General features: G+C 42.3%; 3 protein-coding genes across 3 annotated transcripts in view; 2 read left to right on the forward strand and 1 right to left on the reverse strand.

Annotated features, from left to right (window-relative positions):
* Positions 1-1458: 1458 nt before the first annotated feature.
* On the forward strand, positions 1459-44589 carry LOC137916035 (dynein axonemal heavy chain 2-like). Its single transcript, XM_068759156.1, has 87 exons — positions 1459-1497; positions 1616-1798; positions 1938-2157; positions 2339-2449; positions 3180-3418; positions 3632-3826; positions 4161-4318; positions 4804-4891; positions 5272-5477; positions 6214-6343; positions 7399-7578; positions 7682-7896; positions 8347-8493; positions 8768-8924; positions 9176-9285; positions 10026-10155; positions 10591-10779; positions 11468-11612; positions 11744-11939; positions 12380-12580; positions 13065-13221; positions 13433-13607; positions 13818-13981; positions 14291-14443; positions 14917-15020; positions 15471-15627; positions 15991-16073; positions 16252-16432; positions 16917-17055; positions 17458-17676; positions 17962-18053; positions 18144-18266; positions 18553-18663; positions 19669-19857; positions 20570-20673; positions 20920-21109; positions 21204-21384; positions 21498-21625; positions 22279-22431; positions 22730-22855; positions 23088-23306; positions 23491-23608; positions 24040-24176; positions 24794-24931; positions 25078-25236; positions 25386-25535; positions 26278-26369; positions 26514-26709; positions 28013-28237; positions 28389-28493; positions 28749-28937; positions 29151-29236; positions 29431-29561; positions 29718-29867; positions 29978-30145; positions 30348-30508; positions 30858-30997; positions 31303-31435; positions 31926-32065; positions 33390-33600; positions 34133-34249; positions 34376-34517; positions 34828-34997; positions 35197-35313; positions 35404-35568; positions 35659-35781; positions 35889-36037; positions 36159-36225; positions 36920-37070; positions 37152-37300; positions 37507-37640; positions 38122-38266; positions 38379-38578; positions 38665-38791; positions 39281-39467; positions 40165-40310; positions 40462-40645; positions 40830-41020; positions 41173-41364; positions 41486-41670; positions 41759-41990; positions 42656-42807; positions 42918-43032; positions 43171-43347; positions 43467-43541; positions 44158-44308; positions 44435-44589. Exons 1-87 carry the CDS (start codon positions 1459-1461, stop codon positions 44587-44589), a joined length of 13314 nt encoding a protein of 4437 aa, XP_068615257.1.
* Positions 44590-47350: 2761 nt separating this feature from the next.
* Positions 47351-53717, reverse strand: LOC137916034 (vesicle-associated membrane protein 5-like). The gene is made up of 3 exons (XM_068759155.1): positions 53559-53717; positions 48525-48668; positions 47351-47494 (listed from the first exon to the last, which is right to left on the reverse strand). The coding sequence occupies exons 1-3, from the start codon at positions 53559-53561 to the stop codon at positions 47351-47353; spliced, it is 291 nt and encodes a 96-aa protein (XP_068615256.1). The 5' UTR covers positions 53562-53717.
* Positions 53718-57963: 4246 nt separating this feature from the next.
* Positions 57964-71843, forward strand: part of LOC137916037 (AT-rich interactive domain-containing protein 3A-like) — a 15957-nt gene continuing 2077 nt past the window's right edge. Inside the window, exons 1-5 of the mRNA XM_068759157.1 lie at positions 57964-58479; positions 59264-59336; positions 66153-66336; positions 69093-69325; positions 70757-71029. Of these exons, the coding sequence (XP_068615258.1) occupies positions 57964-58479; positions 59264-59336; positions 66153-66336; positions 69093-69325; positions 70757-71029 (1279 nt within the window). The remainder of the gene's footprint in view (positions 58480-59263; positions 59337-66152; positions 66337-69092; positions 69326-70756; positions 71030-71843) is intronic.

Here is a 71843-nt window from a genome sequence, read left to right on the forward strand (position 1 = left end):
TTAGCCAGCTGCGCTATGACAGACAGGACTTCTCTGCGTGATGCAGCATCCCTGAGAAGCAAACGCATCATGCAATCACACAGGATATCAGTGACGATGGGCTACGACACAGGAATACTGTCAGGGAAAACGTAAACAATGAGAATTTTCCACGTTGTAAAGTTTGCATGACTTGTGGCTGAGGGTTTACACCTACTGATATCTGTGCAGGGTGAGACAGAAGAGCTTGCATAGACCTTTGATGGCAGGCTCTGGTAACTCTGAAACACATTTTGAAAGAGAAGCATGAGGCTACTTTAATTATAATACAAATCAATACATGTAAAAGTCACCCACCTTTTTGCTTTAGACATTGTTTCAGCTCTCCAAATATCTCCTTGCGCTCTTTGACACTGGCCGTAGTCACATTTACAGAAAATCTCTTCAGCGTATCTGAAACCTGGTAGAATCATCACAATTAACAAAGAAAAGTAAATAACTCAAAAAATCCATTCAGAATTTTTAGCACATTATATATTACTGTTCCTTAGTGCCTTATTTTTTATATACTTACTACTTGTGCGTTTAAAAATATACTACTTTTAGAGGGTGTGGCTGAACTCATCACAAAAGATTATTGTCCAAGTTGGAAATCAGAACAAAGTTTGTAATAACAAGACATTTAAAACCCAGAATAGATAGTCTGCAAGATGGTGTTTTTAAAAGCTACAGGTTTCCCCTCAATGACGATGTGAGCCATTCCACCGTTAGCACATCGTTAGCTGCAGCGGCTCATTCTAGTGACGTCACACAGGCTACGTAGCACGGCGCTTACAGCCTGACAGGCGCTGCGTTCTCTGCCGCCTTATCTCGTTGAAGGCTGTTCAACACCGAAATGATTGATTAGAAATCAATTTTCCGTATGCCACAAATCGAGCTTTTATTAAACATGAATATTGCTCATTAAGCGAGGAAGCCACTAAGAAAACAGCCACACAAACCTGCGTGTCCGCCGCCATCTTGCCGGTCCATGCAGGAAAGACTTGTCGATATCACTTCCGGGTGAAAATTGCTACTGGTTACCAAGACAACCAAACGCAGGTAATTTCTTTCTTAATAGTCGTATTCTAAGTTAAATGTGTTACATACACACATGATTTAATGTACTAATCACGTAGAACATTTCGAACGAGTAACTTTTTTATGGTCTGTGTGAATACTTGAACTGTATTACTGTTTAGCGCATTTCACGTCACTAGCCGTCCCTACAGATGCTCAAAAGTTTAGCTAAATGTCATATCTCAAGAATGCATTTTATTCGAATACAGATGTTGGAATGGTTTGAAGTAGACTGAATATTTTAATGCATTATTATGATTATTAGTAGTAGTAGTAGTAGTACTGTATGTATTTTTGTGTACTGATGTGCATCATTAACCAAGGACCAATGAAACTTTTGAGGTGGGATCTCTGAAAGAAATGGAGGAAGACTCCAGGAACCTCAAGACTGTTTGTGAGGTAAACCTGTTTATTAACTGTTACATTTTCTTCCAATGACACATCAATGACAAAAAATAATGTCGTTCTTCCCTAATTCCTTTTTTTCATTGGGCTTCCCTTCATCCACTGGAATTAGTTTATCCATCGTGTGTGCGCTCCTCGTGTAACTAAAGAGTCCTGGACAGAGGAGAATGAGACAACATTGGACAAGTTTATTGTGAACACCACTATCACAACCTTGGTGGTTTACCTGGATGCTGACGCCACCCTGCGGGTGGAAAATTCCTTTCCATCATCAGTACGGCACATCTTCCTCCTTGTACCCAATTGATTAATTTGATATGCAATTCTTTGAATCTCTTTTCCTTCTTTACAGTGTGTTTTTCAATGCCTCTTCCTCTCTGCATTTTTTTTTATCTCTTCCCCACCACATCTATAACTGTCTTCAGGAAGTAGAGCACCTGTTCTATTTCTCTCGAAAGCCTGGAAGCATAATCACATCAGAGACATTTAATAGGTCGATGCAATATGGCAGAATACGTGGCAACCCTTCTAAGAGCCTTCACCCTTACATGACTGATGCACATGGCCCTGCTGTTGCATTGAGCACCTTCAGGGGCACGAGCATGAAGGACAACTATAGCCTGGAAATGCACTCGTTCCTTGCCTTCCTCACAGGTGTGTGTACCTCAGAGGAAACAGCCGTTATCAGCAGCTCCACATGGTACTTCTTCTTGACGTCTGTAGCGGCATGGCTTTTACTTCCACATGATGAACTGATACTGAGAGTTCTGAGTCATGAGAGAGAAATCTTACAATACATAACTGTATGTAACTAATAAATGTAATTTTTATACAGATCACGTGTATAAAAAAGAAGAAAAAACAGTTCTCTATATCCCCACACAAGCCTTAAGTTTCAGCGCGGTGGAGTCCAGCAAGGACAAAAAGCTGGTACAAAGAATGGAAAGTAAGTGTGGATGTGTGGATGGATGGGTACTCTGTGGGTTCTCTCACTCATACATGCACACGTTGCACAATCTATAATGATTGTGTGCCACATTAACTTGTCGCTTGCATCATTCCATTTTAATCGTGTTCTGTACTTTATTCTCTCCCATCATCATGGGGTGGACTTTGCACGTGCGGCGGGCTTCACCCTTGATAAGTCACCAGTTCATCATGGAATCACGCATAGAAAGACAAACAGCAATTCACACCGACATGTTTTTGGTAGCGGGAGGAAGCCAGACAACCTGGAGGGAACCCACAAGGGGAGAACACGGAAACTCCACACAGAAAAGTCCTCGGGGAATTTGGAACCAGGGTCTTTTTCAGTCTTTAACTTCTTCTTCCTCCTTCAACATTGTAACATTAATGTGTATGATAGTTATTTAATATAATATTATTATAGTGCAGAATGGAAATGTTGTTAATGCTGTTAAAATATGGCAAGAAGGCTGATTTTAAATCCTTCCGAGGACCTGGGGCCAAATGTATAGTTAAATGCATACGGTAAGTGAAAATATGTGTTTAGCTATTTTTTAAATGTATATTCATTGAGCTGACCAAATTCTTTAGTTTAATATTTTATAAGCCAAAAGTGATCTTCTTGGATCCCTGCAGTCTTGCTGTTCATTTTTTTTGACTGATTTTTTTTCCTGTTTGCCTTTTCTTACACTCATTCTTCCTGTGTTTAGCTGTCATGATCTGCTGGACCGATCAGCTCAAGGATCTACTGAATGACCAAGATGTCATGAAGATGAAGAACAAATGTGGCCCGCTGGAAGAGTTAGCTTTTTGGAAGAGCCGCTCCGAAAAGCTTTTGGACATCAGTCGACAGCTGCAAAATCGAGCCGTCAGCCACATCCGGAACATCTTGCAGCTCACCAAGTCTCTTTACGAACCCCGCTTCAGCAAATTCGCCAAGGAAACACAGGTACAGCAAGAAAAATCCTCTTTACAAAAGTAGAAAACCATTAATGCCACCCTTTTGAATAAATCTCGGAAGAGCTGCTGGTACTGCTGATCATTGTAATCATACTGCGTCTGTGCTGCCCACTAGCTTACTGAACATTTAGAAAATGTTGATATCATATCTTTGGAAAAATTACTGTCATATTTCTCTTGTGCGTGTGTGTGTGTTTCCCAGGATTGCTCGCAGCAGGCCCAGTTAAACCTAAAGTTCCTGTCAATATTGGAGAAGCCGTGTGCAGAGCTTGCAAAGCTCAAGCCTTGCCAAGTTACCCCTGAAAAGCTGAAACACATTATTGGTCTCATTCGCATCATCTGGGACAACAATGTCCCCTACAGCACCACGGAGAAGATCACTGATCTATTCCGCATGGTACCTGTATTTTGTTTCATTCGTTACATGCTGACGTTCACCTCTCGTATTTCTGAATACCGGTAGTTTATTGACAGTTTGTAGATGCGCTGCTTCAAGTTCCTTCACACGAGTCATGTATCCCATAAATCACAGAATTGGGCAGAAAAGTATTCCTCCTCATTTTGTGTTCACATACATTGCTAGATACATCATCAGAAACCAAACTGTGGCGAGACTTGAAGAGTTTACACATAGTAGTGTCAATCTTGTGCAATTGTTGTGTGTCTAAATATACTTCATGATTTTAGTATGTCTTTGTTTATATCTGTATCTATTTTCCGTTGTGTCGCAGGTGACTAATGAGATCATCCGCCTGTGCTTAGAAAGCATCTCTCTGGATCGGGTTTTTGAGGGCTATGTGATATCCAGCAAGCAACAACTGAATGAATGTATCCAGTGCTGTGTGTCCTGGATGGAGACGTACACGCACGTCTCAAAGGTCCACCGCAAGTAGGAGAAGTCATACGCATGTATCGACTCAAAATGTATTCAGGGCACGCAAGGGAAAAAGTTAACTCTAAAATGATCAAAGCTGAACATGTTTGATGTCAAATCGTGTAACGAGATGTTTTAGTTTGTGTACTTTAGGGTAAATTAAGGTGTTATATAATTTTAGCAAAAAGTCATTGTGCAAAAATAAATAGACCCTAATGGAGCATTGACAAAAAGAAAAGTCTTTGAGTCTTTAAGTAATTAAATTTGTTCCACCCTGGAATGGTAAGATGGCAGACTCAGAAAGCAGATCAGAGATGTTGTGTGTGATACGGGCTTAGCCTGACTGGATTACAAATCTGTTTTGCTTTTGAGCACTTTTTAATGGCTGTCACTGAGGTGTTCATGTGACAACATTCCTGTTTTTAAATTCCCACCCGCTCGCCTTTCTCTCTGTCTTTTCTCTTTTCTTGTGCTCTCACCCTCCTCTGTTTTTGCCTCAGGTGTTCCCCAAAAGGGTGGGTCTTGGATGAAAGAAATTTTTTCGTGTTGGTTGATGCTTCTATTCAGAGGTTCAGAGATCTGCTTGAGGTGAGGAGAGAGGTGGAGAGAGTGCAGTCAATTTAGAGTCACCAGTTCACCTCCAATGCATGTTTTTGGTGGTGGGAAGAAAGACACATGGAAAACATAAACAGACACACAGAAATGGCCACTTGCTCTTGTAACAGAAGCAAATATTGATCACCCATAATCAGGGGCAATAATACAGCTTTCATTTTCTCATTACCATCATTAAAACAACAGTGCTTTCAGGATACTGTATATGCGTCAAATACAATATAAAGATTAGTTTTTGGTGTTCTCTCCTGTGTATTTATATGTCTTAGTCCTCATACTGTGGACATTTCACTAGATATGTGTCTCATGTGTCTGTTTGATCTATAATGTTATTTGGGATGGTTTCTGCTCAGGTATGTGACTGCCAGTATCAGTTCGCTCGTTGGGAGAACGGTCAGCAGGGGAATCTGCCATGTTTCAGTGGAAGCCAGGGACCAGAGTTTATGTTCCGCCTCCTGGAGATCGAGCAATACTTCCAGCATGGCCTACAGAAACTGCACTCTGTTGACAAGGGCATCCTTGATGTAGAGAACGCCACATGGAGCAATGAATTCAACACGTAGGTCTATTTCCCCTTTGCACATTCAAACAACGAATAAAAAGTATTTGACTTGGTTTAAAAACGCAGGCACGATTAAATGAAATTATTATTATTGTCTTTACATTACTAAAGACATGATATAATGAAAGATTCCATCAATATTTGAAAATGAATCAAGTGCTGTGATTGTGTGAATCATGCAGGCCTTGTCTTCATTCACTTTATATATGATATACGAGATATTTTAGCGTTCAATAATGTTTCTCTTCTTCTATAGATATTATTATAGCGTATGCAGACTGGGAGTACATTCCCAATGTAAGGTTGAATATGATATTGAGAATAGGAACATAGAATGAGAAGGGGATCACCTCATCTAGCTGCATGCGCACAAACTGTAAATAAATGTAAGCACATCAACAACAACAACAATAAAATGTACTATATCATGCAGCTGACAGGGGATGGGGGACGGACACACACACACAATATTGGCATGACAGGAGAGGGGAGTCCAATACCGTAACTTTAATGTCCAAAAACAGAATTCACAAAACCAGGTCGTCAGTCCGAACACGTAGACAAATCCGTCTCGGGGCAGGCAAACAGGTAGGATCCAGAATATTCACTTTGGATATACCATGGACAAGTCTCCAGTTCAAATCGAAATAGAAATGAAAAGGAAAAGATTTGCATCAAATTAAAAGAGGTAAAAATGTGATAAATTCATTATTGCACTTGTGTGTGTGTACAGGTTCCGTGTATTGGTAAAGGATCTAGAAATGAGGATGAAGAACCTGATCAGTTTGGTGTTTCAGACGGTGCACAGCGTGCAGGAAGGAGTTCGAGTTCTGGACATTTTCAGGCCTGTGTCGACTCGAGAGGTGTTTCTGTGATAAGCGCTCACTCCCACACTCACACCCATTTACAGAAAAGTTTTTTCTTTTTCACCTACCAAATGTTCAACTAAACTATATATTGAACTATATTACACAGAGTTGGATAAATTCATAAAAGTGCTCCCATATTAGGTAGGTAGGTAGATAGATAGATAGATATTATTAATTAATTAAGATGCCATGGACTCACAACATTCATCACACAATACAAAAAGCATCATCATTCATAGTACGGACTCTCCTAGCCCACTGGAGCATCAGTGCAACAGCTCAATACCAATAAAAAAAATATTCATTATAAAAACTGAGCAGGAACAAATACAACAACTTAAAAAAAAATTGTCATTGTAAAACCGTACAACAGCATGAACAAAAGAGTTCCTGAGACGCTCAGTCGAACATCATCATTCGCACATTAAGGATGCTATGGAATGGATGGCCCTTAAAAGACAGAACACTTGAACGTTTTTAGTCCTCATCCTTTTGTCCATAGTCATGTCCACTGAGTCCAGGCTCAGACTAACCACTGAGCCAGTCCTCCACAGTGACGCTCCTGCCCCAACATGACACAGCATAAAATAAAACACTGCTCATGTTAAAAGATCTGAGCTTTCTTAAGAAGAATAGTCTGGACTGAGCCTTTTTGAGGACTGCATCAGTGTTCCTTTTTCAGTTCAGTTTACTGCCCAGATGTACTCCGAGGTATTATATGTGTAATTTCAATGGGCTTACCCTTGATGACCACTGGCATGACTGTTTGTTTTTTCTTTCTAAAATCAATGATTAGCTCCTGTGTTTTGTCCACATTCACCTGTAAAAAAAAAAAAGAGAGACTCACACCAGTTTACAAAAGAGCCAGTCTCCTCTCTGTAAGCCCGATCATCACCCACCCAGGAGGGCAGTGGCATCCGAGAGCTTTTGTAGACGACAAGATGATGATAGGCTTAGACTTGCTATTTTGTCCTTGTACTGTTGTGTCATACTACACCTGACCGCATACAGGTTACTCATTCTCCTTCATCCAATCCCTTCCATCCCAGGCCATTAAGCACACCACAGATAGCATGGCAGAAGAAGTGTACAACATCTTACACAAGGAGCTCAAACAGGCTACTAAGCAAATGGACCAGAACAGATCTCTTCCTGACCATATGCCCAGGCTGGCAGGCCGGGCTCACTGGGTTAGGGCCATCAAACATCGCTTAATGAGCCTCATGGAGGTGAGTTAATCAGATTTCACTAATTAGTACTCATCGTTATAAGTGAGTCCTCCGTCTGAAGGTCATTTAATTCCATCTGTATCTCCTTTTCCTTCTCCTCCAGGTACTCCAAAAGGCCCACTTCATGCCTGAGTCAGCCACCAGCAAGCAAATAATCTCCAACTATGACCAGATCATCCAGCTATTAGATGAGACTGAGAGGAAGAACTTCAACCAATGGAGTCAGAGCCTGGATGTGCAATACCTCAGGAGGCTGGAGAAGCCTCTCATTGTGAGGTGCAAGGACCAGCCTGCCAAGCTGGACATCAATATTGACAAGTGGGTTTTACAAACTTGACTTACAGGAGACGCGTGGCGCTCAACTTTGTGAGCACACGCTGTCTTACTCTGTATATCGTATCTGTGTTTATAGTATAAAATACTCCTAAAGTACACCTATTCTTCCATGTATTTTAAATCTGTTTTGATACCTGCAAAATAGATGCACATTAACTCCAGTAGCTCTAAACACTAAACTTTTACACAGTATATTTATGTAGAAACGTAACAACTTGACTCAAACACAAACAATTATCTATCGATTCCATTATGCATTCTTAATATATTTTGTAAGCGACTGTACAGAAGAAAAAAGGTGCAGAATAATATTTTTTTCTTTAAATACCACCACAAGACCTGGAGCCCTTACAAATGCACTAATATATGCTTACACAACAATAACTTATTCATATACATCATGTTGTGTTTTATATGCATTTTCCTTTCCAGCAAACTCTTCGACCTGTTCTTAGAGACAAAGTACTGGCATAAATTGAAGTATGAGATTCCCCAGCACGTGCACGACATTTACCAGCTCTCGGATGACCTCAGCGACCTGAGGGAGGGAACACTGCTGCTGATCAGGAACTATAACAGGTGTGACAATGACACACAGGGATCCATCCATCCATTCGTCCTGTCCGTCCGTCCGTCCGTCCATCCATCCATCCATCCATCCATCCACCTTCTGCTTACTTGGGGCTTGGTCAATTAGGGAGTTCCAGAAATCCATCTCCCAAGCAATAGTTTCTAATTCTGGGCATTCCAAGGTGTTTGTAGGCTAGTATATATCAACTGGTAAATCAAGAGCTGTGTGTTTGTGTGTATGTGTGTGTGTGTGTGTGTGTGTGTGTGTGTGTGTGTGTTTTAGGGTCATTGGAATGCTGTCTCCTGAGGAGTTGAGTTTGTTTTGGGAGCGAATTTGTTTCATGGATAAGAAAATTCAGCCTGGGCTGACCAGAGTCCTGTGGTCATCTAAAGGTGCTTCCAATGTCTTCATCCAGGACTGTCTTCTGCATGTTGACAAGGTTGGGACACGCAATTCACCACTTAATGTTTTGGGTTCGCGCACAAACGTATGTTGACTGTATTGACTTTCGAGCTTGTGTGCATCAGCAATAAAACTTCACCAGGGAGAACAGTGACTAGAGATGTGGTTGCCAAGATTCATTTCATTGCACAATATGTTCTGTCATCAGTTTTCACTTTGGATTACAGTCATGTGTGTCATCCTTGGATTGTGCTCCTTTTCTCTTTGCTCTTTCTTCTTCTTCTCCAGGTCCAGCTCATAGTTGATGAATACAAAGCGTCCAATTTATCCATCTCTAAGCTCTGTGGTCACATGAGTGAAACATTGTTGATCAAACTGGATGGACAGGTTGTGTACAGGTAATTCTTTTGAAAATATCCATCCTTTTTCTGGGGGAAAAGACGACCTCAATCGTCTTGCCTACAGCCGCTTTATCAGCCTTGTGGGTCACGGTGTTGCTGGAGTTTATTCCAGCTGACTATGAGTGAGAGGAGGGGTACACCCCGGACGTGTCGCCAGTGCATTGCGTTGTTTTTTTTAAAACACTCAAAAATTCTATATTATAAAGCAAATGTAAAGAAACATCAACGTGGACATTATGTCAAATATGCTTGTACATGATAGCTACCGTGGTTATTGTAAAGAAAATATTCTTAAACCTATAGCCTTACTAAACGGGAAAATGTAACTGTACTCTGAATGAATTCAAGTCACTGGCTTTACTGAACTAAGCCGAGCTCAGTTTTAGTTACTTTAATTCGTCATAGAACACATTCTACTCAATCAAGGAATTAACAAAATGCAAAAATCTTTCCACATTCACCTCTGATAGTTGAAACAAACCCTCAATTCATTATTATTATTTCAGTATTTCAGACCTAGCCAACATCTTCATTTCTTCATTCATATATTCTTGTACAGTACTCAGTGGATACATGTCCAGTCATTCAAAGTTGCTTTCCTTCATTTAAGACATAGATGTAATCAACTACCCGACCAACATATTAGTATATTTCAATGGTAAGCGGCTCTTTGTCATTGTCAGAGGCGATGAACCTTGACTGTAAATCTTGGGTGTTTGCTTCTTTAAAATTTTTAGGAACCTGGAGTTTCAGGATGCGCAAAAGGCTCACCAGCAGAAACAGCTCCGGATACTGCTCTCAACACACCAGGATATCGTTCAACTCATGACCCGTACTTACAAAACCTTCTCTAATGATGGACCTAAGGTGAGCTCTGTTTTTTCCTCATCATTCATTCAGTATCGTTCAGTAGAAATGTGTCTGCACCTTTAGAAAGGTGTTTCTGGCATGGAGCTTAGAATTGAAACTTGGAAATGGTAAGGGATCATTTGTTCATTTGTTTCATTAGAAATTAAATTTAAAGCAGCACAAATATTTGTGACCTAGACCAGTTAATTCACCAATGATTTAACTGATAAGATATAAAAATCTGTAACAAATTCAGTAGAACTGAAAATGTCTGGTTTGAAACTTTCTCAGCTGCTGCTTGCGAAAACTTAACAGCAAGCATTTTTTACTGTATGTAATATCTAAGATCTCTTCCTTTTTTAATTGAGATTCAGTTTTACTCAGCTCAAAAGCTACAGTTCTAATTTGCAATGCTGCAATGTCTATATAATTTCTTTTATTTTGGTATTTCAGGTCCAGGATCACTGGGCGACTTACACCGAGAAGGTCGATGGCATGGTAGAAAAAGCTCTGAGGATCAACGTCCAGCACTGCATGAAGAAGCTAGCCAAGGACATCACTGAAGAAGATGAGACATTAGCCAATCCCTTGTTCAGAGTCCTTGTAACCCTGAATGAGGCGACTGCCAACACCAAACCAAAGGTACTGGCAATCCACTTACCGGTAGAACATGTTATAATTCGGTCACGTTAGAGCAGGGGTGGGAAATAATTTTTTCCATAGGGCCACATGAGAAACAGAAAATATTCCGGAGGGCCAGGCCAAAAGGCTGAACTCAATTCTGCATAATATTAATTGTATTTCTTTATAGAAAAGCAGTAAATAGCATTGTTTTGACAAGCTTGTAAGAATGTTATAATTAAGCAATGAAAAATTGAGGTTGCCTTACAACATTTTTTATTTATTCAATTAAATTTCTCAAACAATGGTAAAATAAATGTGAACGTTTTACTATTTGTGACTCATATTAGTGAACATTTTCACTCACATTCATTTTGAAACACATTTTGATTTCAATATGCTTTTGGAAAGTTGTGTGAAGGTTCTTAGCATCCTGAAGACATCACAGATACATCATATTGAACTATCACTGAATGCAGTTTTAGTCCATTCATGAGGTAAAATTAGAAAATGGGTTTATTTTGTAATTTCCAATTAACTTTACTCGGGCTGGTCAGAGTCATCGAAAGGGCCATATGCGGCCCCGGGGCCGCACAATTCTCAGGTCTGCGTCAGAGTGATTTGTTTCCTCTAATATATCCTCATGTGCAGGACATTTCACTCATCTTAGTCAAACCCAGTACCTGCATGTGTGTCTCTGTTTTGATAGGTTGACTTCTCCCCTACACTCAATAAGCTTGCTCAGATTGTGGACATTATGCCTCAACTCATCAACGCCCTGTCTGAGTTTAAGCGCCTCCCGGAAATTCTTTCTTGCAAGAAGTCGCAGAAGAACCCCATACACATCTGCATAGGTTAGCATCTATATAATCACAGACTCCTGGTACAGTTTCAATTACAGACAGTGTGCACTTATATGTTAACATGTGTAATTGTTCTTCTCGTCTAGCCTTTGTTGTCATTCTGGTCCTCTTTTGCCCTTCAGAACAAGATGAGGAGATAAGGAAGACTCAAGCTTCAGTTGGTGCCGGGATGAAAGCCCATAATATACGACTACAAGCCTATCTGAAGACCTGGGACAACAAATACAGGGATATCTGGGAGGTCAACAAGGATTCCTTCGTACAGCGCTATCAGAGACTGAATCCCTCAGTCACTTCTTTTGCTGCTGATATTGACAGGCATGATTCAATAAGACTTAAAGATTCAAGATTCAAGATTCAAGATACTTTATTATCATTATGTGAACATAATAAAATCATTCTAACTCAATTCTAACTCTTTAAATACTTGTTGCTCGGAATCGTTTGAACATTTTTGGTCTGGGAGTATTGAAGTGGCTTCTAAGTGGCAGAAAATAATGCTTATCTCAGCTGCAGTTACTATGAGGAGGAAAGTACAGTTTGTAATGGCCATCTTGACAGACAATTGTCCACATTTGAGACATTTTAATTAGGTTTTAATTATTTTTATTCCCCATGTAACCCTGACCCTAACCCTTTTTTAAGTCCCGTCTTAAGACATTTATCAAAATGCGTTGCTTTGCATAATGAAGCATGTGGCCACATTAATATCCCTATTCTGCATTCTGTCTTATTACTGTTCTTTGTTTACTCTTCAGGTATACAGAAAAAGCAAAAGATGTGGAACATGAAGAGGCGGTACTGAAGTTCTGGTTTGTCATGCTGGACTGTTCACCACTCAAGTCCTCCGTGGTGCAGCACTGCCGTGAGTGGCAGACCAAGCTCACTCAGCTGCTCAGCCATGTGGCCAGCACCCGCTTGAAAGACCTTTACTCTTCTCTGCATGACAATGCCAACAGGTGGGGGAGTCACATGAAAGGATATAATTGACATGCTTGTACCACCAACATCCCCAGCAAAATAAAATAGAAATGGTTCTAATTGTCTCCTGTCCTCAGCCATTGAGGTGTGATAAGAAAGGACATGCATATATAAGTGGGTTGCTGTTAAATGGCCCAAAGTCCAGGCTCAAAACTAGAGGGGATGGAGCTATCGCGGTGGCTGCCCCTAAACTCTGGAACAGCTTACCCTTAAATATTAGATCTTGCCAGACTCCTGGGGTGTTTAAATCATTGCTGAAAACTCATCTCTTCTCGCTGGCGTTTTAAACAAGTTGAGCAGTTTTGAGTTTGTGCTTATTGTACGTTTTATTTTGTTGTATCGTGTTAGAGGGTAATGTTTTATGTATTATGTGTTTTAATACATTACTATCTATTCTATAGTTACATTATACTGCTACAGGTGGTGTGGCTCATTTCTGTCTTTGTCTGTATGACTGTTTAGGTTGAAACAACACCCCCAGACACTTGTGGAGCTTAAGAAGAGTTTGGAACTTCTGCAGTCTCTGCAGGGTGAAATGGCGAAGACGGAGGCTCAGTTTCCTCTTATCCATGATCCTTTTGCTATCCTGGACAAATACGAGTTCCCCGTGGAACAGGCTGTAAGAACCTCAGAAATTAATAATGTAAAAACACATACAGGGATAAACGCAATGATAAATATTCTCTATGATTGTACTATACATATACATGCACTTGTGGATAAACAGCGTATTGTACTTAGTAATTACTAGTATCTGTTCTGAGTAAATATAATGTAAATCTTCTCATAAATAAACATTCCCTCCTCAGCATCGTTTGATTTATCCACAGGTGCAGGATATGCGAGACGGGCTGAATCGGGAGTGGGTGTGGTACCAGCAGGTGTTGATCGACTGCGACACAATGCTGCAGGAGAATAAGGAGAAATTTAAAAAGAGTCTCATTATCTCCTCTGAAGAGTTCAAGACAAAAATTCAGACCAGTTTGCAGGAGTTCAAAGAAAAAGGTGAAGCAAGCTGTCAAATGGCCTTTCATGGTTAAGATAAGGATTTTGAAATTCCTACTAACCTGCGTGCCTTCTTACCCACAGCAAAGCAATTAGTTACTGTGTGTTCCCATTGTTATGATGATATGAATTGTATTCCTATGTTTGTGTTTTTGTTAGCTTTCACCTGTTTGTATGTCCCCTGTTATTTCTTTTCATGTGCATCTACAGGCCCATTTGACAGAACGTTGGACACTGAAACTGCATTGAGCCAAATAGCAGAGCAGCGCAGGCAAATGGAGGAGCTGAAACGGGAAGAAAACACCATCCTTCATGGGCTGGGCTTCTTCAAAATAGAACAACCCACTTCCAGAAACATCCGGATGCTGGAGAAGGTCTGATCAAGTACTTGATAGTTTGCAAATACAGACGTAGCATCATGATAAATTAATCCACAGGAACTTATCATGGGAAGTTTGGTTGAGAAAAGGTCTCAGTCTCCAAACACTTCAAAAAATATTTAAAGCCTTTAAATATTTTTTGAAGTGTTCGGAGACTGATAGGTCATCACATGCTGAATTCAACATGTCACAATTGATTTTATAGTTGTTGCTGCAAATACCAGACTGATTTAAAGAGAGCTTTGAGCTCTTGTTTCTGCATATTTATTTGACCTGCATGTTTTTTTTTTGTTTTTTTTACAGGACATCAATAACCTGCAGCAGGTCTGGGAGCTCACTCAGGACTTGAATACCAACTGGAACATCTGGAAGGTTGGTCAGTTTGCTGAGCTGCAGACTGAGAGCATGGCGAGCACAGTGCGGAACATGTCCAAAAAACTCCACAATGAGCTCAAGGTCAGTTCTGCCTCACAGAATCATTAGTGGCAGATTTTGTTTTGCCCTTCTGTCCAACACAAAGAGATAACAATAACATATGTCCCGTGTCAGTTTAGGCCTGGTTTCTTAAATAACTTTCAATCTCAGAATCAGAATCAGTATCAGAATCAGAAGTAGTTTATTGCTAATGAGGGCTCACAGACTAGGATTTTTTTCTCGGTGAATTCGTGCAACATATAACAGTAATGACTAAGTTACAAAAAACATGAGTACAGAGCACATCACAAAAACATCTGTACTCTATGATCCAGGGGCTGTACTAAAAGCACATTTTGGCAGTCTGTATTTATAATTAATATGCAATTTTCAAACATAAGCATTTAAAACTCACTGATAGATCTATAGCATTCCACTTAGGATGAACCACAGCTTCTCTGAAATAAACTTCTCTGCAACTCTGGCATTAAGAGGTCATCTGTGTCTGACTGCAGGAAAAGCAGTGGGATATAGTTGAACTGTCCAAGAACAAGATTGAGCAGTTCAAGCAGATCCTTCCTCTCATTGCTGATCTGAGGAACCCAGCCATGAGAGACAGGTAGAGGCTGAAGCCAAATTATCTCACCTGTTACAGCATTACTCATAATACTGTCTAGCATTAGTCTCACTGGAAAAGACACGATTCAGTATTTTGATTAATATTTTCACACATCTGTAAACAAAACCTCTGTTATAAAGCCAGTATCTCTTCTTGTCTTGGTGTCTTGGATTATGGAAGCATAAAAATAACAACTAAAAAAGAGGAGCAGGAAAGTGTTGATTTGTATCTCAGTAATGGCCAATGACTTGAAGATAGAGGCTTCTGTATGTGTGTTTGTAAAGTAAAGTAAAGTGAATTTGTGAGTTCTGTTTTTGGGTTTAATAAATACAATTGAGAAGACCTTTTCATAATGACCTGAAATGTGTTAGCATTCACACTCCACTTATTGCTCCAGCTAACTGACTGGGCAATTCCAGACAAACTAGGCTTCTATGCTCTGCTCTTCAGGCACTGGACACAGATCTGTGAAGAGGTTCAGAGCTCTTTTGATCACACCAGCACTGAATTCACCCTGGAGAAGATGATGGACCTGGGCCTTGACACATACGCTGACAAGGTCTGTGAGATCTCTGAAGCGGCGAGCAAGGAAGTCGCCATAGAGCAGGTACGGTTTCCTCCTCTGGTCTAGACTGATGCTCGGTGGGCATTTTTGTAGCTTCTTCTGCTTCTTCTCAACTGTTTAGTAACTGCCCCCGTCAGCCCCGCCCTTTGGTCCCATGTTTTTTTAGAACATGAGAAAAGATTTAGTTGCCGTGAAACGTGGATACAAGTCTGTATCAACTGATGAAAGGAAAAAAACCTAATGTAATTATTTTTAGCCATCCCTGATCTTTGCAAGTTTCTTATAATTAATGATCCAGTTATAACAATGTATGATTTCAAAATTTTGGAAAAGCAGAATTGTGGAAAAGTTTGTCCCTCTCAGATGTGTGTTGTTTGTTAACATTTCTGGTTCTTGATACTGAAGGGTCTTTCGGGAATAATAAAGACATGGAACGAAACAGTCCTGGACATAGCACCTTACAAAGATGAAGGCCACTACTCACTGAGGTGAGGCTGCGTTTTGGTGGAGGGTTATTATTATATAGTAGACAGGGAATAATATAAAATTGATCCCACCTACTTGAGAAAAATGGTAGTGAAATGTGTTTGTTGTTTGGACCTTCGGGAATCCATTAAAGCAAATCATCAGCAGCTATACAGAATTCTCAACCCTGTTCTGTCTTAGGGGAACGGAAGAGGTTTTCCAGGCCCTGGAGGATAATCAGGTGATGCTTTCCACGATGAAGGCTTCTCGCTTTGTCAAAGCATTTGAGCAGGAGGTGGACTGCTGGGAGCGCAAGCTGTCCCTGGTGTTGGAAGTTGTAGAGATGATCCTCACAGCGCAGCGTCAGTGGATTTATCTTGAGGTAACTATGGCAAGCAATCATTATGGTGCAGAGTACACTTCTATTCATTGCTTTATGCATGAGCTGTTAATAATCCTTATGATGGAGGACACATTTATTATCTGTATTGGTCTTTTTTCATAGAGAGTGACTTTATTTAATTGTTAAATTCTGGCATAGTACAAACATAGTATGATTAGGATAACCCAGGTATGGGCAAACCAAGGCCCGGGGGCCATATACATATATATATTTAATCCGGCCCGCCAAACTTGTCCAAATTATATAAGTAAATCACATTTGAGCAGAATTTGGACAAATATGGACAAAGGTGCAGATCCAATAACTGTTTCTCGCATTTTTTAAACTTCCTGGTGGTTTGTTGACATTTTTCCAAATTTTGCAAAAACAACTGAACAGATTTCTACAGAGTGAGATTATGATGGACCAGTCAAACTAGTCCGTTGTTCAGCCACTGTTAAATGTATGTTTGCTGTTGTTCCAGAACATTTTTCAAGGAAAGGACATCCGAGAGCAGCTGCCTCATGAGTGCAAAGAGTTTGAAGATGTTAGTAGTAGGTGGAAGACCAACATGGGCAGACTCCACAAGAATAATAACGCCTTGCAGGGAACACATCACCCTGGTAGGACATCACGCTTTGCTGCTTTAAAGAGCAGGCTCTTTTGAAAACCATACATGGACTCGTGCTATCAGCATTTCCTGTTTCCTCATGGCATACATATTAAAAAGGACATTGATCAAAAGTATTTACTGCATGTAAAAAAGAGTTGTCTCATGCTGAGATGATTAATGACTGTTTCGTGCTAGTATTTTTGATATGTTCCTGTTGAATCCATGTTAATGCAAATTTTTGCTGAAATTTGGAGAACAGAAAATCTATTTTTTTTATTTTAAACAAAGATTTGAATGATTTTATTGTTTTACAAAATGTGATTTAATTTGATGGTATATTTATGTACAAATAAAAATATCAAGAAGAATTTAGTGCGGTCTTCATAGGGTATTTCTCCTCTTGTTCTTTCAGGTTTGCTCGAGAAGCTGTCTGAGTTGAGCGCCAAGCTGGAGGACATCCAGAAGGCCCTGGATATGTACCTGGAGAAAAAGAGACAGATCTTCCCGAGATTCTACTTCCTGTCCAATGATGATGTGCTGGAGATCCTGGGGCAGTCACAGAAACCAGAAGCCATGCAAACTCACCTGAAGAAGTGCTTTGACAATATCAAGAGCTTGCGTATTGAACAGGAACGGAACTTGATGTCACAGGTAGACACTACAAACAGAAAGAGTCATTTAAGTCCATTTACTTTTTAAGTTTTTACTTTTTAAAAATTATAAATGTAGAATTTATCTGTAACAACTGAGCGATATGATACGATTGCGTATACATTTATTGCCCTGGTTTGATCATTTATTTTATAATGAGTCACTTTAAAATCCTTGAATGGAAGGCACCTTTTAAATTCTGCAAATTAGAACTGGGATGGGCCAGTACGTTCTGCACATAGACTGACTCTGTGTCTTCTCTAGATGGGCAGTAAGCCAGTTGCTGCTGGGATGATTTCTGCTGATGGGGAGTTTGTTGCATTCAGCAATCAAGTGGAACTAAACCGACCGGTGGAGGTAAAACAGTGATTTCCATAATAGTGCTATGCTCATCTTGGGATATATGGTGGAGAGTGTCAAAATCATTGTTGTTTTGTGTGTATGTAGGTTTGGCTGTGTGATGTTGAGACGACCATGAGAGTAACATTAAAGGATTGTCTGGTTGCTTGCCTTGGCGCTCTGAAAAAGACTGAGCAGAGAAACAAATGGGTCAAAGAATGGCCCGGCCAGGTACGTTTGGATAAAGTTCCATGTAACTGTCATCTTGATTTTTACTCTCAGTGGTTGTCATGAAAGGAATGCTGCAATGTAAGGCAAGGATTAGAGAAGGATTTGAAAATCAAATCAAATTGCTTTATTTACAAAGATTGCTGCTCAGTTCAGATTTATTTAGTGCACTTAATGTGGAGTTAAAGAATAAACTTGGAGACAGAAGATTAAAATGAAGTTTGCAGGTGCTTTAAGGTTAAGGTTTCAATTTTTCTTTTTCCAGTTTATGTTTTCTTTCTTGTTTTAGATGCTGATCACAGCTAGTCAGATCCAGTGGACCAATAACGTCACAAAAGCGCTTAATATTTGCAAGGAGAGAGGAAACATGTCTGCCCTGAAGTCCATGAAGAAGAAACAGGTTTGTGACACGTGCACGGAAACAACTTATTACTTCCGCCAAGGAGGTTATGCTTTCGCCTGCGTTAGTTTGTCTGTTAGCAAAATAACTCAAAGATTTCTGGATGGATCTTAATTAAATGTTCAGGAAATGTTGGGAATCTTACGAGGACGGTAATGATCCAGAAGAGATCCTGGATTCTGGATTACTTTGACATTTTCAATAACATTGGAGACAATGGAGCTTAAACATTTGTTCCTCAATATCTCAGTTGATTGCTGACCGACATCTGGATCGGATCCGGAATGAGATCAGAAAAAAATATTACATTTCAACATTGAAAACCGAATTTACAGATTTAAAAAAATCTGTCAAAGATACACATACACTCTGATTCATTCTTACTTTTCATGGTTGGTGTATAAAGATACCAAGAACAATTTATAACTAATTTACAATTGATGATCCAGAAGAGATCCTGGATTCTGGATCACTTTGGCATTTTTGGTAATATTGTAGTCAATGGAGCTTCGATGTTTGTTCCTCAATATCTCGGTTAATTATTGACCGATGCTCATGAAAATTGACACTATCATGTAGGATGGTGACCTCTATCTTGCCATCCGGATCGAATCTGGAATGCGGATACTGTCGCAAACTGGAATTTCCCATTTACTTTTAATGGAGGCTTTTAAAAAAAAGATCCTATCTTGTAAAACATAATGCAGCCTCATAAGTAGCACGGGTAGTGTCTCCGTTAAGCCATCCTGATAAACAGTGAATCCAATACAGGTGGATGAAGTTATACAGCGTTAAGGAGGAAGATAAAGTGTATCTCTCTTGTCTGCCATTCACACAGAGGAGACAGCAGCTCATGAAATGTCATTTATGGAGCCTGCAATAAGACTTTTATGTTCAAACAATTGAAACAGAAATTTCAGCAGCTCCATGGATACTCATCAAAATGATTTGAAGCGGCTTCCAATAAACTCATAAACTCTTGTAAAAAATGTGTTTGCTTCTCAGGTGTCCATCCTTCAGGGCTATTCGGAGATGATTCGTGGCAACCTGTCCAAAGTCCTCCGTCTGAAGCTCGTAGCACTGGCCACAGTGGAGGTCCACGCCCGGGACGTCATTGATAAACTGGTTAAAATAGGCTGCAGTGACATCAATGCCTTTGAGTGGCTTTGCCAGCTGCGGTTGTACTGGGACAAGGTATGTCTCAGGGCGTTTTGTCTTTCGGGTGGACCAGCATCTGTCTCAGGGAGTTTTGTCTTTCAGGTGGACCAGCATCTGTCTTTGGGAGTTGCCAGATTTGAAGTGTATGGGAATCTTGTGTTTACTGAAGACTCTCTTGAATTTCTCAGAAACCCCGGTCATGTAGGGGACAACAACGGATTCCCTTTTGTCTTCCCTCTCCTGTTTCTGGCTGTATTTGTTCATAGATTTTCTGGTTTTGACAAATGCCCAGTTCTGATCGCCACTTCTTCAGAACGTTCCGGATGTGTTTCTGCTCTTTGGCCTTTCCTTCCACTCTGGTGGGGATGTGTTGGGCCTGGTGGTTCAGGGTTCTGATGACCCCTAACTTTGTGTTGTGGGTTGTGGGAATCAAAAAGAAGATACTGGTCAGTGTGTGTGTGTGTGTGTGTGTGTGTGTGGGGGGGGGGGGGGGGGTTCTCTACAATTCAATGTTGAGGTTTCCATCCATTTCAATGTGTAGCACAGTCCAAGAAAGGCTGGTGGGGGGAACGATGCAAAGGACGGGGTGAAGTGGAGAAGGTTGATTTGCTGTGGCGACCCCTGACGGGACAAGCTGAAAGTTCTGCACTATTGTCACTCTGTGGCACTTTTGTGCCTTAGTTGTGCTGAGATGGAATCAGATCTGCACCAAACATGTTTATTTGCTTGTTTATTTGTTTACAAATAGGATGAACGCGATTGCATAATCCGACAGACCAACACCCGATTCAAGTACGGCTATGAGTACCTGGGAAACTCTGGGCGGCTTGTCATCACTCCACTTACTGACAGGTCAGGGTTAGAAATCAAGCGCACCTATCAACACATTTATCAGTGGCATGTCATTTAGTTCATTAATTAGTGTTTTTAATGACTGAATTACAACTTTTAGAAATATTTAAAATGTTATTCTCTATTTAATATTGATGCTGTTTTCTAAATAATCAATATAACTTCATATTGGTTCATTAAGGTTAGCTTCATATGAACGGAGTCATCATTTTTTCCCACTAATTTTGTGTGGTGGACTTTACTCAGGTGTTACATGACCCTGACCACAGCACTCCATCTCCATCGGGGGGGCTCCCCGAAAGGCCCAGCTGGTACTGGGAAGACTGAGACAGTGAAGGACTTAGGCAAATCTCTAGGCATGTATGTCATCGTAATCAACTGCTCTGAAGGACTAGACTACAAATCCATGGGACGCATGTTCTCTGGCCTGGCACAGGTAGGAGGGCTGATGATGATGATATTTATTTGCATATTTCATTGCGTTTCTCCGTGTGTCTATGTATCGCGTTGTGTGTGTGTGTGCTGAACAGACAGGTGCGTGGGGTTGCTTTGATGAGTTCAACCGCATAAACATTGAAGTGTTATCAGTCGTGGCCCAGCAGATCCTCTCCATCCTGTCAGCTCTGTCAGAAGGACAATCCAGGTTCAATTTTGACGGACAGAACATACGTCTGGTCAATTCGTGTGGCATCTTCATCACTATGAATCCGGGTGAGAGGATACACATCCCGCTGGACATTTTCAGTGCATATCGGATAGTTTAAAATGTTCCCTTTCAGCATTTTTAATTGTCATTCTTTCTCTCCATTTGTCTTTTTTGCTAGGATACGCTGGTCGCAGTGAGCTTCCAGACAACCTGAAGTCCATGTTCAGACCCATCTCCATGGTGGTGCCAGACTCTACTCAAATTGCTGAGATCATACTGTTTGCAGAGGGCTTCAGCAACTGCAAGGTGCTAGAAAGAAAAAAAAGAAAGAACTCTTTATTTGTCATGTGAAAGCACGTCAGTACACACAAGAAATGACATTTACACCCAACTATGGGCCCAACTATCAGGGGTAGGGGCTCCGCGACATGAGTGGAGAGGTCATAGGGTGAGGGTGTCGGCATGGCCAGCGTATCCAGAGTGGTTGGGGGAGGGGGCCGGTGCCTTGCTCAATTTTCTTTTCATAAAGTCACTTTAGGACATAAAGGACACTCATGACACGGGGTATTTGAAATGTTTTTATAACTTCCTTGTGTTAACAAAACTTAGATGATTTGTTACTGATATTACAAGATCTTTCAAACACTGGAAACCTTTTCACCACCTTTCTAGAAAGTGTATCTTTTATTATTATTTTACTATTTTATTACCTCTAAAATGCACCAAATGGAGCAGCGCTCCCAATCTCACTGTATAGTTGTTGTACAATAACAATAAATGCTTTATATTTTAGTCACAAGCATCCCTTCCCCTTATGCAGTGCTTGTACAGTATGTAAATTATTTAATAAAAAGATTCACCTTGAATTTGTATCCATTCATAAAGTTAGTATTTCCTGGTTCTCTAGGTGTGAGTGAAAATCTCTGATAAGTTTTATAAATTCCGACTTGTCATCCTAGGTCCTGGCTAAGAAGGTGTTCACCTTGTACTCGCTGGCAGTGCAGCAGCTGTCTAAGCAGGACCACTATGACTTTGGCTTACGTGCTCTCACATCCTTGCTCCGCTATGCCGGAAAGAAGCGCCGCTCTTGCCCCAATAGTCGCGATGAAGAAGTAGGTATTTCCATTTAATTCATGAAGACAGCACTTATTAGACTGTTGGGAGAATAAAAGCTCTTATTTTGTGAAAAAATATAATGAAGATCCATAATTCCACACTGAAAAACAGTTTTGGTGATAACTGTACCTGAATGATATAGCATGTTAGCCCGAGCCGTGCTGTCCAGCTGCAATATTAAATGAAAGAGAGAACCATCATGCATTTGATTGAACTACTATCTGTCCATCCATTCAAGGGAGCCAAAGCTCTCACGTATTGTGAATGGCCCTGTGTTTGCATCTTTACCCTCAGGTCCTGCTCATGGCCATGAAAGACATGAACATTGCGAAGCTAACCACTACTGACCTACCACTGTTCACTGGAATCATCCACGACTTGTTCCCTTCTGTGCAAACACCTGTCATAGACTACGGCAAAGTAAGTCAGCTTCTTTGTTTCCTGCTCCAACAAGAGTATAAGTATCTAAACTCTCTACCAGTCTCTCAGAACTGAAGAAGCCTCTTGGATGAGCGGTGAAACGTCTTTGATCAAACTTGAACAATAACCATTTACTTACCATGACCTGGATGACTGAGAACCTACACAGACATGTTATGTCGATAGTTTCCCCCTTAATTTACTCTGACTATTTGAGGGTGTTTTGCCGCAGTTGAAGGAGGCCATCGAGGTGGAGGTTCGTAAAAGCGGTTTGCAGGTGACTCCTTTCACCGTGACCAAAGTCATCCAACTTTATGAGACTAAAAATTCTCGACACTCATCCATGCTGGTGGGCAAGACAGGCAGTGGCAAGAGCGTTACCTGGAAAACGCTTCAGAAGGCCCTCACTGCCATGCACCACAGGAAGGAGCCTGGCTTTGAGCAAGTCCAGGTGGGTGTGGATGGAATACAATACACGGTATATGTTTGATCTTCCCCTTTTTTCTCACTTGAGCCAAATTTCACCACAGTGCTCAGACACTCTCTAAAGACATAGACAACAGTCTTCAGTAATCAGGACCTCATTATAATGTGTTTTTGTTATCTTTCATTTCTTGTTCCCTCTGGAACTTCAGGTTTATCCTCTGAACCCCAAGGCATTGAGTCTGGGAGAGCTGTATGGAGAAAATGACCTCTCCACCAATGAATGGAGCGATGGAGTGCTGTCTTCTATCATGAGATCAGCTTGTGCAGGTGACGACAACATAAACACTGTGTGGCTGAAGTCCATTTCTAAAACAATGCTTTTAAAGTAGTGAATTAACAGATAATGACATAACGTGAATCGAGAACAACTTTGGCAACCTCATATGGAACAAAGCTTGTTTGGCTATTTACACACAAGGACATCCACAGAAACCCACATATTACGTCTAGCATCATAGAATGTTCATAGCACCAAATCTGTGTACATAACAACTGTAAATATTTTTAACCTGTATATTTCTGTCTCGTAATTGCACTTCTGGTTAGATGCTAAACTGCATTTCGCTACCTTGTACTTGTACGTGTAATGACAATAAACCTACCCTACCCTACCCTAACCTAACCTAACCTAACCCAACCTAACCTAACCTAACCTAACCTAACCTAATCTAACCTAACCGTCTGCCCTCTGTTCTTAGACGAGAAACCAGATGAGAAGTGGATTGTGTTTGATGGGCCTGTTGACACGCTGTGGATAGAGAGCATGAACTCTGTCATGGATGACAACAAGGTGCTCACGCTCATCAATGGAGAGAGAATATCCATGCCTGAACAGGTGAGAACTAAAAGCAGACATTGTGACCAAATTGGAGTGACTGTCACTGAGTCCACGCTGACTGCTAGAGAACTGTTGCCTCATTATACTGTAATGTGTGCTCCTGTAAGCAAGAGTGTGGCAGCCAGTGTTACGTAAATCCCTTGAAGCAAAAGCATAAAGACTGCTAAGATTACTGAATTAAACCCGTGAAGAACGCAGCATTTAAGGGATATGATCCATAAGAAATGGATTTGTGAACTATGGCAAATCAAATTTAGTCCACAAATACACGATGAAAATCACTGTGCTCTCCAGAAACACTGAAAATAGTCATCAATTTGTACATTTAAAAGTTTCCTTTTCTCAGTGCATTAATTTTTCTAATTCTTTGAAACTGATGCCAACATTCTGCTTCTTCAGGAGGAAATACATTGTGATTGAGATGTTATTCTGTTATTTATATTAAAGGATTAAAGGAAGTCTGCGGAATAGACTGTCTCCTATAACCTGTATAAGGTTCTCTATCTGAGCTTGTTACAATAATAACATACTTGGATATTTATTGTTATTCTTACGGAAATGTGGAAAATCCATTCAACATTTTACTAAAACAAACTCAATTTCTTTTGCTGTAGGTGTCTCTCCTTTTTGAAGTGGAGAACCTGGCTATGGCCTCTCCTGCTACAGTGTCCCGCTGTGGGATGGTCTACAATGATTACTCAGATCTGGGATGGAAGCCTTTTGTTCAGTCCTGGCTGGACAAGCGACCTAAGGTACAGTTACTCGCTCATAATACTGCATTAATGTTAGCCTTTGTTTTAAAGATGACATTTGTCAGAGGAACATAAGAAAACCATTCGGATTAACTGTGTAACTCGTCGGGACCCTCTCATTTATTGATCCCTCCATTTGTTCACAGGCTGAAGCAGACAATCTAAAGTGTCTGTTTGAGAAATACGTAGAGATAACACTGAACTTTAAGAAGAGCAACTGTAAGGAGCTGATTCCTATCACTGAGCTGAACGGAGTCGCCTCTCTCTGCCGCCTCTATGAATCCCTGGACACATCCAGCAGTGAGGTATGAGAAATAGGCAACACTCTGTGACCTCCATTGACTTACTGGAAACTGGTGACTGTAAAACTACAATATAAACGATTCACCTCTGTTCGTTAGCTGGTAAATCACACGTCTCCCATTCAGCAGTGCAATCTTCTCTCTTTCTCCAGGAGAATTCTTCAGACGCAAAAAGTAAGAGTAGGATGATCGAGCTCCGGTTCATCTTCAGTCTCATCTGGTCCATCTGTGCTTCAGTTGATGAGAACGGACGCAAGAAGGTCGACCACTTCCTACGGAAGATGGAGCCCTTCCCCATCAAGGTCATCTGACTGTTGTACACTTATACAATAGGAACTCTCTCTTCACCAGGCTGCTTGGTGGACGTGGGTTGCAGCTGCTGTAATATCTACCTGAAATATATAATAAATAACCAGACAGTAAAGACTAATAGAGCTATTTATATGTACATCTATCATCTTATTATTAGTGTGATATGATAATAGAAGCATCCACAGTTCCTTTGCTGATAAAAATTAAACTACAAGAACTGGCGGTTTAAAATTAGCTTGATACCATCAGAGTTTACGATGTGAGTAAGTTATGATTCATTTCTCTGTTACCATTACGGTAACAGAGCAGGAATAATCAACATCATGCTAAAACGTTTTACTGGAGAGGCTTTGTCTGTTGTCTTGAGTGTGACTGATTGTTTATTTACTTTTTTTTTTTTTTTTTTGCTGCCATGAACTGGCGACCAGAATGCAACTGGCCTCTTACCAGTGTCAGTGAATTAGCAGTAACAGTAAGAATACGTCATTAAGCATCCCAGTGAAGGTGACAGTGAACCAGCATGCACAATATAGCAATATAGTTCTTCAGGAGAAAACCACAGCATTCACTATACGCCTGTGAGTTTCCTGTGAGGGCACGCCAAAGTGTCTGTTCTGTAACCAGTCTATTGCAAGCCCTGGTTGGTCAATGTAAACATCTTAAAAGCTTCATGCTGTTAAAAGACACCATGAACAGATTTAATCTGTGCTATCAATCGTTTTACTCTTTCAGGACACAGTTTATGAGTACTATGTGGACATGAAGAGCAGAAACTGGGCTTCTATTGAAGACAAGCTGCCAAAGGACTGGAAATATAATGCCACGTAAGCATCAAAGTGATTTAGTGTCATGATATTGTGTGTTTGATAGTGTCTCATCTGTTTCTCTATCTGCCAGTTCAGTTACGTAATAGCTGATGATATAAAGGTCTGTATTTCATTAATGTCTTCCTCTGGTCTCTCCTGCAGGGCACCATTCTATAAAATAATGGTTCCCACAGTGGACACTGTTCGTTACAACATCCTGGTTAATGCACTGATGTTGGGGAAGCATCCAGTGCTGCTCACTGGCCCAGTGGGCACCGGTAAAACCTCTGTGGCCCAGAGCGTCCTGCAGGGACTGGAAGAGAAGTGGACTGGTCTCACCATCAACATGTCTGCGCAGGTTGGTGCTGTTGCATTTTCTACGTGTGTCTGTGTTTGTCAGATCTGTTCATGCTCTTTTATCCTGACAAAACAAGAATGTAATTAATAATGATGATAAATGGTTTAATTTGGTCATTGATATTTGATTTATCTCTCTCTCTATATATATATACCGGTATATATATATGGACTCTATGGTGTCTCCTTCAAGCTTGGGTCATCTACCAGAGGCGTGGGAGCTTGAGGGTTCTGCGCAGGATATTAGCTGTCTGAATGGAGATGTCAGACATTATTCCTGGAATCTGCACCCAGTTTGGGGGGGGTTACTGCCCCTCATGCCCCGATCACTACTGACATCACTGTTGCCTTCACTCCCCACATCTCCAGCTCTTTCTTCAGTATTTCCTGAGCTTTTTGTGTTCTTTCTTCCTGATGTTATCGCTCGGGGTCGCGACATCTATCACTGCTGATGTTTATTCACCACCACTATGTTGTTTTTTTGGACCGTCTTGACTTCCAGTCCGGACTCGGTACAGATGTTCCCGTGCACTATGCCCGCTACCTGGTTATGTTGTTCCATGCCTGCCACCATCTTAGACCCTGCTGTGATGCGCTGCACCGTCTCAGCATCTTCTTTGCATAGCTTGCCCCTGGGGTCCTGCCTGGTGTTGGAGACCCCAGCCTCTATTGCTACAAGCGGCCCCTTGAAATGATTACACACCTTTATAGTATAGGGGCCCCATAACATGCGGAACATATGGAAGGCGCTTCCATAATTGCCACACCTGGAGCAGTTTGGGGTGGGGGGGGTGGGGGGGCGGAAGATTGGCCCCTCTCCAGCCACCAGTGCATATTTTGTCTGGGTCGGGACTTGAACCGGTGGACTCTCCGCTTCCCAAGCCAAGGCCCGAGCCACTGCCGCCCCTACATTGGGGCCATCAATTTCTCGGTAGTACATACCATGCAGTGTATACCAATCAAAGGTAAGATTCAGAAGCTGAAATTAAAAGTGTCCAGCCTGCTATGTCTGTGTAGATTATCAACTACCTGGTAAACTGATTAAACAGTGCACTGCACAAAGGAAACCCCTATTTTTAAAGCAAATTGTCATTTCTAATTGACATCAACAGATGCTATGACTTAAAAATAATGTCAAACTCTTGACCATCTTAACCTCTGTGTCAGCAATAGTGGTGGGAAGATGGGATAACAGTAACCTTAGTTTTCAAGGTGCTTAATGAGAATGAGCTTGTTGATGTCACTCCATGAGACCGTGACTCTTGTTTGTTTGTCTTTCTGTCTGTGTCTCTCGTCCTCTCCAGACCACCTCGGATAACATCCAGGCCACCGTGGAGAGCCGCTTAGAGAAGAGAACCAAGGGCGAGTTTGTACCCACGGGTGGGAAGCGCCTGCTGCTCTTCCTGGATGACCTCAGCATGCCAGCCTGTGACCTCTTTGGTTCCCAGGCACCGCTTGAACTGCTGCGCCACTGGATTGACTATGGTTTCTGGTATGACCGCCAGAAACAGACCACTAAGTGTGTCAAGGTGAGAGAAGGTTGTTGATGAGGTCAGTGAGGTCTGTGTATGGGTGTGTTTGACAAGCAGGCCATAATAACCACTAAACTACCATTCTTTCCCTATTAACACAATGTGTGATGAAATATGTTCCTTAGATTCCTTTTGTATGCTTTTTTAGGACCTGTTCCTGCTGGCGTCCATGGGGCCCCCTGGTGGAGGGAGGACTCATATTTCGGAGCGGTTACAGAGTCGATTCAACCTAATCAATATGACCTTCCCTCATGTATGTCCTGCTGACTCATTTCTCTATATGTTTTGGGAAACTGTGTCAAAATAATAGCTTGTCTTTCTCCACTTTGGTCTGTTGTTCTATTCCTTTTCAACGCTTCTACTCCTTTTTTGTTCACTTGTTTGTTGCCTTTTTCTTGAGTCCCCTCTTCTCCTTCTATACAACAAAATACATTTGTTTTAAAAATGCTTGAGGTCTTATTGAATTCATTTTCTCCATGTAACAAAACTCAAATGTATTTGCATTCAGGACTCGCAGATCAGACGAATCTACAGTACCATGATCAACCAAAAACTTGAGAGTTTTAAGGAGGACTTGAAGCCCATCGGAGAAATTCTAACGAAAGCTACTTTAGAACTTTATGAAGCTGTTTCAGCTCATTTTCTTCCCACTCCAGCAAAGATTCACTACCTCTTCAACCTCAGGGATATGTCCAAGGTACACAATAAAAAACAAAGATACAAATTGTATCTGAAATATGTCTTCAAAAGGATAAAGCTAGTATTTCCTTAAAGGGAGTTCTGTCTAGAATAGATAAAGACGCTCCACTCTCCCATTCAGTTGCTATAGCCAGTCGAACTGGCCCTTGTTTAGCATTAGCATTAGCAAAGGTTTTAGCATTTATGTTTTTTCTTGTGTCCTTCCTGCTAGGTGTTTCAAGGTCTGCTGAGAGCTCACCCAGACTTCCACGACACCAAAACCAACATCACAAGATTATGGATCCATGAGTGCTTCAGGTGACCTTTGACCTCAGAACATTTAAATGCTTAGTTCCATGCTCATTATGACAGTTATTGTGCATCATCAATGCTTAGCTGGTACAGATGATGTACCGGTATTCTGATGTGATTATATTTGAGCTTTTTTTAAAGAGATCATGTACTATTTGTGTACTATTGTTGTGTATATATTTTGTATGTGTTGTTTTCAGGGTTTTCTCAGACCGGCTTGTGGATCACGGTGACAGGGAGGTCTTTATTGGCATGCTGGAGAAGACACTGGCCTCACTCTTCGACCTCACATTCCACAACATCTGTCCAAATAAACAGCCACCAGTATTTGGTAATTTCACATTTGTGCACACACAAAATACATACATGCACAGTGTCACACCACTGAATGAACAAACACTGTCTCTGATACGCAAATGGTACTGATGATGTGTATGTGTGTTTATATGTGGTTTATTTCTGATGAGTTGTTTGTTGTGTGTGTCAGGTGATTTCCTGAGTCAGTCTCATGTCTATGAGGACCTACAGGACATGGAGGCTCTGAAGGTCTTCATGGAAACCCAGCTGGAGGACTACAATCAGACACCTGGTGTAGTATCCATGAACCTGGTGCTCTTCCGAGACGCCATCGAGCACAGTGCGTCTGAGAACACAACACACATGCATACATATTTTTAGTCAGCTCCAGTTTCCCAGTATTTCTGTCCAATCAGGATTTGGGCAACATTTTTTTCATTTCCACCACAGTCATCCGTGCAGTGCGTGTGATCAGTCAGCTTAGGGGCAACATGCTGCTCGTTGGCATTGGCGGCTCTGGCAGACAGAGCCTATCAAAAATGGCAGCATACATCTGTGAGTACCAGGTGTTCCAGGTGGAGGCCACCAAGCAGTACCGCAAACAGGAGTTCAGAGAAGGCGAGTTCAGACTTACTGTTATCTCCACAGATTCTTGAGACATGAAGTGCATGACTGTTCAACGTTCTTTTATTCTGGACTTAAACACGATCTGTAATTTTAAAAGGCAAATGTAAAGATCGAAGTTTTTGATTGATTCACTTTTAGAACAGTTAGTTCCTCTCATGTTTGTAATTATTGTTTTTTCTGACCTGTCTTTCAGACATCAAGATGCTGTACCGTTTGACTGGCGTGGACAATAAGCCGACAGTCTTCTTGTTCAGTGACACGCAGATTGTTGAAGAGTCCTTCCTAGAGGACATCAATAACATCCTGAGCTCTGGAGAGGTGTCTAACCTCTATAAGCAAGATGAGTTTGTGGAGGTGTGCATTATCTTCAAATAATCTATTCCTGCTTGAGATGAAAATAATATTGCATTTTGTTTAAGCAGCAATATTACCATATTTCTGACTGTCTTAGTTTCAGTCTAGCATATCAATATTTAAACCCTAAGTTAAATGTTAAGTTCAATTTGATTGGATGATAGTGATTCAGCTGGTAAATATCCATATATAAAATATTTACAAGAATCTTGATGATATTTCTCTTCACAAAATATCATAGTGATTAAAAGTAACAGATGTTTTCAGATTGTCTCTTCCTGATCTTCAGGATCCTTTAGGATCAGTTAATTCTAAATGTTAATACGTGTTTCTGTTGTTTTATCTTGAGGTATGCAATGCTCTATCAGAGTCTGCCAAGAAGGATGGTGTGAGTCAGAACCCTGATTCCCTGTTCGGCTACTTGATAGAGCGAGTCAGAAACAACCTGCACATAGCTCTGTGTCTGAGCCCAGTTGGAGAGCCATTCAGGTAGGCTCTGATAGTCTTTCTAGATTAGAAGCAAACTGAATATTATAATAAATCCTATCCTGTTCTTCCCTACACTTATTTTTTCTATTTCACCTTTCTCTTTTTTGTAATGTCCTAATAATTACCAACTAATATTGCAAACAGGAACCCTTGGCTTGTCCTACACAATGCCTTTATTATTATTATTTTAGGTTGTTTTTACCACCCCAAATACCAAGTTTCCCACACTAGTTTACAGTGTGTGTGTATACGCTGCTATATGTTATAGCAAAATATACAAATTCATAAATGTTTGTCACAAACAGGAAACACATCTTGCAGTACCCAGCACTGGTCAACTGCACCTCCATTGACTGGTTCTGTGAGTGGCCCAATGATGCTCTGCTGGAGGTAGCTGAGCGATACCTGGAGGGACTGGAGCTCGGATCCTTAGAAGGGGTGACGAACGCAAGCTCACACACAAAATTGCATATTTTGCATATGGTTGTACTTGAATTTACACTGTTAAACATGTTGATGCATCCTCACACCTGAAAGATTTAAACTTATGTGACCAAGTAAAAATAGAAAAAACTGAAAGGAGGGGATGTTTGCTTGAATGCAGGCAGAGCAGAGACACATGAAGAACTGTTGTTTTTTGTCTTCTTCATGCTGTACCCGCTGAACACATTTTGAAACCAAACTTACAATGTGAGTTTTAAAACACCTACTTTAAAACTGTTACAGAGCAAAACGTTTAATTATACCATACAGAATATAGAAAAAACTTACTGAACCAAACTTCAGTTGTATTTTACACTGAACCCTGGTATGACATGTCAGTCCCCGCATAAATGAACAAAGAGCTGACAATCAAACTCCTGAAGTTGTATTCCCATTGTTTGAATGTCAGATCAAGATTTTTTACATATGTTGCATCATGTTTCAGATTCATACAAAGGTTGCCAGAATCTTTGTGACCACACATCAGTCCGTAGCTCAGATGTCCCAAAGGATGGAATTGGAGCTCCAGAGACACAACTATGTGACACCCACCAACTACCTGGAACTGGTATCTGGCTACAAGAAGTAGGGAACCTAAGGATTCCTGTGTTTTTGATTCCTTTTCACATGGATGCTTAACACAAACCTTGTCAAGGCCTAGTATTAAAATCCATCCTAACTGATCACATCTAATATTTGGGTCACGTATGACCTCATCCTTTCAGCAGTGTGGACACAAGCAAGACTCGACTTTGCTCCTCTGTGTAATTCTAATAAGAAGCCGTATGTGTAATCCAGAAAAGGATTAATCCTACGATCGCCTACAAAGTTTAGCAGCAAGTTGACCAATACTGGCAGTATTCTCAAAACGTCCCCCCCAAAAAGAAACATTTGCCATTGGTATAGTCTTGAGAAACATAGTCTACTACTACTGTAATTTTGGCTTGTCCCGTGAGAGGTCACCACAGCAAATCAACCTTCACCCTGTCCTTTGCATCGTCCTCCCCAACACCAGCCACTCTCATGTCCTCCCTCACTACGTCCATGTATCTTCTCCTGGGTCGACCTCTAGTCCTGTTCCCTGGCAGGTCCATCCTCAGCATCCTTCTACCGATATAGTCCCTGTCTCTCCTCTGGACATGTCCAAACCATCAAAGTCTGGTCTCTCTGACCTTGTCTCCAAAATGTCTAACCTTCACTGTCCCTCTCATCTCCTCATTTCTAATCCTATCCAACCTGGTCACTCCCAAGGAGAACCTCAGAGAAACATAAAATTAATTAAGACAGCTGCAGAAATGTCTTCTTTTAAACTGTTGATTAAATATATTACCGGGTAAGTCGTTTTTATGCATGAATAAGTCTCCGCCATACACAGCTGTTTGAACTGTTTCAGCATCACTATATGAAAAGACAAATTTTATTACGGTAACAATAAATGTTTATATTTATAAAGTGAACAATCAATGCGGCTGCCTAGTAAGACGAAAGCAGTGTAAACCTTTTTAAACACTGTCTGTGACAAACTCTTAATTTGGCAAATGGTCTACTTTAAGTTGTTTATTCCTCATGTTATCATTGTGTCTGATTGCTATGCACATGCTTATATGCATATTTAGCAGGAAAGTGGAATCAACACACAATTAAAATGTACGTGTGTAGCATTAGGCATGTGTGCCTCAGCTACTTTTGGAGTTTTTATTTGTCAGGATAGAGTAAAATAAAAAAGCAGAGACCGAGCACTAACCGGGGTATTTTTTTCATTGGTGTCATCCATCTTCTTCCATTATAAGTTGCACTGATCCTCCTTTGTAGATAATTGTCTCCGTCTGTCTAATCATATCACTCAATGCCTGTCAATCACAATTGTGCCATTGATCATTTGATTATTTTTACCTGTGTGTCCATCCAGGCTGTTAGCAGTGGAACGCACTGAATTGGTTGAACAGGTAAATAAGCTTGGTAACGGCCTTTGCAAGTTCAAGGACGCGCGTGAGAGAGTGGAGGTCATGTCGGTGGACCTGGAGGAGTCCAAGATAGAGGTGGCCGAGTCCCAGCGGCAGTGTGAGAAGTGCCTGCCTGTCATCGCACAGCAGAAGACAGAGGCTGATAAGCAGCAGAGAGTAAGCGCTATAAAATATTCATTCATTCGTTCATTTTCCAACCGCTTCATCCGGTGCCACGTAGTGGGTCGTGCTGGATGCTGGAACCTATCCCAGAATCTATCTACAGGTGGGAGGTGGGGTACACCGTGGACGAGCCCCAGTTCATCGGCCATATTTAGACAGACAATCATTCACGCACATACGCACACCTACGGACAATTCCGTGCAAACAATTCACCTAAATTACATGGTTTTGGAGGTGAGAGGAAGCTGCAGAACCTGGAGAGAGCCCACGGAGGGCGAACATGCAAACCATTCACAGAAAGGTCCCAGAGTTAGATTTGACCCCGTGACCTGCTTGCTGTGAGGCAACAGTGCAACCCACTGTGCCACCGTGCTGCTGCCACACAAATGGCTCTACACTATAGATTTAATCCATAATCTGAAGAGTTGTAAACTAGTGGTTTATGTTTGAATGGTTGTGTGGCAGTTGGCTTATAGGAAAGAGGTATTTTAGGTAAGTGTGCTCCTATCTTTTTTTTTTGTGAAGTTGGTGACTGAAAATAGTGAAAAGATTGGAGCAGAGGAGGTCGAGTGTAAAGCCATGGCTGACAACGCAAGGAAAGACCTGGATGAGGCCATGCCTGCCTTAGAGAAAGCAATGGAGGTATATCTCTATCCTAGCTGTTGATTGCTTTAATCCTGCCTCTGTGTGTTTCCACCTTTCTACATTTCCATGAATCTTCTCGCATCCACACATTCTCTTCCCCTCCCTTGCTGTTGTTGCACATAGGCGCTACAGACTTTGGATAAGAAGGACATGAGAGAGATCAAATCATACGCTCATCCCCCAGCATTGGTAGAGACGGTGTTGCAGGCTGTCATGACATTACTGGGCAAAGAGCCTACCTGGGCCGAGGCCAAGAAACAGCTGGGTAAGGCACATCAGCGACGCAGAGATCAGAGATAGAAGGAGAGAGTGATTACGGTAGTAAAGAAACAAGAGGAATGGGAACATGGAAAGAAAGGGTGTCAACAAAATGACAACCAAATAGGAGGGAAAAAACATTGTAATAACATGTAATAAGTAAAATGTACTATAACATTTTAGCATGTGGTATCAATGTAACAGGACATCCTTTATTTCCCTTTGAATCAGTGGGTTACCAGAAAACTGTGAAAAAAACCTATTTGATTTTAATTATTTTGAAAAAAATGTGGTAACTTTTAAATATTTTCATGAAGGGGAGTCCACCTTCATAAAAACATTGATCAACTTTGACAAGGACAACATCTCAGACCGTGTGTTGAAGAATATCAGCCAGTACTGCAAGAATGAAAACTTCATGCCAAATATCATAGGCAATGTTTCACTGGCTGCCAAGTCGCTCTGCATGTGGGTCAGAGCCATCGAGGTAAGAAGGAGTCCGTTGGATACCAGCCTGTGGACACAAATGCACATGATAGCAGATATTTCCCAGATCATATGTAGTGCATGCAGCAGTGAGTTCTATAGCCAAGGAGGAATCATAAAACATTGAGACACCGCTTAGTCAAATTAATATATGAAGAGCAAAATAAGAAGCAAAAATAACTGGATGCATCTATCTTCAGGTTTATGGACGCTACTACAGGGTGGTGCAGCCCAAGCGGCTCCAACTGGACACTGCGATGGCCCAGCTTGCAGAGAAACAGGCAGCACTGGCTGAGGCCCAGAACAAGCTGCAAGAGGTACGGAATTTAGCCGCAGGCCCCAGTCAAGAAAAAATGATGTGAACAGCATTGTAGGGAGCCTGTTCATGTTGACGTGTTTGTGAGCAGGTGGGGGAGAAAGTAGACGAGCTGGAGAAGCAGTACAGCGAGAAGCTGGCCAAGAAGGAGAGTAATAGGCAGAAAGCCCAAGACATGGAGGTTAAACTGGACCGAGCTGACAAGCTGATGACTGCACTTGGCGGGGAGAGGGTCACCTGGGAGGAGAAATTAGCTGTAATTCATCATAACCACACACACACACACACAAAAGAATGACCTTCTTTGTGTCATGCGCTCATCATAATTTGGGTGCTTATGCTTCAGAATCTTGAGGAAAACATGGGATTCCTTGTAGGAGACTGTTTGCTCGCAGCGTCTTTCCTCTCCTACATGGGGCCCTTCCCTTCCAGCTATAGAGATGAGCTACTTGCCATCTGGATGAAGGAGGTGACACACACAACTCATACACCATACACATATCCTGCAGTTTAATGAAAAGCTTTCCGCATTCTTATGCCAACATGTCTTCTGCTGTCTGTTTTCTCTGTCCTCAGGTGCAGGACTCAGGGATCCCATGCACACCTGGATTCAGTTTTGCAGCTTTTCTGTCCAAGTCCACTACAGTGAGGGACTGGCAGATTCAGGGCCTCCCCTCTGATGTATTCTCTACTGAGAATGGCGTCATCGTCACCCGAGGAAACCGGTCAGTATCGTAGATGCCATCTTCAGATTAGCTGCAGTTTACAATTTTAAAAGAAGTTTGTTTTATTTGTATTGAGATTTGGTTATGTTGGCTTGTTTTGTTGAGTATTTGTTCTTGTCAGATGGCCGCTGATGGTGGATCCTCAAGGTCAAGCTCTGAAGTGGATCAGGAATATGGAGACGAAAAGAGTAAGTCTCATCTCAGCCAGTCTTGCGTGGATTCGTTTGTCAATAGTTATTTCTGTTGGACATTTACATTTCTGGAACAGTCATGGATATTTATGTATTTTAATGGACCAGAGAAACCTTCTTGGGTCGAAGAACCTTCCATTTTAAACGGGACATATTATGAAAAACTCATTTTTCCCATACTTCTACACTACTATCAACCCCAAAACAGCAAAATAAACCATCCAGTCAATCCTTCGTAGTTTTCAAAGGTCTGTAATCACCTCCTGAAACACGTCTGGAAGAAATCACGCCTGCTGTGACGTCACAAGATGTGCACAAGATGTGCACAAGATGTGCGCGCGTCCCTGTGTCTGCGCTCTCTTCACCATCATGGTGACGAGGAAGCTGAGCCGAAAGGCGAAGCGCTCCATTTACCGGTCGATCTTCGCGGTAGTCCACCAAGTACAGAGTTACTATAAATATAAGAAATAGTTAGAAAATTCTAATAAAATTGATTGAATATGCCCATTGGCTGAATTTAACATGATATGTCAACATTTATAGCAATGCCGCATTGTTTGTGATTGTTGAACGTGTGTGTGTTTTAGTGTGTTCTACCTTTGAGCTCATAGTAAGGCTATGTGATGAACAAAAGCTCAATGTGCTGGCTGTCTCTTTCTGGCCTGTGTGATTGTGTGTCCCACATCTGCAGGGTCTGAAAGTCATAGATTTTCAAATGCCAGACTACCTTCAGATTCTGGAGCAAGCCATCCAGTTTGGGAATCCTGTTCTGCTGCAGAATGTCCAGGGGCAGTTGGACCCCTCTCTAAATCCAATTCTCAACAAGTCCGTGACAAAGATAGGTTAGACACACACGCAGGAGTTAACAAAAAGATAGTATTGAGTTAAATATGAGAGACTCCTGAATCTGTTTTGTACCCCAGGTGGCAGGCTGCTGCTGAAGCTGGGTGATAAGGAGGTGGAGTTCAATCCAGAGTTCCGTTTCTACATCACCACCAAGCTTTCTAACCCCCACTACACGCCAGAGATTTGTACAAAGACCACCATAGTCAACTTCGCTGTCAAGGAGCAGGTGTGTGTGTGTGTGTGTCAGAATGACTTGGCTAAACATCCCCGATAAATGCATAAGAAATAATCCTATAAAGTGTGTGTGTGTGTGTGTGTGTGTGTGTGTGTGTCAGAATGACTTGGCTAAACATCCCCGATAAATGCATAAGAAATGGAATGTCTGAAATAATCCTATAAAGTGTGTGTGTGTGTGTGTGTGTTTGTGTGTAGGGTTTGGAAGCCCAGCTACTGGGAATAGTGGTGCGAAAGGAGCGTCCAGAGCTGGAAGAACAGAAGGATGCTTTGGTGATCAGCATCGCCTCTGGGAAGAAAAGCGTGCAGGAGCTGCAGGATGAGATCCTCAGGTTGTTCATCTGGAGCCGTGACCTTTCACCTTATCCATAACAATATCATTATTACATTGTTATTAACGAAAGCTATCAACTTTGATACAGATAAAATGTGTTTGAAGTTATTTAAGTCACTTCTCTTTTCGGGATAGTGTATACTTCTCATGGTTCCGTTTTTTTGGGTGCATAGACTCTGGGTATTTCTCATGTTGGTATCTTTACTGGAACTTCCACGGTACAAGATAACAATAGCAGTTACACCTATTGTCATTTTGGTAGTAGTAAACACATCCTGAGTAGCAGTACTGAACCCCTTTCCCTAAGAAACTTGTCCAAGAGTTATGAGTTATTCCTAAAATACGTACCGTAATTTTGGCCATTAAGATTGTGATGTGTGCTTGTGTTAACAATTGTGTTTGTTGGTCTGTCAGGGTGTCAGGGTGTCACTGGGTTTCATTCTACAGTTGTTGTGTATGATTTGTATCTGCTCGGCCAGGCTGCTGAATGAGTTGACGGGATCTCTGCTGGATGATGAACAGCTGGTGACCACCCTGCAGACCAGCCAAGCGACATCCATTAAGGTTAAAGAGCAGCTGAAGAGCAGCGAGCAGACTGAGATCGAGATCGACTCCGCCAGAGAGGTCAGGTGTATGGATGACAACGAGATGGGACTTTTATTCTACACCTCTAGGAGGATGGGAGTTCCTGATAACTTTGTCTCCTTGCTAATTTAAACTATATATCTCTTACCAGGCTTACCGCCCATGCGCCCAGCGAGCCGCTATTCTCTTCTCGATCCTCAGCCACATGGGCAACATCGACCCCATGTACCAGTTTTCACTTGATGCCTACATTAACCTGTTCAACCTCAGTATAGATAAGAGTAAGCACGGCCACAAGCTGGAGGAAAGGATCATCAACCTAAATGACTACCACACGTACGCAGTATACAGGTGAGTCAAGACGGAAAGAAAGGCTCAGGGCCTTAAAATGTTATTGTTACCGCCGGTAATAATTACATTCAAATTGTCCTCTGCAGATACACCTGCCGTGGTCTATTTGAGGTCCACAAGCTGCTCTTCAGCTTTCAGATGTGTGTCAAAATCTTGGAGGCATCCGGAAATCTCAACATGGAGGAGTATAGCTTCTTCCTCCGAGGAGGACTCGTAAGAAATCACAAATATATTTTTGAAAATAAATGTAATTTAAGAAACTGTAATTGAGCAAAAATTACAGTTGTTGTACAAGCCACAAAACCGACCCCTCAAGCCGATCGAGGCGGTGGCGTCACCCTATGCCTTCTCCGCATGCTATGGGGCTCCTATACATATATGTGTGTGGGCCCCTTGTACTAGTTGTGTTTGTAGTGCTCGAAATTCATTCATTAACAATGAAAATAATAAAGTTTGCTCGCTTTTTTATTTTATTTTATTATAAATACTTTAATTTCCAAAGGCTTTGAAGAATCTGATGTGAGTTTGCTCAAATACGTTTAACAACATTTAAATACAAACTTATGGTTCCATTTCAATGTGATTTCCTTGAATGGTATTCAGTAGCCATCAGCAGATTTGTCTACATTTCTTTCCATGATTGATGTGATGGCTGGTGATTGATTGAAGGATGGTTTATTAAATTGATGGCTGTCTTTCTAGGTAATTGATAAGGAGGAACAGATGGATAACCCCTGTACCAGCTGGCTGGCAGACTCCAGTTGGGACAACATCACAGAGCTGGATAAGTTACCCAATTTCCACGGCATCATGGCGTCCTTTGAGCAGAACCCTCGAGACTGGAACCTTTGGTTCACTAGCGCTGAGCCAGAGAATGCCTCACTACCAGGTGTGTGTGTGTGTTTCTTCTGTTTGGAGCTGCTTCAGCAGATTAGTCACACTTGGAACGATGCTGAAGTATGCTGCACTGACAGAGAGGCTTGTTGGTGTGTGCGAATGTGACAGCAGAAGGTGTCGTACCTTTAAAGCAGGGGTCAGCAACCTTTTTCATGATGCGTGCCACTTTACAATATACTCAAACCCAACGTGCCAACAGTTACTTCTTTAATAAAATCATTTGTAAATAATCTGTTTTTACAGTTTTTTGCAGTATTTAAATATGTTCTCTTAACTACCTTAAAGTGCTCATGACACAAATTTCACATTTTTAAACATTATAGATAATCGAGAAGTTACAAACACGCATCGCATAATCCTACTGAGAACAAAGAACCGTTCTTGTGACTTCACCATTTTGCCGGACTAGCATTTATCGCACTGAAAGACGATGAACCAGGGAAATGAACGAAGCCGGGATTGTTGACATTCCTGACATAACCCCCTGCATTTTATCGGCCTTGGGAACGGCTCAAGGGAGAAACTGGCAATGCTACGTTAGCTCCTGCTAACCGCACTACCCTTGCTACCCATGAGGCTGCATGTTCACACCCTCAATTTCTTAGTTCTTAGTTTTGTTGAGTGGAGCACTGTTGCTAATAGAATTTCCCTCTGGGATCAATAACGTATTCTGATTCTGATTCTTGCAGCTGAGTGGAATGACTGTAATGACCTCCAGAGGATGGTGATAGTGCGCTCCCTACGCCAGGACCGCGTCTCTCTCTGCGTCTCCTCCTTTATCGTTGACAAGATGGGCCCACGCTACGTGGAGCCACCTGTCCTGGACATGAAGTCTGTGAGTGTCAGCTGTTATCCTGTTAAACTGTGTTGTCTCGTCTGTCTTGAGCATTACTTTTGAAGCTTTTGATATGAATGAAGGAAATGTTCACACGTGTGTCACAGCGTTTGTTACACGTCAGTTGTATTTTCTCACCCTTTCTGCCCAGGTTGTGGAGGAGTCCACATGCAGCACTCCCCTCATCTTTGTCCTGTCTCCTGGGGTGGACCCCACAGGAGCCCTGCTGCAGCTGGCCGACACCTCTGGCGTGAGCAAGCAGTTCCATGCCCTATCTCTGGGCCAGGGACAGGCCCCCGTCGCCAGGAGCATGATAGAGCAGGGCGCGAAGAACGGTACGACTACATCTGTGCTCTTCTGTCTCAGGCCTAGTGTTAACATTCATCCTCACTGAACTCCGGTAATCACAAGGGTGCAGCTTTAAATATATGTGTGATTTCATCCACATTGAAGTCATAGTTAAGATGTAAACATTCAGAGTTTTTTTGGAAACCGTCAAGCCCCCTTCTTCTTTCCCAGGTCACTGGGTGTTCCTCGCCAACTGCCACCTCTCCCTCTCATGGATGCCTGAACTGGACAAGCTTGTGGAGCAGCTGCAGGTGGACAAACCCCACCCGAACTTCAGACTGTGGCTTAGCTCTTCGCCACACCCTGATTTTCCCATCACAATCCTGCAGGCTGGCATCAAGATGACTACTGAACCACCAAAGGTGCATTTGACTGCAGATATCTACATGCAAGCACACTTAAATGATGAGGGCAACACATGTACAGAAGTTGTTTGCATGTTGACCAACAATATGCATATATCCTTTATGTAACACCCTCCATATGGTTTAACTCTATTTCCTGCCTTCCTCAGGGTGTGAAAGCCAACATGAAGCGTTTGTACCAGCTGGTGACGGAGGATCAGCTCAATTGCTGCTCAAAGCCCATTCTCTACAAGAAGCTGCTCTTCTCCCTCAGCTTCTTTCACAGCATCCTGCTGGAAAGGAAGAAGTTTCTGCAGCTGGGCTGGAACATTGTCTATGGCTTCAATGATTCAGACTTTGAGGTCAGAGTTCAAACAAACGTTTCAAAGACCACTCTCTTGTCCAGTCCACCGAGGATGCTGTCCAGTGAAGAACGTCAGGATGGAAAGGGTTGAATAAGGTTGTTGTCTTGATGCTTTCCAGGTGAGTGAGAGTCTGTTGAGGCTGTACCTGGACGAGTATGAGGAGATTCCCTGGGATGCACTGAAGTATCTCATCGCTGGGGTCAACTACGGAGGCCATGTGACGGACGACTGGGACAGACGTCTTCTAACCACATACATAAATGACTACTTCTGTGATGCTCTAATCAGCCAGCCTTTCTTCAAGTGAGACCCTGTAACACACTCACGTGCATGCTGCACGCATGTACCTCTGGCTTCATATCAGTATTCTGTCACCGTCTTTTTCTGTTAGGTTGTCCTCCCTGACCCCCTATTACGTCCCTCGTGATGGCCCCCTGTCTTCATACAAGGAACAAATCAACATGCTGCCGCCCACAGAGCACCCCGAGGTGTTTGGCCAGCACCCTAATGCCGACATCTCGAGCCAGATCGGAGAGACCAGGTTGCTGTTTGAGACCCTGCTCTCCCTGCAGCCTCAGGTCGCCAGTACCACAGCTGCAGGAGTGACCAGCCGAGAGGATAAGGTGAGGGCGGAGGGGAGATTAGAAATCTTCTTAATTACTTAATTTACTCAGACTTTGGTACATAACATGAGTAATGATGAAACAAGTTGTAAGGGTGCAGAGACTGATACTCACCCTTTAGAGATTAAAACAGCAACAAAGACCGATAGTGATGAGTGGGAAAATAGGAGAAAACACAAGCAAGAAAATAGAAATCAATGGAAGGTAGATCAGAAAGGAGATCTTTACAGCAGTCTAGCCTGTGAGATACCGCCGCCAAGGAGGTTACGCAATAGATTCTGAATGTTTGCATATCCTAGAGGTGATGCTGCGGGTCAGGATCTACATTTTTTAACACTGTTTTCATTCTTTTGGTTTATATCTTTAGAACTATGCAAAACACACACCTACCAGTCACTAGGATGAGCCTCTTCCACAAACCCTGCCTAATGTTGGGGTCTGGAGGTTTAAGCTCTCGGTGAAGTCTTGTTATGACAGTGTCTATTTTTTTGCCCAGGGATAGAATTGACCTCACTTTGGTAACCCCCTTCACATGATAAACTGTTGTTTTGACAACAGGAGGATCAGTTGCAGCTTGTTGGAGTAAGTGTCTGGTTTAGACCTCTTTCAGAAGTCATCGTTTCACGTAGTCGTGGTTTTTTGTACTGTTCCTCTGGTGCTTCCAGGTGTTAGAGTTGCTGCCAGAGGTTTGGGGAATGATCCCGGAAGTGATCGACTATGAAGCCACCAAGTTGCTGCTCCAGGACAGCCCCTCACCACTGAATGTGGTTCTGCTGCAGGAGATCCAGAGATACAACTCTCTGTTGGACACCATCAAGTATGAACTCTGTGTGTGTGTGTGTGTGTGTGTGAAATCCTTCTAACGTGACTTCTAGGAAACTTCTAAACCGCTGCAGTCGCAATGACAGATCTGCTGCTGTGTTTTAGTTCCTCCCTGGCGGAGCTGGAGAAGGGAATCACAGGTTTAGTGGTGATGTCATCCAGCCTGGAGGATACGTTCCAGTGCCTCCATGACGGCCGTGTGCCTCTACTGTGGGGGAAGGTCCGAAAACACAAATATATTGAACTATGGAATAAATACTTGATTCCAGAGTTACACCCGACAAACAAGCATATTTTTCTCTAAAGTGCAGTTGTATAATTAGACTTAGTCGTCTGTGTCCTCTGCTCTGCCCACCAGGCATACCCCTCGCTTAAGCCTCTGGCGGCGTGGACCAGGGATCTTCGCCAGAGGGTCAGTCAGTTTGCCCAATGGGCGGAGACGCTCCAGCAGCCCCAACTGTTCTGGCTTTCCGGCTTCACCTTTCCCAACGGGTTCCTAACTGCTGTGTTGCAGTCCTATGCTCGACAGCACAATGTGAGAGTCTTTGCACCCACAGGCATCCTCTGTGCTGCCTTGGAAAACCCAAACAGCTCATCAGAGTTAATGCATCGGTGTCCCCCTGCCAATCACCACACTGCAAACTGTTGTTTCAGGTCTCGGTGGACACGCTGTCTTGGAAGTTTCAAGTATCCACTGTGGATGACAGCAATCTCCCTTACCCTGCACAGGTGACTGCTTGTACACACATTTCTATTTCCACTAAATTTTCATAAATCCCATCATCCCGGCCTTAAATCTGATTTCATCTTCTCTTTTCATATTTTAAAAAAGTTTAAAAAAATGTTCAGATTGTTTGCACTTCAGAATTTTGTTGATTTGTATTATTTCTTGCTCACTGCATCTTATTTTCAATTCAATTCACTTTTATTTCAATAGCGTCAGATCACAACAGAACGTTATCTCAAGGCACTTTACAGGAGTAGCAGGGAAAGATAGAACCCAACTTGACCAACAAGAGCAAGCACTTTGGAGAAGGAGGCGAGGAAAAACTTTCCTTTAACAGGCCGAAACCTTGGACAGAACCTAAGGCTCATAGTGGACGACCATCTGTCTGGAGCGGCTGGGTTGAGAAGGAGGGAGGGAGAGAGAGCAGGTGGAGAGTCAAAGACAGGGAGATGGATAATGAAGTGATAGAGAGACAGAGACAGAGAGCAGGCAAAAACAAAATGTCACATATAGACTGCTGAACAAGATACTGACTAAAGAGCTGCTAACCCGGGGCCTCTCCCTCTGCCTGCTCACCTGCTCTTTATTCCCTCTCCTCCCTTCCTGCCCCCTTATAAGGATGGGGTGTATGTCCGAGGTTTGTTTCTGGAGGGAGCCGGTTGGGACAAGAAGAACTCCAGTCTGGTGGAGGCAGAACCGATGCAGATGGTCTCTCCTATGCCCACCATCCATTTCATACCAGCAGAAAACCGGAAGAAGACAGCCAAGGGTGAGCCCATTTGTTGGACTTCTTTATTCCAACTGTCTATTTGATTAGATTTGTTGATGTTCAGTTTATTGTCTACATGTAGTTTGTGACGTCATGTCCTCGATACTCCTTGTTATATGCTTACAGGTACATACCTGTGTCCCTGTTACTACTACCCGGTACGCTCAGGCGGGGCAGGCCGAGCGTCTTTTGTGATCAGTGTGGAACTCAGATCAAGAGATGTGAGTCCGGATCACTGGGTCAAGAGAGGGACTGCACTTCTCATGAGCCTGGACCACTGAAGGCCTGCACTGAGTGACTGTTCCAGATGTTGCGCTTAAATGTTGACTGAATGTGTTTTCAGAGGTGTAATATATTCATAAAATGACGCTACACTTAACACGCCATGTCACGCAACCATCACTTCCTGTTCCGTGTTGTGAGGCATACCTTCACGAACCTAATAACTATGACAAGATGTGGTTGTCATAGCTGTGAAGACCACTTATTTTACCCCTCACCTTTATTAAACATCTTTTAAGTTCGTGGATGCTGCTTGTGGTTTTTCCAGGTTGAGGTTTTTCTGTTTTCTTGTCAATTAAAACATCCTTGTAGTGAACCATTCATAAAGGCACGGACAAAGGTGTTTAAAACGGCAACAATTTTCTAATTTATTGAAGCAAAAAAAAATAAAGAATTTTGGCGACAACCTGCATTAACGTTTAATGATTGTCTTACTCAGAATAAAGTAGACATTCCTAAAGCAGTGATAAGATAAGAGTCACTGGAGCATTTTACTCCCTTGTCTCCTTTCACACGGAGCTGCCTCCTATCCCATAAGAATTCAAGACTTTAATAAAGCAGTAAGAGTCGATGGCTGATGATCAAGACACTGAGGTCAGAAGGTAGCACTCGTTTAATTGTTGTTAAACCTCCAGCCAGCAGAGGCCACTGTTTCACCTGATAGTAAAACTGTAGGACTCAATCTTTTACAAGGCAAAATGTAGAGATTATGAACCATCATCGTACTGAATTCTACTTTCAGTGGTAATTAAATGTTATTTTCCTTCCTCTGCCCAACATTTACAAGGAAATAGAGAAGTAGCAGTCTTACAAAGAGCTTTTTATTTATATACAGAAGATTTATGTCCTTTAAAAAGAGAGGCCTGACCTTTGTAACATTACACCTGCAGCAGAGCATCCATCCATCCATTTTGTTCCGCTTTGCGGATCACGGGAGTTGCTGGTGCCGATCCCAGCTTGCTATGGGCGAGAGGCAGGGGACACCCCGAATGCGTCGCCAGCGCATCGGAGACAGACGACCATTCACGCACACACTTACGGACACTACGCACAATTTTGGGTAGCCTTTCCGTGACACGCCCCCTCCCGCCCCCCCATGAGGCGACATCGAGGTCATCAGACAGTATTTGACCAGAATGGATGAATATTGTGGTTAATGGCAAAGCAGACAGAACTTCTCGGTGATTTCTCTGTCAGGTATTTCGTGGATATGGATATTTCTCTGAGGAGCACACAGAGGGGCTTTAAATATTTAAGTGGTGGATTTTTTTCACTCGGTTTTGATGTATTTTAGTCAAAGAACGGTGGAATAAAGCATCGACGTGGTACAGGAGTAAAAAAATAACAGCGTTACTGCATTAACTTCAACTAAATATCAACACCACTAAAGAGTTACGGACTCTGTTCTCACCAACCAGGGTAAGAATACATTTTTATTATTTCAAAGACTAGGTTTTTGGTGGCATTATGGGTAAATTACTCCGTTTGTTCCGGATCAAACGCACAGTTCCATAATTTCATTACATGAACACATTTCTAAATGACTCTTATTGAGGTCTGTGTTTTACGTTTAACACTTGACTGCATTATCTTTTTGTATTTTCACAATTTCCTTTACACCGCTTTTATTTTGAAGTGCTTCCTGCTTGAAGTTTGACGAATGCATGAAAACGAGACGCTACGATGGTTTCTCTCCTTTTTTCTACTTGTTCCAGCAGCTGGCTAGAATTGAGAACAAGCTCTGACGGTATTTCTGCAGATTCACAAGGAAGGAAATGTTCTCTATCGTTCTCAAGGCTTGAGCTTCATCAAAGGCTTCAGAAGACCAGTCATCTTCATCGACGTCTGGCCGAGAACGCGAATTGTCTGTACATCGGGGTGTCTGAGCAATGTCGTTATCCCAACGTAAAGCTTTAATCGACAAAGTTGTCACCACGGAGGTTTGAGTTGGCGTTAAAAGTGGTGTAATTCAGCCTTTAGCTGTAAACACTGATTGATCGGTGACCTCGTTACCCGTCATTGTAGCGTTATCAACATTAAAACCGACACAGTGAATTAAACCCAACACTAATACTGAATAACAAAACACAGAATAATAACTGTACTTTAAACTACCTCTTTATGGGGCACTCCTTACGTAACCCTAAACCTACGGCGGTGACAATCAGGCTCTATTGAACACTATGATCCGCTAGGCTTGTTTGAGGAAGCATCGCCCAGAGATGACATCGAGCGTCATGATTGGTCTACTAAGTCTTCTGTTCAAGACCTTTCCGTAAAACACGCCGTTAAACACAAAGGGTTTCATCCATTCTGGTTAAATACTTTCTGATGGTCTCTCCGTGACCTTAGGGGGGGGGGGGGGGGGGCGTCACAGAAAGGTCAATTGACCTACATTGCATATATTTTTGGAGGTGGGAGGAAACCGGAGAACCTGGAGAACCATCGCGGGCACGGGGAGAAAATACAAATGGCGCGCACAGGATCTGAACTCGGTACCTTCTTGCTGTGAGGCGACAGCGCTAACCACCGTGCCACCCGCAGAGCAATCAGTGGTACCATATCAACTGAAGACTTTTACTAATTAGCATCGGGACCAATAGTTCCATAAATATCTCTAGAAACACAGGAAAGTCAGTCTGAGCTTTTCAGGCAGGTCCCACTGTTCCCACTGTTCCCACACCTCTCCTCAGGGACCATCGAGCTTTGCCCATGTCACCATCTTCGTTTAGTCAGCTATGGAGCTGCCATCCTGCTGTACTACCCGACAATGGCATAGATGATGAGTCCAACGATGATGAGTCCAGCTACCACTCCGACACCGATGAACAGAAACAACATCTTCTTGTTCTCCCATCTTTTCTTCTGCTTCACCTGGTTGGCGGTCTTTTCAAACGTTTTACTCTGCAGGACAAAAAGACACAAATAGAAGAAGATGCTCCTTCAAACATCTTGAAGACATGGATAAAAAATAACCTTTATACATACTAATCTTTACATATGGACTTACACGTGTATTTTCAATCTACAGACTAAACGTCACAGGTATATTTCTACTTCCTGTGTGTGGACTAAAGATTCCTGCTGGTTCCACACTTTTTCGTTCTAGAGCTTATATTCAATCTGTGAATGTAAACAACGGATCCATGAGGGTGTCGACTAGCAGTCGCTTTGTTCCCTGTTATATCACAAAGTGATTGTCATGAAGTCGACAGACAGAAACACATCTTGAGTTCAGGTTCAAGCAGGACAGACAGAGCAGCACTCAAAGAGGCCCTGGGTCCCACAATGAAACACAGCTGCACAAACAAACCCAAACCCTAACCGGGTTTCCATAAACAGCAGTCGTGTTCTTAGAGATGTCTGTTGTCATATTTGGAGCTTCATAATGAGCAACTTTATCATTATCAGGTATGGACTGGACTGGAGACGGACCAGTCCAGAACTCAGACTCTTTTATTCTGTTGAAAGGTGACAGGATGTGTCTTCAACGTCTGCAGGAATAATCCGGTATGTCCCTGAAAAAGCATCACAGGTCGTTTTAAAGGGGACATATTATGAAAAACTCACTTTTCCCATGTTTCTGCACTATTATGGTGATTTGGGGTCCTTATCAACCCCCTGCTGGTTGACCCCCTGATGGACATTTGCCTTGTGGCATGTCCTGGTCTCGCTCGTCTTAACCTTTGAGACCAGCTTGTTTCATTCATCTTAGTAAACAATAGGAAATACCTTTCTATAAATAGAACCATAAAACACAATCAGGATGTAAATGCACATTTGCTTTCCTCTCTAGTTCCACCTAAGGTCTATTTATAGACTTCCATATGGCATTTCCTCGTTTTAATCCTGAGAGGCCTGTTGAATGGGAGTCTTTCACCTTATCAGTGCCACCAGACGCTTCCACTGAGAGCTCTAAAATAAACCGGGTTACCTTTGCCAGCAGCTCCTCGGCTCTATCCTCCAGGTCATCCAGTTTTCCAGACCGCTCATCAGCCTTGTTCAGGTTTTCCATCATGATGACCGTTACCTCCTCCACGCCGTCCTGGGCCTGCTGCAGGCGGCTCTTCCCATTCTCCTGTCCAATTAAAACACAGAATGGCTTAGGGGTCAGGCAGACTCAGTCGTTTTGGACTTTTTGGAGGATGTTTGCATGCTCACATTGTTTGAACTTTCCTGTCATGAAAGAAAAATTGTTCCTTTCTTGGGTAAAATCTCTCGGCGGTGGAAGGCAGTTAGCACGATGGGTCCGTGAAGTCATATTCTAAAAGTACCCAGGAGCCTATCCCAGATGCCCAACGTGATCTGGGTTAGGCTTGTCCAGGGTGGACAAGTCACCAGTTCATCACAGAGCAAAGCAAACAACAAACCACACTCACATCTACGGGTAGTTTAGAGACACCAATTCACCTCTACCTCTTTTGTGTGTAGACCTGAAGGGAACCCTCAAAGAGCTCATGACACGAAATTGACATTTTAAAACATAATATATAATCAAGAAATCTGAACACAATGGAATATTTAAAAGTTACAAAACACGCATTGCATGATCCTACTGAGAGCAAAAAACCTTTCTGGTGATTAGCATTTTAGCACACTGGACGAGGATGGACCCGGAAATGACGAGAACCTAATCTAATTTGTTGACAGGATGGACAGCAGCTTTTAACCAGTGACTTTATGGACGTTTTTATATTTTAGACGGAGGAAAGTGCTTGCGATGCCTTCGCGTTGTGTTGTGGGATTTTGTTCAAATGCCCACAAGGACGGTGTCACATTATTTACGTTTCCTAAAGATCCGGAGTCGCATTCATAGCGGGTGAATCCGGTCAGACGCACAGGTGAGCCGTGGCTCCCTCCTCCACCTCTCTTCTCTGTTCAGAACATTTTGAGCTGGATTGTTTTGATTCCGTTCCCACGATAAAGGAATCGCTGTTCAGTTCAACATAAACGCGTGTCGTTGCCTGCAGCTGTGCGTGTCGGTTCCCACGGCGTCCGTGGACCGAGCAGCACGGAACCCGCGTCGTCCGTGGACCGAGCAGCACGCAGCAGGCGTCGAGTGTTCGTGAATGTATTCCTACTTCTACAAGCTCAACTTCCATCCCAGTTACATCTTGTGTCCAGAAGATGCTGGTACATATTCAAAGCAATGTTTCTAAAATTATCAATTTATCGGATTTAGTGTCAGATTCCCTAAACGGGTTACACCTGAAACTAATAAAAATTTTTTTTACTAATTTACCTTATTTACATTATAGAATGTTTATTTTTCAGGTTCTTCCATGCGCTATAGCTGAATATGACGACCTTGTTGCTGCTCAGGCTGCAGGGGAACCGACCCAGCCAGGCTGTGAAGGGTCCCATATCACGTTTCACCACAAGCAGATGTTAACATTTATAATACGAAGATGTTTACACACTGCATTGAAGTAGCTACAGACTTGAAACAAGCTTCGCCTGTTGATCATCACCAGGATCAAACCCGATCCAGTTCCTGATCCCTTTCTTTGGACGGAGTTCTCTTCTATTCGCAGCAATGCTGTTACTTCCTGTATCGCTCGCTACGGAAGCTCGCGAGGAGGAATATTGGAACAAAACGCTGATACACTGTGGCCGAGGAAAACTCGAGTTTGCAAAATTAACATTGATTTTAGCAGAAAAAAAACGATCAATTTCATTCCCAGCCCTAATTTGTATATATATATTTATTACAAAACCTGTTGTCGTGCACCGTTCTCATGCCCTGTATTCTGCACTTGTTTTATATGTCCTTTGAATGTGTCCACAGTATGTATGTCGACTGCTGCAAACCAAATTGCCCTCCGAGGGACAAACGAATAAAGTGAAGTGAGTTAACCGTTTCTTCAATGAGAGATATTCCTACTTCCGTAAACGGAGGCTTTCTGGATCTCGATCCATGCAGCTTGTTGTCCAACAGGTTTCTAGGATGACTAAGAAGACGAATACTTCTGATAGAGACCAGTTAGGCTTGTTGTTGTCTAAACACAGCAACAGTCCTGCTATCAGAACAGAAACCAGGGTACTTTCACTGCTCTTTAGTAATGCAACGAGCTGATGGGGTTGGACGATAGTTTTCATATACCAGTATAAATTCTTCCAATAATAAAGAAAATGACTTGTACTGGTATAAATGATAACTTAAAATGGCAAAAAGCGGAGTTTATGACGTGCTTTTCCTGCAACTGTCGCACTGTATTGACGGATTGTCGCCTCCTGTGTACCGCAGCATGGTCCAGCGGTGGCGGCGACAACAAGCATGACAAAGAAATTGTTGCTAATCGGGGAAGTACCTCTATAATACGGAAGTGCTTTGGTTTCATTAAAGCAGATGTAGAGCAAGAGACCACAATATGCTAAATTTGTAAAGCAACGGTGACGGCAAAAGGCGGGAACACGACAAATGTGTTCTACCATCTCAAGGGCAAACACAGTCGAGTATGAAGAGAGTGTCATGAAGCGTGACACTAATGGCTGTAATGTCAGTATCCCTGTCAACATGGGGCGTGAAGCCAACGTGGCTCACGCAGTTCACACCATTCGCCCTCCAAGCTGTCAATCAGAACACTCTGGCTCTGAAGACAGGGCGACACGGAACACGCGGGATTTGATTGGGGTTTTAATATATTAATATGTGCAGATGAAATGAATACTCTCTGGGGAAACAAAATATCGATATATATTATAATAATAATAATGCATTGGTTTTATAAAGCGCTTTTCTGGACACTCAAAGATGCTTTGCATTGTGCATTATTCATTCACTCCATACTTGGTGGTGGTGAAGCTACTGTTGTAGCCACAGTTACCCTGGGGTAGATACAGCTGCCCTGGGGCGGACTGACAGGAGCGGCTACATTCACACAAGCAATGTGGGTGAAGTGTCTTGCCCAAGGGCACAACGACAGTGTACACATGTGCCGGAGCCGTGATCGCCAACCTCTCGGCCATAGGACGACCCGCTCAACCACCGGCGCCACCGTCGCCCCAGGCAAATCAATTTTTTTCCACACGCCGAGTCACCGAGCACGTCGACACTTAACCAGTCAAAAATACAAACATATATTTGAAAGTTGAGTTGAAGTTTAAAGTGTTAGTTCAGACAATATTTAGCTGTATTTCTGTTTCGTAATTTGCATTTGCTACTAAACTGTATACTTAAATTCTGAATACTTTGCACTGATCTAGTTTGGTAAGCACTAAATGCACTTTTATTGCACAGTTTGTTACCAATAAATCAATAAATGTGATTTACAATTTGAGACAAATGCATTTAATTGTACGGGTTAAGGTATGTATGCTTTTTATACAAGACTCCGCCCAAATTAATTATATCGTCATATCGCGATGCAGCCCAAAAATATAGCGATACATGCCGAGGTCCATATCGCTCAATCCTATCGATGAGTAATGGAAGGAATTAAACCAAGTAGAAGAAGTGTAGTCAGATCATGACACTCTTGTATGTCCTCTACACATACAAGAGTAGCTGGAGATGGACAGGAAGCCTGCAGCAGGATATTCAAAGCAGTTTCACCTCAAAGCTATCGGTGTTCTCCTTCACCTTTGCACTCTGAGCCACGACAGGAAACCAACAGACAGAACAAATAATCTCGTCTGAGCATGTTGCTTTCAATCACAACCTGCTTTCTGCAGGCCCGCGGTGTGGCCAGCTGGCGTGCGTGGTTCACCGATTCCTAGTCGAACAATATTGTGTTTAAAATTCATCTGGCAGCATCTCGACACAGGAACTGCTGCCCAGTCCAGTTCCCTTGCTTGCTTCCTTCCTTCCTTCCCTCTCTCCTGCCTACATTAATGTACCTGGAATATCTACGGCCCCCCCAAACCCACATCATGTAACAGCATTCTGTGCAGTGTAGCAATCATCCGATTTGATGAATCAATAGATAATTATATTCATCATGTAATGGGACGTCCTTCATATTTAAGGAGAACATTCATGAAGGTTAGTGGGACATAAGTCAAAAGGTTATTCCTAATTACAGGTTATGATTTCACCCGTTTTTCTGTTTGCCAGCAGGATTATGCAGAATCTACTGAATGTGGTTCTTTTTCTTGTATTTCTGAGGGAATAAAGCATGAAACTAGATGGACAGATGGACATGGTGTCAAAGAGTGAGCACCATTTGTTGGTATCCAACCAGAGAGAATATCCTTGAATGACAGTGGACAGGTGGAACAGGTTGATGTACGTCAACATGACTTCATTTATGGTAAAAGGATCTGTAATGGAAGACAGATATCTCTTCCATTTTTACATCTCGTTTTATTACCCCTCATCTTTTTGATTCTATGCCGGTAAAACTAGAACTAGATCAGTACATAGTATGTGTCTTTTTAATTTATTGTTATTTTGCATCAATTGAGTAATTTAATATTGGTTTTATTTTTATTTTTATTGGTATTGTTAAATGTCGATGATTTATGTACCAAGGACTTTCAACGGAAACAAGACCGCAAGGATGCAGGACGCAACACAGGATGTTTGACTGTACTTGTACTGTAATACATTCTACTGTGTGACTGTACTTGTACTCTAACATTCTATCTATTAAATATATTCATATTCATATTCATCCACACTTTGCAGTTGTGGTTTTTAAATGTTTGTATATCCTCCTGAGACGCAGCCCGTTGACATGCGTCCCTCCAGAGGACATGTCAAGGGTCTGGCTCTCAGGAGGATGTTTGAATTTATTCTACAATTCAAGAATATTCTCAAAGTATTACACGTTCCTAACTCTGTAAATATATGATGTTATAACTGGAGCAATAACAAAGATGACTCTCACACTCGTTGAGCTTGAATTTAAAATAGAAGCCTGCTGTTCCCGTGCCCAGCTCGCCTCCCTCCGGGGGGGCATTAAGCTCCTCTCCGGGTCTTCTATATCAGCTATCATGATAAGGGGGGGCTTTAATGTTCTCTTACCATGCGCGTCGCGTGTCTCGTCCTGTTTACGTCGAGACTCGAACCAACTCTGCGGGTTGGAACTTGCCTCCGTGTTCCGGTTCGGCTGTTTCCTCTCGTCTGCGGATCCCTTTAGAGAGTTCGGGCTCGCCTCCGGTACTTTCGGTTCTCCGATCGGCGGTCGGCCCTCAAACTAAACGAACGGACTCCGGACGGTGTTGTTATGGTGCGTTCAGGGGCAGTTCGGCCCTCAAACTAAACGAACGGACTCCGGACGGTGTTGTTATGGTGCGTTCAGGGGCAGTTCGGCCCTCAAACTAAACGAACGGACTCCGGACGGTGTCGTTATGGTGCGTTCAGGGGCAGTTCGGCCCTCAAACTACTGGACTCCGGACGGTGTCGTTATGGTGCGTTCAGGGGCAGTTCGGCCCTCAAACTACCGGACTCCGGACGGTGTCGTTATGGTGCGTTCAGGGGCAGTTCGGCCCTCAAACTACTGGACTCCGGACGGTGTCGTTATGGTGCGTTCAGGGGCAGTTCGGCCCTCAAACTACTGGACTCCGGACGGTGTCGTTATGGTGCGTTCAGGGGCAGTTCGGCCCTCAAACTACTGGACTCCGGACGGTGTTGTTATGGTGCGTTCAGGGCAGTTCCGGAATGCCAAGTATTGCAAAATTGCAGCCACGTGACATCAACGAGTTCGGGCTTGTTGAGTTTCAGCAACTTGGGAGCATATTTCTCTGTTTGCTGCAAAGCGTGAGATAATCGACAGACCTACTTTAAAAGTGTCCCACCGCTATAAATTAAACCCAGCCCACTGATTAAGAACCTTGTTTTATACCATGATATTTAGGTATCGTTCTAAATATATGCTCAGGCACCCTTGAAGGAGACATATTCTACTCTTTCTCCACAAGTTAACACAGTTCTCGGGCACTTATGTGAAATATCTGTGCCAGTCTTTGGTCAAAATAGCAAGCAGACACACCCGCCGACGCACCTGTTCCTAATTAACAATGTTGTTTAAATAGAGTGCAGCGCCACCTCGAGGTCCCACCCATTACATTTAGCTGACCCAAAATCTCTCAGCCCTGGAATCATGTGGGAGACAAAAGTCATTTTGCTACAGCTAACTGGATGCAGCGGCATAAAATGCATGCATTGACTGGAATTAGTGTGTATTTTCTAGTTTTTAATACACATGACCCAGTGACGTGCAGTGAGGCACAGTCAGATTTACTAATAAATGAACCTACAGCTTGTTCCTCATTTGATTGGCAACATTTAACGTGTTTTGTTTAAAAATTCATACCAGCATTTTTTACATATTGTCACAAACCTGGCTCATCAGTTTATGACAAAAAGGGGAGACCACACTATACCTGTCGGATTCCGCACACACACCTCCGGTGTGTCTCCGGTCTACCGTGGAGGAGAATGGGGGGGTAACGGCGCAGGTTGATGCTGCTGTCTGAGGGTGGGGCAGAGAGAAAGAGAGAGAGAGAGAGAGAGAGCGCGCAGACCGACAGATATACGAGCAATATCGGAGGAAAAGCTGGGCTTCATTTGACAGCTTATGTTCTCCAGAACATTACAGAACACTCGTTCACATGATGTGATTATCATGTAATTATCATTACCATTAGCATTGATAAAGGGAATGCCAATGCTCCTGCGGAGTCGGATTGCCTTGGTGGTTTCGGTTACTTCATTGTTTCTTTGTTTTCTGCTCTAGCAGTCTCTCAGAACTGAAGAAGTCTCTTGGATGAGAGGTGAAACGTCTGCGATCAAACTTGAACAAGTCCAGTCGATTATTCTTTTCTGCTCTTCGTGATATACCCTGACCTGGATGACTGAGAACCCACACAGACTTTACGCATCTTATTATTCATCGTCATTAATTTATACATAATTTCACATTCATACACGGAGGATGGAATATTTTAGCATTTTTCTGATGGATGCAGCACATTAGTTAGGCCTGAACACAACAAAAGGCTTCTTCTGGGAATTGTTGCACAAAAACAAAGGGAATATTCAGCATGTTGATACCCTCCCATCACATCATTGTCTAACAATGGGTGTGAGACTCACATGATGCAGCAGTCCGAGGTCGGGTCCATTTCCCATCAGTGGCAAACTATCAGCCAGTTTTTGTTTGTGTCTCTCTAAGAGGCTGTTGTTCCAGAAACCCACAGGCCTGAATATTTGAGTCACATAAACAGCACACCCACTCTGGTTGCAGAGGTTCATTGTTGTTGAGTCAACAGGCAGGGACAATCTGTTACGACCTTTTCTGCAGTTGGCATCCATTAAATTCCTCATGAACTATAATTATTCTGCATATCACAGTCTGCCACGAAAGCGCCATGGAACTTTGTGTGTGTTTGTTGGGTGTATTTGCTTTTACTGTCGGCCTGAAAAAAGAAAAAGATAATTCTCCATCATTTCAACTCATCTGACAGGAGAGAGCAGTTTTAAAAGTAAAAAATATATATAATCAACTGATAAAAGCCCAAGAAGAGCCCAAGAAGAGATACTTACATTTTTAAATAGAAGAGATAAGAGTTAATTGCTGGACATTAAAGTTTCATCTATTTCTAACACACGTGTGCACAGACAAGGCATTCCTGGGACAGGTCTGGGCCTGATTTATGGTACACCCTATTTATCTGTTGCTACATTCTTCACAGCACTCAAACTAACTTTTGGGTTTAAGCTTGCACAGTTAAAAGTTCTCTTCATTGAGGACTTTCAGTTTCAGACACAGAACAATGGGTTCATATTTTCATGAATGAGTAATCAGTCTGGTTACCACATTCTGAAGGAGCTGCTATTCACTGTTTAGACTTTAGATAATACCGCATGAATGTTTCAGAATCAGAATCAGAATCAGACAAAACTTTATTATCCCCGTGAGGGGCAATTTGTTGCACAGCCAGCAGAGACACACAGAAATTCAGTCAACACACAATTAAAACATAACAAGTGCACAAGTGGCATAGAAGCTGTTTATAACAGGTTGTTGATAAAACCAATCGATGCAGGAAGAAATGCATTTTGGAATCTATTTGTCCTGCACTTTGGTACCATTTACCGACGACCGGAAGGCAGCAGCCTGTATTCAGAGGACAGCCGGTGAGTCGGGTCAGCCAGGACAGCTTGTGCTTTTTTTTTTTTTTACTTTGACTATCTACAGGACAGAGAGCTCCTTAAAGCAAATTTAAACTGATAAATCTCTGTCCTGGTGATATTATTGATGTAATTATGTAATTATCAAAGAGAGATCTGTATCCAACATCATTTGAAGACTTGCTGACTTGAACATTGTATTTTTTGCCATCATATTTATTATTATGTGAGTGTGTGATTGAGCATAAACTAAAAGTGTGAGAAACGGCATCTTAGTGACCCAAGAAAACGCAGTACGTTATTCATTCCTCTTGTCTCAGGTCAGTTTAACTCTCTGTCGCCATCTGCTGGATGTAAAACAAACAGCATAAATGAAGAAAGTAAATAATGCACCACAATTGCGAGATGCGAGTTACCATTAAAAAAAACATGAATTCTACGAATCAGTCAAAGAAAAGAGAAAAGCATTTAATACAGTGAGAAAGAGTTAAAAGTCTCTCCGTGGAGCAGAAATTAAATTCTGAGAAGACAGACCAGATAAAAATATAGCAGATTTCTTTCTGTGTAAATTGTAATATTAATTTTTCCACTAAACCTCATCTGCTCTTTTGTCACTGGACTTATGCATGAAAATAGAGATGATGCAGATTTCTCCCCTGTGTGTGTGTGGGGGGGGGGGGATACAGTACAAAACTCCAAAAGAGTTGGAAATGATTGAATTAAAAAAAAAAGTTTATTTTATTCATAACAGCAAACTAACTAATTATACGGATTAGAATTACATACCCCCCCCCCCCCCCCCCCCCGTGTTTTTTTTTTTTTTTTACCGCGCTCTGCCTCCAGGGGTCATCATTCATTATCAGTACGTTTTCCACTTGTTGCCAAAAGCAGTTCTGGATTCCGCACCTGAAGAATGAACACCTGGAGCATCTTGAGAGCACAAATATAACAACGATGGTAAGAACAAAGACTTTGGAGTTCCTTTATCTGAGAAACGAAGCTTTTTAGATAGTTTAACAAAACTGTTCGAAGTTGTCGGAAGCTGTTTGTGTTCTCTGTTCCGGCAACAATAAATATTATTTGTAGTCTAAAAAAATATAAAAATGAAATAACGTGTACGAAGATGATTTTAATGTGCCGGTGCTAATGGAGACCCGACCATCCTCCCGTCTCGTTGCAGCAGGGCTCCTTCTCCTCCGGCGGCATCCACCCGCACCAGACCCCCTCGGTGGGGGCCCTCACCGTGTTCCCCGTCCCGGGCCCCCACCCGGGCCCCCACCCGCTGATCGGCCGCATGAAGCTCGAGGCTGTGATGGAGAACCTGCAGCGGCAGCAGGCAGCGCGGCTGGCGGTGGAAGAGAAAGTCCGGCAATCGGAGACAGCGAAAGACCTCCGCTCCACGGCGGAGCCCCACGTCCCTCCCCACGCCCCGGCTTTCCGCCACTACCGGGCGGGGGTGCGAGGAGGAGCAGGAGCGGCCGTCCCGTCCGGCAGAGTGACTCTCCCACGCGTAAATGTCACCAGAGCCGACGGCGACTCATCCAGAGCGGAAAGCGATGATCAGGAAAGAGAAGAAGAGGAAGATGACATTATGAATGAAGAAGGGGAGGGCAAAGAGTGCGTCGCGCCGAAGCGCTCCCAGCACCGGCAGTCTTTGCTTCACAGAAGCTCTCTGGGTCCTCAGAGCGCACCGATGTACCTCATGGCCAGAGTGCCGTCGGCCTGCGCCCCGGCGCGGCGCGCAGAGTCTCCATCCACGCACAGTCAGGCCCTTCATCACGAGTGGACCTACGAGGAGCAATTCAAACAGGTAAGACAGCGCAGATGTTGCACCGCTGGGTTTCTGGTTTGTTTGCGCGCTCCCCACGGTCACTGGAAGTTCCATATTTCACCGAGCGTTTTGGTTTGAGCGCGTTCTTGCGCGGTGGCCCATAAAGTTCTGCTCCAGCATCAACCTGAGCGACTGATCTGTGCCCCAAACCTGCTCTTCTTTTGTGTTACTGATCACACGACTAACACAACTAACACCTTCACAGTCGGGTCGAGATCTCACTCAGACGATTGACCGGATTCTCTTCAATAATAGTTATAATTGTCTTCCTGATAACTATTTTACAACTCAAGATTGATAAGAAAGATTTTTGTGAACACGTCCTGTTTTTTCTGTCGCTCCTGTAGCGCTGCTGCTGATCATAAGGAAAATACTCAGACCTCCAAGCCGATGTTAAATATATAAATTATTATTTATTATTATTATATTAAAAATATTATTAATGTTTTTAATGTTTTCTTTCACACATCTAATTTTGTCATTGCTAATATTATTATATATTCATTTTCAACAAATTGGTGTCTTTTAATGTCACTAATGTTTTTCTTTTTTTGCCTTAATATTGACAGAATGCAATATTATTAGACAGTACGTTTCTAGAATGGGGAGTCAAAAGGGGATTTGTTTTTAACCAGGCGGTCAAATATTTTCCTTTTAATGTATTACAAATAAAAGTTTAAAAGTAATAATTTTGTCACACTAAAAGTTTTGTTGATACTCTTTGACAAAAAATGTAATATTTTTAATGTATTTACTTTTTCAGTTGTATGAATTGGATAACGATGAAAAACGCAAAGACTTCCTTGATGACCTGTTCACTTTCATGCAGAAAAGGGGTAAGTGATTTCCATTCGCTCAAGAGAATGTTTCTGTCTTCATAAATCTTCTTGACCTCTTGATTTTTCCACGATCCTTTAAAATGTCCATCACGCCAGTTCATGTCAAACCAGAATAAAGTTGTGAATGTGTACAGTTTGACTCGGTCCATGTCCTTCACATGTTCTTCTCTTCTTCATTTCTAACTGACTGGTGGAGCATACAGATGTTTAAACGCTTCGGAGGTTGTTGACACACTGACAGATGAAAAGGTCACACCTTAAGAGTTGAGTCAACTATTATGGGATGTTAAATTCACTGAATCAACAAGTGGTTTGTCTAATTGGGCATCATAGGAACCATTAGCATTATGATGAATGAATCTTGGCTTGGTTAGCTGGACATACTGATGTATATATAATAGAAATGAGATATAACAGGAATACGACACAACTGAATCAGAATCCCCAGATGTCTCTCACTTTTAGCATAATAGATAGAAAAATGATGATGATGATTATTTTCCAATTTCCATTTCTTGATTATTCAAAGCATATAATATTAAAACGTTTTAGAATTTTTTTTTAGTAGGATTTTGATTTGAATTAATTTTGGGTACCAAGATTATATTTTTCTTTAGCCACAAGTAAATGTAAAATAAAACATTTCCCAACTGCTTCTACGCCGTGTCAAACCAATTTCATCAGCACATGCGGTCTGCAGGAAAGTGTTTGCTGATGAACTAATTAGGTTTGCTGGGTGGTCACTTGAATTTAAAGACATGGATTGTTGTTGGAAAATTCAATTAAAGATTGATTTTAGACTTAGAGTTGGTGGACATTGTCAGTGCAAAGCCGATCAGCAGCATCCTATCTTCAATACTCACCTTTGACAACTGAGATCAGAATGGGCTACTCCAAATATCCCAATCAATGTTTTGTGAAAGCATCGCTGTCATTCTGCAGCCAGGCTGTCATGCTACCCAGACATCCCACTGAAACATGTCAAACAGTGCTACGTTCCACTCTGGAACTCGCAGGAATGAGGACCCCAGAATGCGGAGACAGAGACCTTTCCTGTTCTATGTTCAGTGTCATTCACACTCATTTGCACTTTAATGCTGTTCTTACCTGACAATGTCTGTCTTTTTTTATAGTCGCTGCATCGGAATTTCGTTCATAATGTGCACTGCAAGGTAAATGTTTTAAATGACAAAAGTCTAAACAGTTCAAAGTCTTTTATAATGCAACACTCAAAACACTCGGAAAATGTACTGAGGGGGGGGGGGGGGGCTGGATGTCCAGTAACCAAACAAAAAGAATCACAGTCAACAGAAAGCCAAGGTACCCTGGAAATGCAAAAAGCAAAATAAAAACTCAGTCACGATAATAATAAAAAAATACAAACTTAACCTTGGCAGAGAACTGGCAAATTGAAATGTTCATGAAACAGAGATTTGTGATGATCCGACCATCCATGGTTCAATGGTCACAAACTTCATATGATGAATTCCAGTTGATTGTGGATCAAATGTGATGGTCCCTGCATGCCAACAGCATGCTACCAGCAGTGCTGCGAAAAAGCTAAGATACCTCAAGTAACTCAGCCGCTCAGGACGACTATTCACAGTAAATAATCATTAACCTTCATGTCTTAATGACATTTTATCACGTAGGTTATATGAGAACGTCAACCAGTCGTTTGTAGCCATTTTTACAGCAGAGCTGCACGGAACTCATCGTTATGAAAGTTTTACTCCACTGTTTATGTATGTTAGAATAGAAGCACAAGCACTTTGTCATTACACATAAACATGGAATGAAATGAAATCAATTAAAACATGTAACAACAGTTACATGTGTTTACTGTTGTTAATTCTCTTTCCACATTATCCTAAGATAAGAGGAGATGAAATGTATTTGCCAGCTCTTGGATTTGTCCCTCTTTAACAGTCAATAGACTGCCTCCAGGCAGCACAATAGCATGGCCTCTTTCAGAAGCTAAAGTATGGCTAAATTATGTTACTTAATACATTCATTCATGTGCATGCAGGTTCCTTGATGAGAAAACCATTTTCATGGTGCAGATGTCATCAGACGAAAGACTGGACACTCAATAAATCCATAATATATTGGTGGTGTCTAAACCTGGAGGATTACAGGAAAAGCAGGCAATGCATTCTGACCATGATGAAAGTGAGGTGTCAGACCATCATACAGATGGAGGATGAGAGAAATGCTTGAGAGCAGGGACAAGCAGTGATAGTACAGGGGCTGAAGAGTTCTCCCCGTGGAGATGAAGGTGTCATCAACTTCAGAAGAAAGGATATACAGCCGCTGTGCATTAACGGAAAGTGGTCAAGAAGGCTGGCTTTGTAATTAGCTGCAAGTAGGACACACATGAAGCTACAGCGTGGAAGACAGTGAAGAAACATTTAAATAATCCTGACCACCCACTTCAGAAGCTGCTCGTCAGCGCAGGACTTCCTCAGACCGACTCATTCAGCTCCACTCTCACAAGAACCGATACGGGAAGTCTGTCCGACCCAAAGCAATAGCCACATACCATACATAATCTATATAACTCTAACTATATATATCTCAAGCACCTTGCACTTCCGTATATCTGTGTGTGGATACAGATAATTGATTGAGTTAAACACATATTGTGTTCACATTCCAGATAATTATCTTCTTAATTTTCTGGACTACTATAAATCATGAGAACTGTGGTATTTCATGCTGTTAGAAGAACCTTGGCATGTAAAGCCGTATTAAATTTGTGTTTGAGTATGTCATCTTATCTGAATGTGTTATGAGCCTCGAATAGCGCAGCATATGTTCTAAACACCTTTTGTTGGAGTGTTTTAAGCCTTGTCATTAGAAACAGTGAATCCTCCCTGAGAGATCCTATCAGAAGAGAGCAGACAATGGCCATGGCTTCCATGGAGTATTGATGAATACACAGCGTGATTTATTGTCTCCCAGGGACTATGGGTATTAATTGTCTGTTATCTCTGTTAACTACCATCAGCATCTTGTCCCCCACCTAAATGCTTAAGGATTTTGTGGATGAAGAAAAGCCTACAGATTCAACATTTTGTTTTTTGATTGCAAATGAATCTTTCAGTTCCCTCGCCTTGCTTAAAAGTTTTTTATTTGTTTGTTTGCTGTGGAAGATCACATAGACGAAAATAAAGGGTTTGGGTATGTTCTACAGCAGGGGTCACCAACAGGCGGACCGCGGTCCGGGTCCGGACCCAGAAGCCGTTCCATACGAACCCGGACCGACAGCCAGAAACTAAGGTTATGACGGCGCACTTCTGTTTTAACCGGCGCCGCTTTTGTAGTCTTTACAGCAGTGGTTTAGCGGATGTGGAAAGGCACAGACTAATTGCATGCACGTTAAGCTATACCACGCGATACTACTCAGCCAATCAAGTCTCTGCATCAGTGCAGGCAGACGCAAGAGTTAGAGGAAAGATACACATGAAAAGACGCTAGAAAGAAAAGGATAGATAGTGATGCAGGTAGAGAGAAAGAGATGATCGAGACGGAGAAAGAGAAAAGAATAAGGAACAAATCGCGCTCTCCAAAAAAAGAAAAGTGGAAAATAGAGTATTTAATCAGGAATGGACGGACTCATATCTGTTCATGCTTCCCACTGGGAGCACTAAACCAGTGGGTCTCATACGTTCTCAAACAGTGGCAACAGTGGCAAAAGTGCCAATGAAACGCCATCACGAGACAAAACATAAAGTTTTGTTAATGAGAGAACATTTTACGGATTTCTGAATATGCCTGTGGGGCGTTACCAGTTCAGTGCTCAATCAAACAGATCAAATGTAATCAAATTATACCAAGTTCATGTTTATTGACTTTGTGCACGACTGAATGCACTGTGAGAATTATTTGACTTTTAACAGCAGCTCAGTGCTACCAGCAGAGAAAATAATGATCTTGCAGATGGACTGGTCACTGGTTACCTCAGTGGTCAACCACACTCTTGGGGATGCAGAGCAATGTGCCATATCGGGTTCGAATCTTATCTGTGCGGGGTTAGTATGTTCTCTGCGGGGGGTTTCAGTAGGTTAGATTATTGTAATCCACCCTACATGACTGTGTCAAACTCCATAAACATTGGTCAATAATCAACCGAGATATGTTTTAGCTCCACTGACTGTATTGTTAACGAAAATGTCAAAGTGAGCCAAAAATCAAGGATCTCTTCTGGATCATCACCAAATGTTCCTGTTCCAAATATAATCAAGATCCATCCATAACTTGTTGAGTTATCTTCCTATACAAACAGACAGACAAACAAACCAACAGAATTCAGAGGCTTGAACAGAAACAGATGAACAAATGGTTTGTCCTTGGTCATCGGATAAAAGATTGAAGTCAGTGTGGATGAGACATTCTCCGCACCTTTTCAGTTTGGAGGTGAAAAGTGATCTCGTTATTACTGAGATCAAGCATGAGGATGACTGGAGACCTCCAGAGACCTCAGCAAGCCAGAGTGTTCCAATTACAACCTCCTCTTAGCGGGTGAGGGATTAACTGAACTGTTGGACTCGGTGCCAAGTGGATTTCTTCGTCCTTGTCCAACATTTTTCATTGTCACTGTGATACATGACCTGATGAGATAGTTTGTGCTGACAAAAGGCCATTCTCGCTCTTTTATGCCTTATATCTCTTTCAAAGAATCAGAGAGACAAATACATCACCCTTTGTATTGGAAGAACATAAATCTTGTTTTAAGAAGCTTGTCTCTTTTCAGATTATTTCAGACAAAGCTGCTGGGTTTTAATTTATTACCTCAATCCTTGTTTGCTGGCAATTGTGTCCTCTCAAAAATGATAGTTTTATAGATCAGCACTGGCACACCTTAGACTTCGAGGCAAAATATAAGCCTCCAGGGTGAGGAGGGGATCGACAGACTCTCAAAGACCAGTGAAGCTAAAGTTAAAGACACACCAATGCAATGTCTTTGTCGTTAAATGATTTGTATTCTCTATAAACACAACACAAGATCTCAGGTAAAATGTAAAGGGACATAATGTAACGTATTTATAAAGACAACAGGAATGGAATGGGCAATATTTTCTCTTCACGAAAACATAATATGAACCTCAGTCTTACTTCTTTGTTCATCCTTTCAGTTGAAGTATCCAGACATTTCCGTGATTTCTATCAGCCAATCATGTTGCTGCTGTTCTCCCCTCCAGTTTGGACAGTTAGCATTCAGTGTCATTCACTTTCTTTCCTTTTTATTTCCAAGCAGACAAAAAAAAACATTTGTAATTTCAGCGCTTTCAGGTAAATTCATTTCAGCTCTGACACTAAGTTTAGTAACATATTTCAACACTTCTTCAAAGGATTTTTTGTTTTGTCCAATTTTATATATTTTACATAGTTAGTTTTCATGAAATTAATATCTGCCCTTCCAGTAAACATTTAAATTTCAGTTCCGTGGACAGCTTTCAACCTGAAGGCTTGTAGGAAATGTTTGTCTGTCTATATGTGGCCCTGCGATGCACTGGAGGCTTGTCCGGTGTGTACCCCGCCTCTCACCCTGAGACTGCCGGGACAGAGTCCAGCAATAACCGCAACTGAGATTTTGAATAAAGCGTTCAGGAAAATGAATGAATGATTATTTTTGCTGTGTTGAGGATGCCCCCGGGGTGTCAGCTGTCTGGTAGCGGTTTTGCAGCCCCAGCAGGTAATGAAGTGTTCAGGGTTGGACTAAAACACAGTGTGAAGTTAAATCATGCTGGATAGCTGACCTTGGTGGCGCTAAAGGCCATGCATGCATCTCACAACATCCCCTCGTGTGGTTACAAAAATATTCAAGCTCTTTTCATCCAAGTTAGATCAGATGATTATTAGTTATCATGTTTGTCATTGTGTGAGTTCTCCTCAGTATCCTCAATGAACCCTAACCTTAAATCAAGCCTCTGCTGCACTTTCTCCTCCAGCGTCGATGTACTGCAGCCTCAGACTTCAACTGCCTCCTAAACATCGACCTTTTATCTAAATGCATCTCATTAGTCTGCATGCCAGCACTGCAGAATGAAGCCATAATTACTGTCCTTAATTGATGAGGTTTTACCACCTGAAACGATACGTCAGGGCTCTCCTGTCCCCGGACTGTATAGGGCCCACTGCTGTTGTTTGCACTATATTTCTACAACTATCGATGGCTATTATTGTAAATCCAATGGGCACAATGGAACGCTTTCAGCAAAATGCAGGTTAATTATCTCGGGGTCAATGACTTTGGAATCTTCACAAAGAGCTGACTCTTCTCTTAGTATTGCAGGACATTAAACTGTGACTGCAAATGATTAGCTGAGCCTGATTATTGTGCTAATAAGAGGGCTGGTAGGCAGACGTTCATAAATAGTGGCCTCACATTTCCACAAACAAGTTATTGTATGATTTATATTGGATGTCTTTAACCAAGCGTATTGGTTGGCACCAATGTGTTACTTAGCATATTCTGCTAATGTATCTTCTTCCTTTTATTTCTGGTCATAATCATCGATCACTCACACAGTAATTGGTTCTGCCCACCCAATGGCGCGCCAGTTGAGAAACCAGCTCAGTTTTCTGGTTTCTATATTTGGAGAGAATCTGAATTAGGTTAAATATATTAGCTGGCATGCAAAAATGATACATTATGAACTTTCTCAGTTATATCTCCGGTTCTTGACAGAGCTGTCAGACATTTGACCGACTTGAGATAAATTGACCTTATAAGAAGGAGCAGAGGCCTATTGACGTGACGAAGCAAAGTTATTAGCATTGATTGTGGATACGGTTTGCTTTCTGCAGGGACTCCAGTGAATCGGATTCCTATCATGGCGAAGCAGGTGTTGGATCTCTACATGCTCTACAAGCTCGTTACAGAAAAAGGTGGATTAGTGGAAGTCATTAATAAGAAAATATGGCGTGAGATTACCAAAGGCCTCAACCTTCCTACGTCCATTACCAGTGCAGCATTTACTCTCCGGACACAGTGAGTACCATAACAGACAGAAAAGACAGAAAACCTGCACCCAAATCCGCTCCTGATACCAAGCCACCCACATTATTCAGTTCCTTTTTTTTAGATAGCAATTTTTTTTGCATTTTCTTTGTTTAATGTCAAGAATCAATAAATGTCCCATCAGGTGATTAGGTCCTGGATCAATGGTAAATGTGTGCTGTCACTTGCCATCATTGTACAAAACATTCAATCTGGTTTCTGAGGATGAGATGCTGAGGAAAACATAAATAAAAACAGGCAATCTAATTTACACAAAGTACAAATACATACAAATACAAGTACAAACACACAATGAGCGTTTTCTTTTTGTAAACATACATGCATTGTGACTGTGAAGCCTGTTCCAGTTGACACAGAGGAAACTAGAAAAGCACGGAGAGAGAGCAGACCTCCACCAAGCAGCTCATTCCCCACATAATTGGATCATTGCATGACATTGGACCCCTTTATGACAGTGATCTTTGGCGAGTGAATTAAATGCATATTTTACAAGATATGATTTTTTGGAAAAGCCTCCATTATAAATAAATGGGAAAATCCGGATTTTTTTTAATACAGACAAGTATCTGGATTTCTCTCAAAATTTGTTGCGATCTAATTTAGACCGAGACCCATCTTCAGACTTTCTTTTATCAAGATTCATCCAGGTAAAACCTGGACCCAGAAGAAGTGGATGAATAAATGAAATGTTAATTTACACATAGGAAACAGATTTTTCAGAGATGTATGAAAACAAGCAGCAAAATGCTCCCCGAGAGCAGACGTCTTTCTCACTGCTCCTCCTGCCTCCTGATTCTGATAATCAATCCAAGAATACCCTCGATGGATTATGACTATTTTGAGAATCATTGAATGTTTATGACAGATGATGTTCAGCAGCTCCTGAATGGTCTTCCATTCTACAATAGTGTGTCTATTATTTAACCAGAAGGGTGATGACATTCAACCCAATCCTTGGTCAGGAGTCCGACCCAGAATCAAAATCGCATGTCCGCCTGCTACGCTCCAGAACCAGGCTGCCCAGCCAGCATGACCATTGGCACCCATAGTAGGGTTCTGCATACGGAAATGATCTCATAAAGGAAGGCGCTCAGTTTACTGCGGAACACTCTGTTGAATGTTGGCTGAGCAGGTCTGACTGAGGAGTGGGCTGCCACTCCACTGGATGACATCCAGAGGTTGTACCAGTCCATGAGGAGGAGGATTACGGCTAATCAATGCTGATGCCTCCTCCTGTTACCAAGTGTGAAATTGTGTGACATGCTTTACACTTGAGATGTGTCACCAGAGGAATTAATGGAGTTGTGTCTCTGTTTGTGCTACTGATTTAATCTAGAATATTATTACAAAGTAAGTACAGGCTGTTATTGTGATGCAACACAATGAACCCAATCTGATTAGCAAATATGTGGTTGTGCATTTTTAAATCCCTTCAGAACCAACCAAATAGGTTCCTTTGTTAACCAGATTATCTCAAAGAACCTGGAGCAGCAGAGACCCAAGAGAAATCTACACCTCACACCTGTAAAATATTATTTACAAGGTGATACATGGAATGTATTAATATACAGTACATTATAAAATATATTTTATATGTTTATATATGGCATTCTATAATATATAATGTATATATGTATATCATGTGTATGCATAAATTGTATATAATATACATCTCAAAAAGGATGATCAATTCATCACATAATTATTTATGTTGTGCCCAGCATCTTTACCTGTCCCATTATTGATGGGGTCAGATCGTTGCCATGGAGACAGTCCCCCATCCTGCTCTCAGAGATGAATGGTTTTCACCCTGGTGATAAACGTTTGTGGAAAGGATCCCTCGGGCTTTGGCTGTCTGACCACTTGTGTGAATGTGGTGGTCAAAAAATGGAGCAAATTGAAATGCTGCAGACAAAATCAGTGACTGAAGGGATTCATGATGTGATCAGTGGAGCTGCTGGCTTCTGTATGTGGGACAGAGCAGCAGCTTTATTTTCTGTAAATGCTTCACTTATCTGATTGGATGAATATTTATGGTTCAGTCCAAGATTAGAAAATACTTTTTAATAAGTGTTTGATATAGCACCGTTATTATTATTATTATTATTATTACCTCCGCCGAGGCGGGAGTTATGTGATCGTCAACGCTTGTTTGTCTGTCCGTCCATCCGTAAGCAAGATAAATAAATCAAAAAGTTCTTGATCGATCTTGATGAAATTTCTAGGAAATGTTGGGAATGTTACGAGGAACAGTTGATTCTGGTCCAGAAGAAATCCTGGATTATGGACCCCATTCAAAAATCTATTAAAAATACACAGCAAACCCAAATAACTTTTACTTTTCATGGTTGCTGTATAAAGATACCAAGAACAATTTAGAACCTTTTGGTGAGGATCCAGATCACCATGTGGACAGTGTACATCCAGTTAGGAGGGAAATGAGCTGCTCGGCGTAGGTCTGCGATCTCTGAGTGCTTTTCTAGTTATTATTATTACCAATACTATTATCATTTTTATTATAATAGTTATTATTATATGTGTGAACTATTCCATCTCTCTTTGTATTGAAACCATGTTTTAAAGCGACACGTTAACTACTTTTATTGTGAATTGTCGTAGCTTCATCGTGAGGCTGTCTTGTCAGTCTCACTCCCACCCTGCAGACATCACTGACTTGACACGAAGACTAAAAGCATAGTTAATCATTGCCGTCTTCCTCCCTGCAGGTACATGAAGTACCTCTACCCGTACGAATGTGACAAGCGGCGGCTGAGCTCTCCCAGCGAGCTCCAAGCAGCTATCGACAGTAACCGGCGGGAGGGCCGTCGCTCCACCGTCTTCAGTTATTCTCCTGTGGGCACACCCACCCTCCTGCCCCCACCCAAGATGCATATGTCACACTTATCTATGGCCTCTCACAACAGTGTCCATATCTCCCAGGTGCCTGTCATCAAGAGAGGTAAAAGAAAACAATATCACACGTCTGAAATACTATTTTAATACCATTTTAAATTCTTAATAGCTACAGACAAATCATAGAAAGTGGAACCTCTGTTCTCGAACATTATTCGTTCTGTAATACTTATATATTATTAATTAGAACTGAGCGATATATCGAATATACTCAATTCATCGCGGGTTGTTCCACGTGCGATGCATGAAATGTAACCACGAGTATCGAGTACAAATTCTTAACATAAACGTTTTAACGCATTGTTACGTAATTCTCTTCGGAGTGTCGCTCCCTCACTCTCTCCTGGTGCATCTCTCGTGGCAACCAACCAGCACACTCCCCCGCCCATCTGGATATCTTTCCTGCGTGTTTTTGTGTTAGAGAGTGAAAAAAGTTACGATCCCCGGCGAGTTTACGAGTAACGAAGGCGTTCATTGAAGATGGAGACGGAGGACGCGGTTCCAAAAAAACACAACTATAATTTGGCAGTGGTTCGGGTTTCGCCAGGAAGACGTGGAACAAAGTACGGTTTTCTGTAAAAATGTGCCGCTAAACCGTAGCAACCAAAGGTAGCAGCCCCACACAGTAGTTTCACCGCCTGAAATGCCATCAACTTCAAAACAAAGAAACCAGAAAATACACCAAAGCAAATGACTACCATGCCATTATCTATTTTTTTTTTTTTTTAAAGCTTGTCGGTGCAGCAGCCCGGTTTGAAATGTAGTGTCTGCTGTCCAGTGCAGTGAAGAATGCAGCGACCCGTACGTTGGGGAGGCCAAACAAGCGCTCAACAAGTGTCTGGCTCAACACAGGAGAGCCAGCTCCTCAGGACAAGACTCAGCAGTCCACCTGCACCTGAAAGAGACAGGACACCCCTTTGAGGACAGCAATGTCCAGGTTCTAGCCAGGGAAGAGAGAGGGCTTGAGAGAGGAGTTAAAGAAGCCATTTTTGTCAATCTGGAGAAACCATCCCTGAACAGAGGAGAATAAAGACTCCATCTATCAGCAGCACACAATGCAGGATTGACCTCTGTCCCCCAAATCCACAACCACCAGCCACACCTGGGTTCATCTCAACAAAACAGCTCACCTGAGGGTGGGGGTCAACTACCCTTCAGCTTCTGGATGCTATTGACTCCTGAGGATTCATTAGTCAGGTGTCATGACTTCCAGGAAGCATTAGCATTCATAAAGAGTCTGATTGCCTTGGTGGTTTCGGCCCCATCTTTGTTTTCTGGACCCTCGACCAGTCTTTTAGAACTGAAGAAGCCTCTTGGATGAGAGGTGAAACATCTTCACTCAAACTTGAACAAGTCCAGTTGATTCTTCGTTTGTTGCCCTTCGTGTTGTATAGAGTAAATTTACTTGCCTTCATGTGGCGCATGTGGAAGCCTGCATACGTCTGTTCAGAGACCGATATTGTCTTTTTACTTCCAGAGGAGTCCGTGAGCCAAATGACCCTCCCTGTGTCACAGAGTGGCCACCATGCAGCCACCGTGACCGCCCAGGCGTCAGCAACCCATGCGATGGCGGCCATCCAGGCGGCAGCGCTGTTGCAGCTCCGAGAGAAGCTGGACAGTGGCGAACCACCAGAGAAGAGGAAGATGATGGTGGCAGAGGAGCACCAGAGGATGATGCAGCATGCCTTACAGCAGAACCTCCTGGCAATGGCCACCCAGCTCCCTCTCAATATCAAACTCAACCACAGAGGTGAGGCACTGAGGGCTTTCTCCGTCCTCGCCGGGTACTGCATGAGATGAACGTTATTCCTCTGAGAAATGACAATGAGCCTCGCCGGATGAGACTTTCCTTCGCATCACCATGAACACGCAGGAGCCGATGAGCTGGGTGCTGCAGACGGGAGGAAAGTCAGGTAGAAATGTTGCTGGGAATTTTTCTAATCCAGAATATACAGTCTGTAAAACAGTCAAAGAGCTAATCTCACTATCAGACTGCTGTTTTTAGATCTTGCATGAAGCACAAATGCTCACCCGATTCTTCTTATAAGGAGTAATCTGACACTCAGCTCTGTAGGTTTCACGAATTCATAGATTTTCTTGCCTGGAGACACAAACCAGATTTTCAGGAGTACAAATGTTATCGAGCGCTGCTGCAGCGTCCGCCGCTCACGACGGCAATAAGTCACTTCTTACCTATTGATATATGTTAAAGGAAGAATAAGTGGCCTGTCTGCTCAAGCGTCGTATAATTTGTGTCTGCATCGCTGCCTATTTTATATTAGTCACAGACTTTACACTTGACAGTGATGGACAGAGGAGTGGAAGTCTGCCCTGAGTTAATCCTGAGCTCCGGTAGTCTGGCTCCGGAGCTCATAGATAAACATGTTGTTACACACCAACACGACACTGTGTCACCATCAAGGCGCGGATCTGTCTTCACCGATAGCTCGATATCACAGCAGCACTCTGAAATTGATTGATGGGTGTGTGGTTGGTCTATTTCTTATAGGACATTGCTGTTAATTCAAAACCGGGAACAGTTAAGCCAAGTTTTCCTGCTGTGT

This window comes from Brachionichthys hirsutus, unplaced genomic scaffold, assembly GCF_040956055.1.
Source record: "Brachionichthys hirsutus isolate HB-005 unplaced genomic scaffold, CSIRO-AGI_Bhir_v1 contig_1336, whole genome shotgun sequence".
NCBI classification, from domain to species: Eukaryota; Metazoa; Chordata; class Actinopteri; order Lophiiformes; family Brachionichthyidae; genus Brachionichthys; species Brachionichthys hirsutus.

Bases quoted from the DNA above. Each gene is read 5' to 3' on its own strand.
- LOC137916035 (XM_068759156.1), top strand. From the start codon at position 1,459: ATGGAGGAAGACTCCAGGAACCTCAAGACTGTTTGTGAG. The intron at 5,478-6,213 runs GTAGGTCTATTT...GTGTGTGTACAG, and splicing joins TGGAGCAATGAATTCAACAC to GTTCCGTGTATTGGTAAAGG. The intron at 16,433-16,916 runs GTAACTATGGCA...CTGTTGTTCCAG, and splicing joins GTCAGTGGATTTATCTTGAG to AACATTTTTCAAGGAAAGGA.
- LOC137916034 (XM_068759155.1), bottom strand. The intron at 47,495-48,524 runs GTAACCCGGTTT...TTTGTCCTGCAG, and splicing joins CCGAGGAGCTGCTGGCAAAG to AGTAAAACGTTTGAAAAGAC.